General features: G+C 37.2%; 1 protein-coding gene, 1 long non-coding RNA gene and 2 other non-coding genes across 4 annotated transcripts; 1 reads left to right on the forward strand and 3 right to left on the reverse strand.

Annotated features, from left to right (window-relative positions):
• Positions 1-10,243: 10,243 nt before the first annotated feature.
• LOC150087505 (protein L-Myc-1a-like) lies at positions 10,244-18,009 on the reverse strand. Its single transcript, XM_090372105.1, has 3 exons — positions 17,866-18,009; positions 16,222-16,987; positions 10,244-11,148 (listed from the first exon to the last, which is right to left on the reverse strand). Exons 2-3 carry the CDS (start codon positions 16,955-16,957, stop codon positions 10,457-10,459), a joined length of 1,428 nt encoding a protein of 475 aa, XP_090228231.1. The 5' UTR covers positions 16,958-16,987; positions 17,866-18,009; the 3' UTR covers positions 10,244-10,456.
• On the forward strand, positions 15,472-58,132 carry LOC150087506 (uncharacterized). Its single transcript, XR_016546884.1, has 3 exons — positions 15,472-15,559; positions 42,101-42,188; positions 58,047-58,132. It is a non-coding gene; the product is annotated as an uncharacterized LOC150087506 (long non-coding RNA).
• Positions 58,133-67,631: 9,499 nt separating this feature from the next.
• TRNAH-GUG (transfer RNA histidin (anticodon GUG)) lies at positions 67,632-67,703 on the reverse strand. The gene has a single exon. It is a non-coding gene; the product is annotated as a tRNA-His (tRNA).
• A 1,750-nt stretch (positions 67,704-69,453) lies between these two features.
• On the reverse strand, positions 69,454-69,525 carry TRNAH-GUG (transfer RNA histidin (anticodon GUG)). The gene has a single exon. It is a non-coding gene; the product is annotated as a tRNA-His (tRNA).
• Positions 69,526-72,089: the final 2,564 nt, after the last annotated feature.

The following is a 72,089-nucleotide window of genomic DNA, read 5'->3' on the forward strand; positions in this document are numbered from 1 at the left end:
AGTGTCTGGAGACTAGGCACCTGCGAAGTGATCTGATTGAGTGTATAAGGCTTTGAATGGGGTGATCACGCTGAATTCTATTGGGATTCTTCGCCTTTCTCCGATTATAACCTAAGGTGACATAAATTCAAATAGAGGGAAAGACAGCTGTAGAATAGATATGCAGAAATTTGCCTTTAGCCAGCGTGTGGTTAATTGATGGAACAAACTTCTAACTGTCGTTGTGATAGTTGATAGCTTAAATAAATTCAAGGAGGAAGTGAACAAACTTTTAGAGGTAATGATTGTGTAATTTTTTTTTTTCTTGGCTGATGCTACGTAAGCTCATACGCTTACTTTCTTGCATCACAGGCCACTATTATTACTACTACTACTACCAATCTTGTTGCTCTTCTCTGTACTCATTCTAGCAACTGTACATTCTTCCTAAAATGAGGCCTCCATACTTGTATGCAGTACTCAAGGCGTGGCCTGACCATTGCCTTTTACAAGGGGATAATCACCTCCTTGTCTGTGCTGGTTAAATTCCTATATATGTATCATTGCCAAATCTCCATGACCTCCTCTGGCAGCCAACCTGCACTGTTCAGAGAACTTCATATCTGACTGCACAATTACTCCCAAGTCTTTTTTATTTTCTACCTCCTTAAATGTAGTACCACACAGTTGGTACGTTACTCTGGTGTTACTGCTACCAATGTGCAGTACTTTACAATTGTCAATGTTAAACTTCAGTTGCCACTTCTCAACCATTTTCCTAACTTATCTAGATCCATTTGGTGTAGCATACTGTCTTTACTGTAGTTAACAACTCTGCCAATTTTTGTATCATCTGCAGACTTGGACATTAAGCCTGATATAGCTTCATTGATATCATTGATAAATACACAAAACAACAATGTGCACAGTACCGAACCCTGAGGGACAGGACACCACTAATAACTTTAGTCCATGTAGTGCAGTGCCCATTTATTACCACTCTCTGCCGTTTCCCATTCAACTATCCCTTTTTCCATTGCAGAAAATTTCCCCTAATGCCATACTGTACACCAGTCCAATTTGTAGAACAGTCTTCCATGTGCAACAGTATCAAAAGCTTCCCTGAAATCCAATTATATTATATCAAAATTATTTTTTGTATCAAGTTCCTTTGTGACCACATCGTAGTATCCAATCGAATTGGTCAGACAAGACTTCCCCTTAACAAACCCATGCTGTGTCTGAACTATTACTGCAGTCTTGTCTAGGTGAACCTGCATCACTTTTTTAACCAGTGACTCCATTATTTTCCCTGGAACAGAAGTTAAATTTACAGCTCTATAATTATTTGTCACCATTTGAACCTCCTTTGTTAATTGGGGATACATTTGCACATCTCCAGTCCATGGGGGCCTCCCCTGAATTTAAGGATACTCCCATAATTGTGGCTAAGAGTTTGCTTACTTCCCTTGCTGCCTCCTTCAGTATAACTGGATAGATTCCATTCAACCAAGGTGCCTTTTTTATATTTAACTTCAACAATTTCTCCTCCACTGTGTTCTCCGTTATTACAACATCGTTTAGTTCCCTGTTACAGTTTAGTAAACGTCTGTTCTCCCCTTCCTTACAGAGTTCCTCATGTGTGAATGTAGATACACAATACTCGTTCAGTTTGTCAGCTATGTGAGCAGGATGAATAGTCGAACCACCAACATCAAGTGGACCAATTTGATTCATCCCCTTCTTTCTAGTTTACATAAGTAAAGAAGACTTTGTTTTTCTTTGCATCCTTTGCCAAGGATTTCTCGTGGTCAGCCTTCGCTTGCCCAACCTCCTTTGTGACTTAATTACAGACTGGCTTATATCTGCCATAAGTTTCTGTGTCACCTGCTAATATTTATGCATCCCATATATTTTTCTTCTCTGCCACGAGCCTCATTTTCATCTGACACCCATTTAGGTCTAAACCTTGAAAAGTATTTCTTAGTTAGAATAAAAAGCCTGGCAGCCTCCAAAATTAAGTCCCTGAAGGCTTCCCATTTAGAATTTGCTGTTGGTAACATCAGTTGGTGCTACTTTATAGAATTCAAAAAGTGCCCGAGACCACTGTCGTCACCTTTACGAAAACAAAAACTCTTCACTTTACCCTTGATGGTAGTTATAGCTTTAATTAAATGCCACATCAGTAAATTGTCATCACTGTCATCTAGTGGTTCCTTTACCTGCACATGCCTAATGCATGAGTGATAACTTCTGATAATCAGATCAAGAGTATAACCCCTCCCCTGGTTGCCTTGGGAAACACTAGCGTTAGTTGAGAAGTTAGAAGCAACAGATCCATGTGCCGTCACTCACAACGAGCGGTCAGAGAGAAAACTTATTACCTAATTGCCAAAAAAATAAAAAAAAACAGCAACTCGTTTGTATTTTGGAAGCTTGTTTAGACCTTTACGCTAAATATGATTGTAAACCTCAAGAGCAATTTATCGAGTTTCACTAAAGTTTTCCATCGAGTTTGTCCAAAAATGAGTATTATAAGCCACCAGTGGAACGACATTGATGGAATCCATAATGTCGATTATTGATCGAAAATTAAAATGGAAGGTTTCAGGTAGTTTAAAAGTTTGCAGTTCACGGATTTCTCCATTATTTTGGAAAGAATGAGACAATAACCGGACGGAATTTGTTGCTCTTTTCAGAAACTGGCTGGATGTGAGAAATTTCCATGAAGAAAAAAAAAAAATTGGAATAAGGAAGTATAAAGGATGACACAAAACAGGTGAAAGCTGAGAAACACAAGTTTTGAGAACAAATGCCATCAGGATATGGAGTTGTTTTCATTAAGATTTTTCAGTTCTAACATTCTACTATCGAAAAACCATGGAAGAGTGCTTTTGGTATAGGAGTTAGAATAAAAGTAGGACTCTAATATTGTTGTCGTTCTTGTACGGTTTTAGGAGTGTCAGCGACTTAGGCCATATTGTTCCGGTATTTGTCTGTAAATGCGTGGTCTGAGGTCGATTTTCTGTTTCCTAGACGAAAAACCATGCTGCAGTCTCCTGAGACCGACTGATTCAGCCACTTTGGGGGAAAAAAGCCCATAAAAAATAAAAATTCCTCCAGTTTCAGTTCGGGATTCAAACAGGTGAGAATCCCGTCAATAAATCAACTTTACCTTTAGCTGAGGATGCAATTAACAGAAGTGCAAGTATAAATGAACAGAAAGGTGCAGCCAATAGCTTTTGCAAAAGAGCAGAAAGTGAGAATCTTGCTTGAGGAAGGAGCAAGTTTTCTACTTACACTGTTCAAAATCACATTTGGATTGATTACTAAATATTTTAAAATTGTTGCAAGCCCAGTGTAGGCAGAAAATGAACATGAGATTTGGACACAAGGTAATTGCAATATGCAACACCTTTATCTTTAACAATTTTAGCACCCTCGCGCCAAGCATATTACAGTAGTTATTACTAGCGTCTTTCCTACACCTGTTTGAATCCCGTTAATGACGTGAATTTTTGCCTTTTTTTTTTAACAACGTAGCTGAGTTAGCTTTTTGAATTGTTGTTAGTGAGGAAATGTTCAAGGTATGTTGCATGTGTCGTTAGGACTATGGTATTTTAATTCGTAAACGCAAAATCTATCTCGACCGTCTGACTCCGTGTAACTAGATTGGAGCCAGCTGGAGTTATGAACATTAAAATCGCCAATGAAAGTTAATTCTGTTAGAAAAGTCAAATTGGTAAAGTAGTTTCAAAGAAAGGAAGTCAAATTTTTGAGCAATTACAAAAGGGACAACAGATGAATTTTACAGGGGGCAAAGAGATTGAAAGTGATTTCAGATCAGGAAGGCTCTGACAAAGCAAAAGGAATCATAGAACAAATAATTAGGGTTGTTATTGGGTTTTAGGACCATCGGCGACTAAGGCCATGTATGCAATCAGTAAATTGTCTTTTGAGGTCGATTTTCTGTTTGCTGGACGAAACACCATGCTACCCTCACCTGAGACCAACCAACTCAGCCACGTTATGAAAAAGGCCCATGAAAATTCCTCACATCATTGACGGGATTCGAACCCGGTGATCCTACTACTGTGCTACCCACGAGGGCAAATAATTAGGGTAACTGAGATAAGTGGTCATTGAGGTAACTGATAATTGAGATTGTCTCTCTCAATTATTCATCAGTTCTAGCTTGGTAGATTATAAGTGGAAAAGGGAATTAGTGAGATGGAATTTAAGGAGCTTCAGCAACTAGGATTTGGTATATTTGTGAAATGAATGAGAATTTTAGACCTTTTTGCAGATAAGTTTGTTTTATATGTTTGACTGTTCATGATGCATCGGGTAGAGAAAGCAAAAGTATAAGAGGAGAAACACGTATGAATTAATGAAATTTTTTAAAATGGCATACCGACAGCAAGATTATACACACTACATGATGCAATTCTTTCTAGAGTTATCAATAAGTTTAGTCCAGTGGACTATCTATTGGCCTGCCTGCAAAACCCGTTTTAACACTGTACTATTGAAATAGTAATGTATTCCTTATACTATAATACCAAATATAAGGAATACTAAATCTCTTCAAGATACACCCATCATAACCCAGGGGTTCACACTGGTATAGACGTGGCACACTCAGGGTCCTGAGCTGGATATCATCATTCTTTTTCTTGGCGATTCCCTTCTACTTCTGACTCTTGTTTTTTTCTCTCTCGGGGTAACTCAATTTTTTCTTACACTGGTTTTTTGCACCATGTGGTTATTAATAGCAATGATCCCAAAAGACATGCATGATAGAAGAGATGAGACGTCCTGGGGTTTATTTCTGGAGATTAAATGCATTTGCCAGTTGAAGTCTCCAATAAGCAGTGATGTTATTGCATTGGATGATGAGTAATCTAGATAGTGGTAGAGAATTCCTGTGTGACGTGGATCCACACAAATTCTTTCTTTCACTGATTTGTACCTGTGGTCACTTCCAGTATACTAAGCGTAGTGCTACTGACCTTGCCCATGGGGAAAATTCCCAGGGTTAGTAACAGCCCCAACATCATGACAATGTAAACAGATGACTTTCACAGGATATTCAGACTTTTCCAAAATTTGCCCTCTAATTCACATGCAGAACCATTATATTTCAGTTTTAACAACTGCATTATACCCATATGATACGATAAATAAAAAAAAATAAAAACCCACACGAAATTAGTGCTGCATTAATTGAACCTATGCTTCCTCAGATACAAGTCAGTTATTTTTTTCCAAGTTATGAATTCATTAAATCCATAAATTCACCAGACAGAAAAAAAAAAAAAAAAAATAGTTACAAACTGCATTATGGGCACACATACGTAATACGAGTTAGCCAAGAGGGTGGAGAATAAGAGGAAATATACAAAACTAGTTGTAATTGAGACAGAAACTGTAGTTCGTGCCATCTAATAAAACAAATGTCTGTATTTCATTTGTAATTCAACTAAAGGCTTATATAATCTTGTATGTATATATTTCTGTTGTAAGTGTTACCTTTAGGCAAGATATTTTCACAACAGTAAATGCATATGTTCATGAATGATTAGGTGCAAATTGAGGGGTCAAAAATTGACTAGTTTTCATATAGTGTCAGTAAAAAACTAGAAATACAGGTTACCCTGAGGCAGCTATTAAAACTGGAAAAATTTTGTCTGCTCACATTTACCAACATTTTGTTTTTTAACCAAAACCCAGCTTCAGGACTTAAGAGTGCTCAAAGATGGGTTTGGTTTAAGAAGCAGGAACACAAAGATAATGAAAACTCAACCAGTACTGCTTATCAAAAACAAATAACTACTGGCACTATTTGCAAGGACCAATCATGTAGTATTCATGTGGAACTCCAATGCAAAACTCAACAGTTTTGGAGGCTCCTATTGGCACCTTTTTATCACTTCAATATAAAAATATCAAGGGTGTTCAGGAGCTTAGTTCATATACTTCTGCACTAACTACTGCCAAGACTTATTGAATAAAGTAATTTTATTATTCTCATGCAATACATTGAACATGCAAAGTTCTGTGCTTCAAGTTTAGAGAAATAAATACTTCTGTGTTAAAGTAAGTCTAAAGTTAGGATTTTCATTATAACTTTTTGGTGTCATTACAACCAAAAGTGGTAGGGAGATAATGTCAAAACCTGTTTTGAATTTGGATACTCCTAGGAAAAAATTTCTTTATGCAAAAAGAAGCATTATTGTATATGGCTATTCTGATGTGAAGTTTTCTGAGCAGTGCAGACAGTCTGCAAGAGTAGCTCATGGTGTCTTGTCAATGATATACAGGAATTTTTTAGCAGGGATAAGGCGATTATCCTTTTGTATAAGGCAATGGTCAGGCTACACCTTGAGTACTGTATACAGGTCTGGAGGCCTCATTTTAGGAAGGATATAGAGCTGCTGGAACAAGTACAGAGAAGGGAACAAGATTAGTGAATAGAACAAAGGGTTGCTCTTACAAAGAAAGGTTTAAGCTTTGCAGATTACAGCATCTGGAAACTAGGCACCTGCAAGGTGATCTGATTGAGGTGTATTTTTTTTTTTTTATGAAATCCCCAAATGCAAAAGGTATCAAAACCTATAGTACTTAGTACTGTGCATGGGTTGAAGGGGAAGTATGGGGGGGGATGCCGGAAACTTTGCTCTAGAGACTAAACATGGGTTTCGCCACTTCAAGCCTCCAATAAGCAAAGTGGTGGTATTGCACCAGTTGACGAGGGTCATCTACCACCTATAAAGCCTTGAAAGGTTTGAGAAAGCTTTGTGCCGGTGGAATTCTTTTTTCTTGGCCAGATTAATCGCCCGAGAGGACATAAATTCAAATTGAGGAAAGACAGATGTAGGATATATGTGCGGAAATTTGCCTTTAGTTAGTGGATGGTTGATTTCTGGAACAAACTTCTATCCCATGTGTCATTTAGAAGTGGACAGCTTAAATAAATTCAAGGCAGAACTAGACAAACATTTGGAACAAATAAATGGGTGAAATGGGAAGGGGATTTTTTTTTTTTTTTTTTTTTTGGCTGATGCTGTATAAGCTTGCTTTCTTATATCATATGCCTCTACTAATGCTTCCCCCCAACCCCAATGGGATCATGGACGATGATTTTTGTAATCCAGCCACTGTTTCAACCCCTCCCATTATAATTCAATTTAGTATTAGCAAACTGATGCAAAGCTAGTGGAGCCATTCCTTCTAAATGCACTCTCTGAGTTGGCATATTTTCCACCAAAATAAAATGAGGTCAGGTGCATGCTGCCCCTAAATCAAATGTAAGCAATGGGCAGTTTGTTTTTATGGGATAAAAATCTAAGTAGTCCCTTACCCAAACTTTCAGTAATGCTATGCTATTCACCCATAGAGGTTACATCTTCCCCAAAACATTAATACAAAAATATTGAGAGAGAGAGTCACTTATGTAAACTGCAGACTTATGCACAAGACATATCATTGCCCTTTTCATAAACACCACTACTTAAAATGGGCAGCTGTATTTTTAAGTGACATTTGTCAATGTCCATAATCAAAATTCATAACTTATGACATTTTTATAATCAGTTATACACAAATTAGTCAGTTGTGAAAGTTCCTAGAAAACTAGAGGGATTTGCTTCTACATATACAGCACTAAGTTGTCTAAGTGATAACAGCCTTTGACAGTCAAATCCCTTACTTCTTTCCTTTCAGTTACTTGTCAATTTCACAATCACCTAATTTGCATATAATTAGTCATTATGCCCTCAATAATGGCTAGTCATTTCTGGTATTTTTCACTCTTCAAGACAGGATTAAAAATAGATCAGCAGGAGACTCAGCTAGCACGTTTTTAAAGATTGTTTTAAACTAGAAAAAAATCTTCCACAATCAAATGGCCAATTTAATCTTACTTGTATTTTATTAGCAATATCAATACAGACATTCTTTTAAAGAAATGTTAAAATTAGAGGCACTCAACTATTTTAATACATATTTTTTTCTATTACTGTGCCTTAATGACTGTAGTCCTGCATCTTCCATATATACATCATGGCAGTGTTTGTTTAATAAAAGTTAAAAAGGTCAGGGCAATAAATCATATTTATAAGTTAGTAGAGTGCCAAATCCCCCCACCCATTGCAGCAGACCCTGAACTTACTGTCAAGTCTGCCACAGGGGAGGGAGGAAAGAGACCTAAATAATTCAGAAGACAACAGGTTAAGTTTGATAATATTCTAAAGTGTCAATAAACCACTTAAAACAGAATCAACACAAAAAACCTCTTTATTCGCAAGTTCATAATGCACTTATGTGAAGATATTAAAAAAGAATACAGATGTTAAATAAAATTTACATTGCTAACTTTTTTTTTTTAATCCATTAAAGAATTCACTATATACAATGAAGTCTGTGGTAATAAAACTTTCAGTTACATACAAACTGGAAAAAAGTTGTGGCAACTTTGGTTTTTATAAACTCACACAGAACCAAAATGTACATTCACAGTAGAGAGGCAACTGTCTATAGATCTAATAAAATAAACTACGCTAAGTATGATGTCCAGTGTACGAAACTAACTACTGTTTGAAAATACATAAGGCATTATAGTTAAGGCATCTACCAAGAGCAAATAATGCCCAGGTTAATGAAAACTGTTAAATGAATCCCATGTTTATGTCCTACCATTCAGATGGCAAATGTGCTCAAATAATTAGTCACTTCATTAAAGCAATATTAATGCACATTAAAACAATTTTATAAAAATCACCTATTGAAATCAGAACCGTCGTCTCGTTATAAGCTGAGGCATAGAAAAAGATTGAAAAAAAAAAAAAAAAAAAAAAAGAAGAAATGGATAAATAACATTAAATAAGAGGGCAAATTTAAAAAAAAAAAAAAAAATTAATTTTAGCTGCCAAATAACAGAAAACGTAATAATCTTATAGTTAAGATCTGAAGAGTTCTATAATTTTTAGATTTGATTGAGAAAGAAAACCATAAACAACATCCACATTAAATATTTTTCGATACAATTAAAACAGATGCTTACTCTACTACCTATAAAATAGCTAAATTTCACCCGACTAGTAGTTTTAACTAGCCAGCGAAAATTGTAGGGGCAGTTCATAGAAACTTGCAAATGGCTTTTTTGCATTGAAATTTTATTACAATGGTACCAAACTTCTATCCATGACAAGACCAGATCTCCTAAGAGATTACCATAATATTTAACTCCAATAAACTAAGTTTTCATAGCCAATTATCTGTAAAGTTTAGTTTCACAGACCAATATGATTACTACAAAGTGTACAATATGCATCTCTTACCATCCAATGCTCTACACATTAAACCGTACAGCGTGGTCAATCAACTATGTAATTTATATGGGCAAAGATTGAGCCAAATCTTGCTACGTTAATAATGTTCTAAAGAGCAATCTTCTGTATTTTGAAGGCAACGTCCTAATCCAAATGGAAAATCTTTACATTAAATCCACTTTGTTTAATAGGTTCATGGATAGACTAGTACAATATTTATAATATACATTTTCAGTAAACACTTGTATATAGATTATTAAATGTACATCTTAATATATTATAAGTATCCTGGATAAATGACAAATTCCCATAGAATTGACATACATCAGGAATAGAGGGGCAGGGGGAAAAAAAAGCAGCTGGAAACCGTTATAGCTAACCAGCAGTTTCAAAACCCGACTCAAATTAGTTAACTTTAAACTGATTACGGCACGCAAATTGCATGTCAAAAACTTCTTAAGCAAAAGCATTTCAATAACACCAAAAAATAATATATAATAATATATATATTTATATATATAATAAACACAAACATCTGTAGTGAAAGCATGAGGTAATAGGTTGTCACTATCTTATCCTAAGTTACAATCCCCACATACACCATAAAGTTACAAATAATCAACTTTGAGCTAATTTCTCATAAAAAATAAAAAAAAAAACACCCACCTATAATACAGTTCTTGTGGCAAAAAACAGGAATTACACGTATATAGGCCATAAGTTAACCCCAGTGGTACATTTCTGGTTGGGGGATGAAAATGCCAAATATGTTACACAGGAATTCACAAACCTTACAAATGAGGTTTTTTTTCCATACTTAGTGCTAATATTATAAACTATATATATATATATTTATGTATATGTCTATAATATATGTATCTATATACATATGCAATAGTGAAATACTAGGAATCTCATGTAATTAGCCGTGAAAGAATTAAACAAAACGACTAGAAAGTGTTGTTATTTATTAGTTTAAACACAAGACACCCATTCGTTAGGGAGATTTAAAATAAAATTAAAAAAGACGTCTTAGCAGTAAATTGGAGCCAAGAAATGACGTATTACAAAGAAAAACGAACGACCAGGATGCCACAAGCAGCACAGACGACAGACAAACCCACTTCCGTTTTCACTTTGGTTACCTAGGAAACGGATATTAGCCCGTGTTCTTTTCGTAACCTATGCAGACGACGGACGAGGAGTTCCCGTCTTTTTAGCTCGGCTCGCATAGTTCTGTCTAGACCTGAACCTGTGGAAGATAACTGCTTAACGTAGGTGGCTGCCGAGGTCAGAATGGTCAACTTCGAAGCCTTTGGGTTGTCTTTAAGAGCCGGCACGTTTTCGCGAAGTGTCTGGAAGGCGCATTTCAGGTCGATGCGCCGTTGTCTCTCCATACTGTTATGCTGAGTTCTCTTTTCGGTGTCTCCTTCGGTATCCGAACTTGATCGGCTTTCGCAAGTAGTTCTATTAACGGCTCCCAACCGCCGTAAATATTTTATTTCGTCTGCGTTGTCTGCCTCGGCTTTCAATTTCTTTGCGAGTTCGTCTGCTACTTTATCACATCCACCAGTAGTCGCGACACCACTATTACTGTTGGTAACAGTTATTGTAGTTGCAGTAGTAGGAGTAATAGGAGAAAGGGACTTAGCTACTGACAGTGGTCTTTTGAGCGTCCTATCCGAGTGCTTTTTTCTGTTGACCGATACGGCGGCGGCGAGGCGATACGACTTTGGCAAAGCTCTGCGGCGTTGATGAACGTGCCCAGATGATTTCGGTCTTCCTGGCAACCTTTTCTGTCGCCTTTCGACCACCGTCACCACATCTATCTCCTCCTCTGAAAAAAGAAAAATCGTTGCTTTTTTAAGAAAAAATGAGACAAATAGCAGATCGTTTGCCTTGGGACTCCATACGCGCATGTGCACATCACTACAAGGGTTTGAACAGAGTGGGAGACGTGACATGCGCATTAGAGTCCCAATACAAACACAATGTAACAGACATTAAAATTGTCCTTAACCGAAAAAAAATCAACTTGTCAGAAACCATTCCTTTCAAAATTGCAATTTTTCATATATAAAATATAGAATTTCTTCAGGAATCAAAGTAAGTTTCCTATTAATTTATTGATCTATAGATGAAATAAATGGAAGCTGTTTGAAATTATCGTTAAGTATACAATAATACATTTTTTAAATCAAATGTTTTGTTTATTTCAAACTTGAGTAGAAGCAAATAATTATGTTTTATTTTATAGTGTATTAGTAGATTTAGTAGAAGAAAACAGCAACTGCACCTAATATGGGAATTACAAAACTAAAACACTTAACCACACTAGTGGAGTTTGCTCCATTTGTACACCACAGCACAAATTCTCCAAAGAATACAATTAACATTAATTATCCTTGTCAGCTGACTGAAGTGAATTATACATGATTACCTTGTTTCGAACGAATAACATGCGGTAGAATATGACTTATAAGATGCTATAATTCAAGAGTTTTAATAAACCACAGACATTACAAATTCATATACAAAGAGGTCAAGGCCATGCCAAATCTGTTTCCAGTAACAAGAGATGCAAGAAGCCAGAGTAAACAAACGTTTTGGCAACATCACAAAGGAGCACGGTTCAGAAATACATTTGGCCACTGGAATTTCGAATTACTCTAGTACAAACGATCAGTATTGTTACACCACAAAAAAAAAAAAAAAAGCTTACAAATCTAAGGGCAATTGACAACATTAACACATCCTTCTCTGCATAACTTGGGGTTTTTTTTCCCACAAATCAAATTTCTACATATGATCCTGCTCTATTCAAGTATGGCAGTTTATCTGATACACAAGAACTTATTGGTGCATTAGGGTTGGGAGGAATCATGTTTATCTAATTCAATGGAGTGTGAACTTCAGTTTTAAAAAAAAAGTTGATGTCAAAATGGGTTACAGATGATTTCAAATCTGGAAGTTATTTGAATCAAAAAAATAATTCAAATATTAAACTATCCCTTGGCCACCCAAAATTAATATACAAGTATAACCATTTAACATAAGCATATTTCAGTTATAATAATATTAATTAAATATCCTGTTTATTTTCCAGGACAACCACATACAATCAGAGGGGTTCACAATATAAGACAGCACTGTATATGTACATCTTCATTTGCTTGAAATATACTTGTAGTATTTAACAGTACTTTTTTCCAAAATAATCCAGATTACCAATTTAAGTTAGTAAACAAAGATACAGTGAGACCTATTTTCTGATATTTTCCAGAATGAACTAAAAATTATCAAGTTCAAATCTGATTATGCTTGGGTCCCAAAATCCCACTGCTGGACTTTTAGTTGAATATTAAGCACATCAGCAACCAAGGCCATTAATATTGCACCATATATGCTTTCTGGATGAAAAACCAGAGTTTCCAGGAGGGGAAAATCATGCTACCCTCTTCTGAGACTGACTAACTCAGCCACATCAAAAAGGCCCAAAAATTCCTTGCCGCTGCTGGACTAGATTATGGTGAAACTTGACACGGCAAAAAGAAAAAAAAAATTGCCATTGGAAATGGAAGTAAAGTATGGAATGGTAAGAATCAAGTCTGATCAGCTCATCTCAATATCTATCATTGTTGCTGTCTTTGGGCAATTTCAGGGCTTTAATAAATACTTTGGAAGTTCAAAATTTCCTGTTTTGATTATGGGTCACAGAAGTGTTTATGATTGTCAACAAATTTGAATAGCTTAATTTTATTGTAAATAAGGGCAAAAGCCCTTATTTCCCAAACCATGGATCATCAATTGGGGAGAAGGACCTCCCCCCCCCGAACCACCGACCAGAATGGTTCAGGTTTTTTTTTTACCTCCTTGAAAGACAAGGAATTCTTTTAATATTTCCATATTGCACATGTGCTTCAATAAAATAAAATAAAAGCAAAAATGACAATTCATTACTCATAATTTTGTTCAAAAGCAAAGCCAAAAGAGCTTCAGCATCAGATCTTTATATGTGAAACCCCCCCCAACCCCTCGCACCTAATACTGTATATGGGCTGAGGATACTTGACAGAATTTCTATAAATTCATTTTTAGGAAATACATGATTCTAGAAAACAAAGTAGAAGGGATAAATGAAGAGAAAGTTGATTTCTATAAGTTGAGGCAGACAGCAAATGGATGGAAAAAAAAAAAAAAAAAAACTGTTCATGATTTGCAAGAGTGGAGGGAATTACAAACAGTTACCATGGAACTACCCATACAAAAATAGATTGTAGCAAAATATTTTTGAGAGGCAGGGATTATTTGGTCTTAAGAACTTCTCAAATATGCCATACTCAACTCCAAGGAGAAAGTTTGACTGGCCCCCATTTGTGAAGAGTACAGGTACAAGTCTTCCATTAAGATTTGTTTAAGTCAGCAGAACACACGGGATCAAATGTGAATTCAAAAAATCCAAACTGTTATCAGTTTGGATTTTTGGGTTACATTTCATTACTATACCACAGGAAGGAGTCCCCCCCCCCAATTTAACCAAAAAAATCTGTCAAGGGGTAAAATGAAATAAACATGCACATCACATTTTACACAAAGTTAACTTTGAGTATTAAACACTATTATACAGTACTCCTAAGAAGTTTCTGATAGACATTGTACAACGCATTCATTAGGCATTAATTTTTTTGATAAGTTAACAATGACATACATCCTAGAACCATTTGGAACCTATAATGGTGGCCAAAACATTTTTCCAGATGGACCATGAAGCACTCCCTCCACCCGCCTCCCCCTCACACACACACACAGTTGCCACCTGTGGGGTGAGTTCATTATTACAAAATAATCATTTGTATTTCCAGTGCATTGAAAGGACATAATATACATTAATCACTACCAGGATACATGCACACAATCGTATTTGTGCAACAATTTTATGTTGGATAATAATGATTAGAATGGCCTTGAAGAGGTTCCCCCAGTATCCTATACATTAATAAATCATGATTACAAAAGAATTCCCAAATATCGGTTTCTTATAATATTCCTGGTACTAAATTCATGTGAATTCAAATCAAATATAAATTAGTTTTATTGCAATGATTAAGTTACTTTTGTAGCCACGAGGTTCCTCTGGACATTAGAACTCATTTAATTGATCTAATAGTTTATTTGTAATATTTTCCAGATCCAAAGTTTTACTTTAAATCCAGCGTGAATTTAGAATTACGTTGACAATATGGGAGAAGGCCAGAAACAATTCAATAAGTTGGGTTTTTCAAAATATTGTAAAGCTTAAATATAACTAAATCATATATATTTCTAAAAAGTTAGTTTTCTTGCGGCGTATTCTACTTACAATTGAGATCATGTAAAAAAAAAAAAAAAAAAAAAATGAAACCAACTATCTTAGTTGTATTTTATTTACTATAATTTTAAAGTAAAAATTGTAAACAGCGTTCTATTCTTTTTGTGTACCGTTTAAAACTGAAGTTTTTTTTTTAATTTAAAAATATCTGTAACTGTTCAGAATACGTCCCAGAATTTACTGCACATACTTTCGAAACAACCTATAATCCTAGTTATCCATATACCCTATGTACAGGTTGTGAAATCTCCTCCCCCGGAAAGATCAAATGGCGAGCAGTTAGTTTATTACAACTACGACTAATTAAAGCTGAATTAAATTTCAGTAATGATATTCTAAAACCAAAATGTATCCAATTACTTATATTAAGAAAAGTCATGCAATTGCATAATTACAAATATCACATGACTGCATTTAACATAAGCATATGCAGTAGGTGTTCCAAAAGAATTCAATAATTCATACACTTACACCCAAACCCGCTTTCATTAAATGAACCTTCGGTTAAAACAAAGCCATGATGAAGACTTCTTCCTACGGTATGATGCTGACACGCAGGGAGCAGTTCAAGCACTGCCGCGTGGGCGAGCTGACGGCGAGTCACCATTAATACGACTGCTATGAACGCTGCTTACTCACCTCTACGAGGTGGCGGCGGCGGCGGAGTCAGTGGCGCTGCTAGCTGCACCCGAATTCGGAGTCAAATGCCGTTGCGCCATTGTGCTACATATCATTTAACAAATGCGCTTAACTGGCAAAAACGGTTCCAACCCGGTGTCAATCCACCTCTCCCTACTTTATGATTGCTGTCTCGCCACCTACTTAATCCCCAATTCTCACCTACTCGAAGATTTTGTACATAGTTCCGATTCACACAAAGGTGAGAGAATCCATAATTGATGGACCTTTATGAAAACGAGATTTTACTATCTTAATTTAACGAGTATATAAAATTCTTTTTTAAACCTAACGAAATTGCTATCTCCCAGAAGGCTAGCCCACCTACTTAATCCCGGATTCTCACCTACTCGAAGATTTTTTGTATAGTTCTTCATACAGAGGTGAGAGAATCCATAATTGGTGGACCTTTATGAAAGAGATTTTATATCTTAAGAGTATTTAAAATTGATTTTTTAAACCTAACGAAATTGGGCGAATTTGTCAATTAAAGCCTATTGCTAAATTAGAAACTATTTTACCGATAGAGGGTCAGGTGTTTCCTGTGATTTGATTGGCTAAGAAGATTTACGTTTATTCATATAAGAAATTAAAAATCAAGTTACGCTAAATTCGTTCCTAAATAAGTAGGAAAAGTTTGAGGTAACCTTTAATTCACTGCATCTATTTTGTTTAATTTCAAAAATATTTTGCAAGCAGAAAATGGACAATTAATGCAAGAAACATCCTTTATTTTTTAATGAAGTTGCTACACAATTTATCTTACAATCTCAGAAAACGTCACAAGCACATTAAACACCAAGTTTTATTTACTCTCCATCATTTAAAAAGCTGCATCTTTTACCTTCCTAATCAAAATCTTACCTGAATCTGAAGGAGTGTCGCTTCCAATATGGTCCCTGGTACACTGCGCCCTGCGAACGGGAGACGCAACCTTGTGAGTGGCGTTGCATACACCAGCAACTACTCGATTGGCCTGATGGTAACAATGATCATTGAGAGGCGAGTAGGGTAAAAGGGACAGCGGATCGACACAGTTCGCAGCAGCGACGTCAACGCCGATGAAGTCCGCCGTAGCTACTACGGATGCTGCCGCGGCGCTATCAGTACTTGAGAGCGGTGCCCCCTTGCCGTTACTAGGGCATGATGCTGCAGGATGTCCGCAAGTGTTCGTAGCAAGTGAAACAGTACACTGAGTTACACCAGCTTGCACTTTCTTGGTATTGTATTGTTTACAATTTTCCGTACAAAGTCCAGACCACATACAATCATGTAACAGCTCATTACGAAGACCGCTTAATTTAGCGGAATTGATAGAATCTACATATGCTTCGATGTCATCCACTTGGGCTTCGACACCGGCCAGTTCTCCAATGTCCTCAAGGAGAATCAAATCGGATTTAGTTGACAAATCTCGACTTGGTGAACGTGGTGGAGTTGGCAGGAAATCGAATTTCTTCCAAATGTCCTCGCTGGGAGCTGGGGTGTTGTAAAACTCAATGTTACCTAAACACTCATCCATGTGGCTTTCAACCAAGAAAAACGATTGAAAAATTTCTATGCCAATGTCTGTAGTCCCGGTATCATTCAATGAGGGCATCTTTAGAGCAATAAACACATAGATGCAACACTGCAAAAGAAAAAAAAAATTACTTCACTTCCTAAAAAAAAAAAAAAAAAAAAACATCCCCTCCCCCAACATAAGATGGTCAGTGTTCTAAAAGAATGCGAGCGGTATTAATGACCTAGGCAATATGTATCAGCTAATTTCATACCTGCTGCCCTTCCGCAAGTTGATTTAATACCAGTTTTGAACAGGATTCGGGTTCGAAAAACAAGGTCTTAGCCAAAACCGGTTAACAAGGTGGGAATTCCACTTAACATATCATAGCTGCAAAGCATTTTAAAACCAAAGTTCGTTTACTTTTTTTTTTTCTGAAACCGGCTATAAAATATTAGAGAATTATAATAAGAAACCACACAAATCCACCGTCTGGGATAATCCAATTCAAAAATCACTCCAGAAGCATATTAAGTAACATGTTAACATAATGGTTGGATGCAGTAGTCCGGAATACGAAGGTAACGACCGGCGTTTCAAGACGCCGAAGACAACGCCCCTAGACAGTTACGGTAACAGGTTCAACACCGGGTGTAAGGCAGCAGCAGCAATATGTTATGAGCGAAATTCGCTAACATTATATTTAAAGAGCATCATTTACATTCACGAACTGTCATAATGATACAAACACTTTCTTTACACCAGGGGGCATTTAAAAATGAAGACAAAAATCTTAATCCTAGCTGTCATTTAAAATAAAAGAAACTGAAGCTAACCATCACCGGCTACTTATACTATTAACGTATTTATCGTTTAGTTCGGAAAGCAATTAACCCTTACGACGCATGCCGACCGGCATTTCGTTTTTTTTTTTCTTTCTTTTTTTTTTTACGCCAAACCCGCTACGCACTTTCAGGAAATAAAACAATGACGTATTTCGCACTTACCTGTTTACTGAATGCACCGTGCGTAAGGCGTTGTCAATTTGTATTTTCACAAGGGTTGATAAAAATTGTTCTCCCAAACTTATACTCTACCGGCTTTAGATTCCACAGCACCGCCATTACACGCACAAACCGAGACGCGAGTTAAACTCCCTTTTGCTTATGTGTAACCAAAGTAAAATAGTGCCAATATGGGATATCATTACGCTAACGCGCGAAAGGCGTCGCATTGCGTACCAAGATGTATTTACGCAACACTAGCGCGTTAAAATAACCTTTATCGTAAATAAATAGTATAATTGAAAAATAAATCTATTCCTATACGGGTTATTATTAAATATATTTTTTTTCTGAAATAAATTCCAAGGCGTTATAGGAACTATTTCTCGCGTAAGTACTTACTGTAACTGCAGTAGCTAAGAGGCTTTTAGTGGCGGGAAAGAGAGCTAGGCGTGGCTTATTTCAGTGACCAATGACGTTGCGAACATTTTACGCGTGAAAACACGTGCTTCAGGCGTGTTGACATTTCGCGTGAAAGAAAACGTTAAGTTCAAAATTTTTAATAAGCAAATTATATTGTAAATAAAAATAAATTTTGACTTTTTTATATCTGAGTTTTGTAAGAAGTTTCGGCTGATTCGGGTATTGGGATTACCGAGGGTTATGCAATAGTAGAGTGTCATACATCTCAGAAAGAATGACTAATCCTTCTGACTAATGCAAGATACAATCCATAATTCTAATTCAGAAAGGTCCTTTAAATTAAGAAATAGCATATAAAATTATATTTAAATTTTTACCAAAGCTTTTTTAATTAATTACAGTTGTGTTTGTCTTGCTTTCTTGATGAAGATACCTTAGTAAATAAGTGGGTTTTAAAAAGTTTTTAAATGAATAAAAGTTTTTTTTTTTTTGGATGAAGCTATGTAAACTTTGCTTTCTTGCATCATTTTGTAAAGCTAATATTAATAATAATATTTTTAATGAGGACAGAAAGTACTATAACCTGGCGAATATTCACAATTCGCATCCCCAGGTTCAGAGCAAGTTCCTGAAGATTTTTATTTATTTATTTATTATTATTATTTTTAAATAATAATAGTAAATAAAAGAAGACTTGAAATAGTAAGATCAGCCTTTTTGCATAATGAAAGGTGCTTTATGTAATCTGCAATTGGATCTAAATCTTCGACTAACAGTAATGGAATGCTACATCTTGTCCACGCTGCTCTATGGTTGCAAGACTTGGACATCAAAGAAAGCAACAACGGACGCGAATCGGGTTAAGAAATTGGAGGCATTCGAGATGTACATGTATAGAAGAATATTACGTATTCCATGGACAGCTAAAGTTACAAATGTGGAAGTGTTGAGATCGGTCAGCAGAGAAAGGAAATTGCTGTGTCTGATCAAGAAACGAAAAACTTCTTTTTGGTCATATTATGAGACATCTAAAAGAATATGCATTCTGACTGGAAGAATCAATGGTGAGAGGAAGAAGAATATCATGGCTGGTAATTTTAAGGAATGGACAGGCAAAACTGTGGAACAATTGTTTCATGATGTTTACAACAGATGCTGATCGCCAACCACAGATGGGACGGTAACCTATTATGATGATTATTTTTTGCTTATTAAACTAGCCGGTCCCAACCAGAAAAGTACACACTTCTAAATTCAATTCTGTGGTAGAGGAAGTTATGAAGATCATAACGAAGGATAGTCTAATGAAAAAATAATTTTCACCTTATTTGCATTTTAGAAGGCTTTTGAAACAACCCCACAACAATTTCTTTTCTTTGAATCAGGGCAATGTTATCATAACCGCGACTTAACCACTAGGGGTGGTTCGAACATTTCCCGCTCGACACACCAAACTAATTAGCATATTTCTCGCCACAGCATCTTCCATTGTTGACTCAGCCGTTCCAAGTGCCCTACTTAAAAGGGATAAAGATTGTCAACACTTTCCGGAATTCACGACATCTGTCCAAGGGAGACCAACCTAGCACAAGCTTAATTGAGGTTAATCAGGGCGTAAGTGCCCTACTTAAGAAGGATTAAAATGATCAGTACTTTCAGATTTGTCTTTTTGAATTTTATGGTTACAACGCTCGGGGTGGGAGGAGCATGAATCATTGGTTGTAGAGAAATTCCAATGAAATTTTTTTACTTGTTCAAATAAACCCTGTTGCATTTTATTTTACAAGTTAATAATTTTTGCAAACTGATAATAATTTTCAAACGATTTTAACATGTAAACGGAACATTTTGGTCTCAGGTGGATTTTGAAAATAACCGGTGGTATTGAATTTTTGGGCAAAACTGTTTTGTCCAAACGTGATTTATGAAGCATTCAGGAAGTTGTCCTGAACCTGAAATTATTTGGTTAAAATAGCAGTCACTGTAACTGGATTTTAATTTACTATATGTTTATACCGTAAAATCCTGTTAAAACAATACAATTGATGAAAAAAGAGTGTATAAAGGAACATAGGAGGGTTCAAGCAAAGGTTATGAGAATTTATTTTAAAACAATTCCTTTTAACTCGCTTGATTTTGCGCCATACCCATTCGAAGTACGCACTCCCCCTCAGACTTAATACGCCGAGCTCAGGGATTCTATTTCATCTGTTTTTCACAATACAGCGCTCTCCACGATTTTGGTGCGTCTACAAGACATCATTAGATCTCTTTTCTTTGAGTTTCAATTTCATCCTCAGGGTAATTTCTGGACAACCGAAAAAAAAAAAAAAAAAAGAAGCCAAGTGGTATGTTTAGTGAATATGTTAAAACTAAAGCTATGAGGTGTCATTGTGTCTGTAAATTGCCTGTGTTCTGTGGTCAATTTGTGTGTTTACGGGACGAAAAATGTACACTTTAGGGAGTAAAACCTTGCAACTCTCACCTGAGACCGACTAACTCAGCCACGTTTGGAAAGGTCCATTTAAAATTATCGAATGCATTGATTTCATTTCTTCTGTTTTTTCGTCAATGAACCAAACAAGCAGAAATCCATGTATTTTACTCCATAATTTTTGATTTATTATTGAATGTATTGCTATTTTTATTACTAATTTTTTTTTGATTTCAGTAATAAGTTAATCAGTTTGGCAGATATACACATAAATTTATTTATTAACAAATTTGTACATCCCAAAATGAATTTGTGCTTGCGTCCACGCAAACAAGTGTCTAGGTTTCTTGGAAACACTAACTTATTGTATTTTGTGGAGGAAATTAATGGGATTCACTCTGTTTTGTTTTGTTTTTTTATCGTTTTTCGTGGAACATTTTTCTCTGAATGTTTTTCTTCGAGACCTGATTCCGGGATTCATAAATTGATTTCTTAGATAAACTGAATTCTGATTGTAATGAAATTTGGAATGGCTCTACATTTTTTTTTTTTTTTTAAGAACCACATTTGAAATTAGAAGTCGGTTATTGCTTGCGGACAGACAGACAGAGATCCATTGCAAATCTATAAAACTTTATTGCGAATGACCTAAAAAACTAAATTTATGTTCTATGAAAATTCATTTATTTAAAGTCCAGAGGTAGGCTTTCCCTACCCGTGCACTTCGCATGAAAAGTAAAATTTCGTATTATTTTATAATTAAATAGCAAACAGAAAAAAAGAACACACAAAAGTGACAATTTTAATTATTTATTTATTGTAATAAAAAAAGATACCATGGGAAGAAATATCCTGGGACGATTTGGACCATAGGATTAAAATAACTTTGCATTTTAGAACATTAACTTCTGTATTTAACAAATCAACACCCTTCGAGAGGTTGGTATGTTTATAGCTAGGGGTTATTGTAGCCATAATCCCTGATATCTTCCAGAATTCGCAATTTATTTGGAGCTAACTATAATATTGCATTGTAAATATAATAATATATATCTGCTCACATCTACAATGCAATATTATAGTCTTTTTTTTCGTTCAAAATGCTCTGCATTAACATATTCATTGGTGAGTATTTGTATAAATGTTTTTTAGTTTCAAGCCTTTATACATATAGCTTTCAGTTAAAAAAAAAAAAAAAAAGAACTAATATTTCTTTCTAGAATATTGCCAGTTGATCCTCGCTCGGGTCGTCCAAATATAAACCAACAACCACACAAAGATAGTTGTTGTTGTTTTGGTTTTTAGGAGCATTAGCAACTAAGGCCATATTGCTCCGGGGATATGCGGTGGTCATTCCCTGACCTTTCCACATCCGGTGGTCACAGGCTCGAACGCCGATCTAATCAAGAAGCGTGTGCTACGTACTGCTGCTCCTGCCCACCTGGCTACGGAGGCGCCTACACACAAGGATAGTGAATAACCTACTACCTCCGTGAAGTTGTCCTTGCCTAAAGTGAATGAATCGTTAATACGGAGCATCTTTGAAAATATGGCCCTCCTCATTTTCGGATTGTTACTTTGGGGCGGATAAGGAGGTAATATATACTGTATATCCCCCATCATCGAACCTTTTTTTCCATTCGACATTTTATTTTCACCTTTTTTCTGAGAATCCATTTCAGAAACTCATTGACGTACACCCGGGCGAAACTACTAATGTTGGGGCCCACCACGAAATTCACGAATTAGACTCCTGTACTCCTTAACAACTCATTCAAATCAACCTTCGAAACCCCCCCGTGGTAGTGGACCTAGCGGTATGTTAGTTTTGTCACTAGTCGTATGCATCGTAAAATGGCGTAGGAATCAAGACCCAACCGCCTTCCCAAAGAAAAATGCACCATCAGCGTGAATAGTTTCATATCTGCACTGCTTTGGTTCTAAACCAATGGAGGTACGAAAAAGATCCCCACTTTCAAATTCCCTATCACCCCAATGCCAATCTGGTTCCATTTTTAAAATGTAGACAGACCAATTTAAAGAATGATGTTTTGTTCATGATGAAAAACGTTTTGGAAGACGATCACTTTCCAAACTTACAGAACAAGGAAAAATGGTCTTAGCAAGATTACACACTTTCTGACAATCTGCGCTGTTTTTAGCGATCGAATTGCCAATAGAGGTCTTTTCTCCACGTTCACAAGACTTCACCCAAACCAAATTTTTATCTGCTAGGATATTTGAAATGTCATGTGATTGATAACGTTCCAAAAGAAGTTTGCACTTAGTGTCAAAAACTGCGGTCCAAAGTCCTGCCATTGAGCAACTGGATGTAATTTTCAAATCTTTTATAAAGCAAAGCAGTTTCTATCAATATTTATACTATGAAAATATAAATATAATGTGATCACTTTATACATTACCTGTATTACATGTTTGATATTTAGATTTTCGGTTATGCCCTGTTATCGCCCTATAGGGCGATAGCAAAAATAAAACCAGGATATGCTACCTCAACAAGATCTAGATGAATTCTTTCGACGGTCATATCAAAATTAATACCATGCACTTCTGCTAGTTAATGCCACTTCAATCACGCTATAGCATTATATTAACACTTCTTATCAACAGAGAAACCAAAGAAGCTAAACTGATTAATAAATATAGATGTAGAGCAATAAACCGAATAAATAGTACATTTTTATTACGAATTATTATGATACTTGTTCAGTTCAACTATTGAGAAGTTTACGTAGCAAAGTCATATTTCTTATGCCAAGATAAGTGGAAAACGAAAAGATCTGGGATGATTGTGCAGTCAGATATGAAATTCTCTGAAACTTCAGACAGGTTGCCAGGACAACTCATGGGGTTTTGTCAATGATATACAGAAACTTTGCTAGCAGGGATAAGGAGATGATTATCCCATTGTACAAGGCAATGGTCAAGCCACATCTTAAGTACTGCTTGAGAGTTTGGAGGTCTAATTTTAGAAAAGATGTGGGGCTGCTGGAAGTGATGCAGAGCAGGGCAACGAGATTAGAGGGGGAAAAAACGGTGATTTTACCAAGAAAGACTTCGGTTCTGCAAATTGCAGCATCTGGAGACTAGATACCTGCGAGGAGGTCTGATTGAAGTGTTCAAGGCCTTGAATTGATTTAGTAAGCTTAATATTAATGGCATTCTGGCTCTTTCTCAGGCTACACACAGGAAGGGGAATAAATTCAAATTTTGTTTTGTATACTCCGGCACGACCACCAGGTCAGTATAGTTTACAATAAACCATCAATACAAACGTTAATCGTATTTTGCAGTCACGGGTTTGAATCCCTGTCCACTCAAAGAGCGTGTGCTGCTTACACTCTCGCCCCTGACCACTCGGGTACGTCAGGCCCAACTGTTGAAGGTTGGTTGGTTGCAGGATAGACATGCTGAAGTTTGCGGTTGTTTTTAGAACAAACTTTCGTCTGTTGTTGCGGAAGTGGGTAGTTTGAATAAATTCAACACAAAACTTTTTTTGTTTGTTTGTTAGTTGTTGGCGCATCGGCTTCTGTGACCATAATGACTCCCAAGGTTTTTGCATTTTCTACTCTGATCCAATCCCGAGGCGGGATTCGAACCCGCTACCTTTGGGTTACCAGGCAGGCACTTTACCCACCCGGCTAGCCCGGTCGGCAACGCAGAACTATACAAACTATTAGAGGAATGGTAAGCCGATGTGGGATTTATTTTATTTATTTATTTTGGTTGATGCTTTTTGTTTTCTTGTTTTGCCATACTAATACAAAATGCATATACTTTCGCTACCTTAACATTCCCTGATTATTCGGCATATTAAACTTTCTTTCTCGGAAAAATAAAAATATGTAAACTAGATATCTAAAATAGTAAGTAACCAGACAAAATCAATCAACCCACGCACGCGCTACTTATACCCCTCACGGAGTGGAAAAAATCCCATAAGAATAAAATGTCATAACAATAATAATTAGTGTCACTGAAACTATAAATTCCTTTTTCCAAAAAAAAAAAAAAAAAATCAAAACCCGAAGGTAGTAATCAAAAAGAAAATAAACGAACTTAAAAGGAAAATGTAAGAGGAGACAGAGCACTGAATGGTAGTAGAAGGAAAAAACGATTAATGGTGCATCACTAAATTGTGGGTAAGTAATCGCTAATCTAAAGTATATTGGTAATATCTTATAAAATTGACCAGGCCAACCCTTATCGAGAGATAAACAATAATGGGGAAAGAGTGAAGGCGAGAGGTTTTATGATGTAATGGCAACTTAACTTCGGTTCTCCGATTCATCACAGGAGAGTTCGAGGAAATGTTCAGAAATCATTGAAAGCGAAAAGGGGTAAACTTTTACTAAAGAGGCAAACTTATCAAGAAAACAAGTTTCTTCTATGAATGGTATACTGGATTTTTAGTATAAATTAAAGTTAAAAATGAACTCGTCTAACATCGTAAATGTTGAACTAAATTCTTAGTTTATTGGTTCTAAACAATAATTACAACAAAGTCCAATTATTAATAAGTTAATAATCGCTTCATTCATTTTACTAATCCCCTCCGGAGTTACCAAAATAAATGAAGGAGGAATATTTGTTGTAGAATGTTGGAATAAAGAATCCCAGGAAAAATACTGGAAAACAAAGATCGTACAAATTATCAAACTGAAGGTTGGAAATAAAAATTTACGAATTTGGTGTAACAAAAACATCCAAGTATATGGGTGTTTGTGGATAAAATGGAACAAGAACTTGATTCCAACGGAACGAAGATTCAGTTTATTAAATTATTGGGAATGCCTGTAACAAAGAGAAAAAGGCAATATATGAAACATTACAAATCCGATTAAATAGATATGTAAACAATGACAGAGACTTGGAAGATTCCTGTAGAAATGTAAATTTTCGAATTTTGAGGGTTAATTTGAACTCACATTTTATAATTTAAATGTCATTGAATAATTCGGTTTCATTTAGTGTTCCTTCCGAGAGAATTATTCTGGAGTGTTTATCTTCAGGGAGTATTATTGTCTATGGGTATGTTTTCTGTCCACCAACCTCCATGCTTGAGATTAAGAAGATTAAAATTTTGCCAAGTTGACCTAATGATTAGAAGACTTCCCTTTTGTATTTTTCCTACTTTATCCCCTGACCCTGTGATTAACTGTTTCCAGAGATGCATGTTTTTTCTCGAAAAACTTTTTGTTTTTCATCCAGTAAAACAGATAAACACGATGTACTGACACTTCATTTCCTTAATTGCCTCAGCGAAAGATTTAAATAGCTCAGATCGCAAATAAAAGAACTTACCTGGTTATATTCATGACAATTTTCAATAAGCAAGTTATGTTAATAAAAATGTAATGATCTGTTATTGAAATTAAATAATTATTCTAAATTTGGAATAGAAGCATCTAATGACTGTTCAGATAAATTCTTGTGGTTGATAAAAATTGCTTATAGTTAACAACGGGAAGTAAGAATTCACCTTCTGCTCATTTATCTTCATTATAGAAAGTGCAACTTCATTGTTCCTAACTTTTACTTATAAAATCTGACATTTCATATGAAGGGAGAGTTTCGAGAATTTGCTTAAATAAAAATTGATTAAATCCTGATAAACCTGTAACGAGACCTTCAAAAGCAGGATCTGTAGAAGTTTGAGGAAATGTAAGCTCTGCGAAGGGGTGTCAGAATACGTTTTTGACCCTCAAGCCACTCAGGTTGGTCATTTTATTCGCGGAATGGCAGCGCCACCGTACAAAACTATACAAATTTCGGCGAAGTGCCGGTAGATGGCAGGCGAGGCTTACATCCAAAAATACGCTGACACGGTTGCAAGTTCTCGTGTATTAGCTGTAAACTGCCTTAAATTACATGCTATAATGTGTGAACCGTTTTCTGAGTCTCATAATGGAGTATTTGAAGGCTGAGCAACGTTTTGTTATTTGCTATTGTGTTTGACGTGTTATTAGTGCTACTGAGATTGTGAGAGAAATGTTAGAGGTTTACAGAGACTAGTTTGGAAGAAAACTGCAATCTTCAAGGGGCAGGAGAATAAAAAGGTGAAAATCATCACTGCAGAGTAAATTGCAAAGGCCCAAGAGATTCTAAATGAAAACAAGAATACGGCAATGCACGCGCGATTGTTACAGAGCACATCATAATATCCACCATCATAATATCCACCACTGTATTCCACACGATTTGGTACTTGACAGAATGAAAACCACGTGAAGTATTTCTTAGTCACATGACTGGTGATGAGACATGGATCAGTGTCATTAAGATCCAGATCCAGAAAAATCTGTTGTTGTAGGGTTTTTAGGCCATATTGCACTGTATGTAATATGTCTATAAATTGCATGTGTTCTGTGGTCGATTTTCACGTTATGGAAAAGGCCCATACAAATTCCAATCGTCATTGACATACCAACTTTGCTACCCACGTGATTTCAGAAACACCTTGCAAAATGACCCATTTATAGCACGTAACTTAAAGCTAGTTTGTAACTAACAGACAATATATGGGAATTTGCAACTGTGTCAGCGTATTCTTAGATATGCGCTCTTCTGCCATCTACTGGCAGTTTTCCAAAACTTGAGGGGCTGTACGGTGGCGCTGTCACTTCACGAATTAACTAATCAGCCTGCGTAAATACGATTTGAAAAGGACATGGTTGCTGATTTATGTATATAAAAACTGAATATTTTTCTAAGTAATATAATAAAAAAAAATTAAGCAAACTAATATGGCTACATTTCTCTATCCGGTTATGGAATTCTATCATTAGCCCAAGAAAGATTTTCTAAAATTAATGAATGTTAAAAATTCATTAATTTTAGGTAACCTTCTGCAACTGAAAGTCTGTAAATAAATAAAATAATAATAATAATAATAAAATAAAAAAAGCCCTTTATTGTAATTTTCAAAAATTTATAACCGTAACAAGTTATTCCCATATTTAAAAATTCATTACATTGTAAGTACCTTATAATCCACAGAAAATATATTCAATCATATAATGTTGTAGAAAATCATGGAGAAATGGTCCGGCGGATCTTTTTTCCATCAGACTTTTTTTTTCTCCCCCGAATACGATAACTAAACAGTACAAAAATGGGTGAAAAACCTCAGTTCCCGTTAAAATAATAATTTGAATCTTCTGGATTCGTATTTATTACACACATATGGATCATCAAAAACTACCTAACTCTAACACTTCGAAAAAAAGAGCTTTGAATTTCCCTCATTATCATATAATGAAATACTCGGTCACATTATTTATTTATTATTATTTTTAATGAAAACCAGTTGTGACCTTTCTCCCTCGTGCTCGCAACCCATCATACTATTTTATCCAATCTTTCCCTCCCTTGTGCTACGTAATTTGTGAACTTTAATTTCACTTACTTTCCTTACTTTAATTTCACCAGAGAAGACAATAATCAATAAACAACGTGCGATATGTCACCATAAGTATATCGCGTTATGGTTATTAGTAGCTATATGGTGGTGCAATGAAGCCTGAGGCTTATGCTGCACCAGCCAAAAAAAAAATTCTTAATTACTCTGAGAGAGAGAGAGAGAGAGAGAGAGAGAGAAGTACAAGGGAATCACCAAGAAATAGAAGAATGATGATATCCAGCTCAGGACCTTGGGTGTACCAGGCTCATACTCACCAGATGTGAGCCCCCGGGGTTATGCTTATTTTTAGAGTAGTCATCATTTGTTTTGATACAAACGGGACTAGAGAACCGATTTCACCCTTTTAAAGTATCTACTTGTATATTTTCAAAAGTCAAATTCAGCTTTAATAGTTATGTTCAGCAACAATAATGCAATTCGAATGATCTGTTCATGAAATAACAGATCAATCGATCTGTTATTTAAAAGTCGATTATACTATGTTTTTAAATCATAAGAAATTTAATTTGTTTTTAACAGATTTCAATAATAACCATTTATTATTAGTTTTTCATTGAGCAGCTTTGAATGAAAATTTAGTTTTTATTAATTTAAGAATTGACTAATGAATCTGACAATGTTTTAGAATTCAAATCGATAACAATCGATAGTAATTAATACAAATCGATTATAAATGAAATTTGAAACCTATTTGTATATTAATTTTCGTCTCACAACTGCTTTATATTAACGCATTACGAAGACAAAATACACCGCTGAAACAAGTGATTAATAATGGTAAAAATAAGTATGCAGGCAACTTACTTGTAAATAAATACTCAATTAGCCATTATATTTGTTTTGTACATAATAATCCGCAAGAGCTATGTAAACATCTTATCGCGCGCCCTCTATCAAGTTTGTTGTGGCTTTGAATGTATTTCTAGTAACATCCGGGTTATTGTGAGTCTTCGTTTATGTAGTAGAATGAATACTAAAAAAAGGAGTAATTTAAGTTCGCTGTTTTTATATCTATCAGCTAGCAACACGAGAAACAGTCAGTATTATCAGTTTTCATTATTATTATTATAAATAAATACAGCTGTCGTTGGTAAATTAATAACTTATTGTTTTTGTTTCGCTTGCCATCGGCTATAGTGTGGAGGGCAAATCTCACTAAAGAAAGAGTCCATTTGTTTTTATTTTAATTATAATGAATATATTTAATAATCGTTCACGTAAAGTGCTTAAATTTAAACCTATCACTATTGTACGTTCTCAAGGTATTTGTTTTTCGTTTATGTTTCATGAATGATCTCATAATTTTTGCCTGCTGATTTTCACTGCTTACGTAAGTATCCGCTTTAGCTTAGAAAAGGTACTCGTCCAAGTACTCGTACTTGCATCACCATAAATATTTATCTACCTCAAAACTTTCCATGCAAATTTTCAGAAATAATATGCGATGAGTTTGTTATTTTCATGAATTTCCTGAAACAGTGGGAAGGTGATATATTTGAGTAGAAGTAGATTTGAAAGTAGTAGCACATGTCTCGCATTCATAATACTGTTATGTAACTATGAGTGAGACAGAAAGAAAATCAAGGACAAACAATAGGAGAGGAATTCAGATGGGTAAGATAAATTGGAAACAATACAAATCAAAGAGCACAGGAAGGAGACAAAGAGGTTAAAGGCGCCATCATGACAAAGTGAGTATAACTCAGGAAGAATAGTTTCCTTCTTCAAGAGCAATAACAGGATGCGGGGGAGGAGGGGGGCGTGGTAGTTCTGGTTTCAGTGAATCCAACTATGGGAGCGACTTTAATTTGCTTGCTATTTAAAGAACAATAGTAAATCGTATTTATTTCTTTTTTAGACAACAGGAACTTCGTCCATGCAATAAATACCTTGTGTAACACACATCAGAAAATTTAAATACCCAATAGTGCAAATATTATGGTTTTAGAATAATAAGGATATATTGCATTCTTGAGTTTACGTAGAGACAAAGTCTTTCTTCTATAGATAACTTGAAAAAAGTATCTTTCAATTAAAATGCTTTCTTTTATTTAATAGATGTTTTAATTTCAGTGTCTGTCTTTGTCTCTCCAAAATAAATGCAAATGAAATCGAAGGTCTTCAAAAGAGTGGAGAATATGCACTCAAATTGAAATATCGTTCACCACTTTTTGGTATTATATCGGATGGTTTCTGCTTTCTTGCACGAAGCGAGTTTTAAAAGCACCTTACATAACTGGTATCCTAAAAGTGTATACTGTATTTATTTTTGGAAAAGGCGTTTCATTCACTAGAGAGTGCGTAGAACGTAGTTTGGGTGTTCGATTTATTCAACACCCAAATATGGTTTATGGCTTCTTTTGCTGTTTATTTGAATATTTTTGGCGAAATATACAGGCGAACACCACACCCTCTATAAACATAAACCTTACATAAATGATTTGGGATTCTTCTTTTGCTATCTTTTAATCTGTTTATTTCAGAATACTTTTGGTAAAATAAACAGCATAAAAACCACGCCCTCTACAAAGGTAAACCCATCAACTTAAATAAAAAAGCCGAAATATATTAAATAAATAAATAATAAGCTAAATTATATTATTATTGCAATTCTGTACGGCTTTAATTCTAAATGAAACGTTTCCTTTTTCAGGCTGCAACGAAAATTAATTTGTCTCCGTAACACGGAACTAAATTCCCGTGTCACTGTACTACCGTCAAAGCACGCTTCCATTCTTAACGGAAAGGGGCACGTATTCGCTTATTGCGTGTTAAACGTAGAAACTCTCCCATCCACCCACACACCGAGACAGAAAAAAATTTCCTTAATGATTTAAACCGCCCAGACACACGGCGCCTTCCGCTAGGTAGCGTTAGGTGTAGCTGGAAACGTGGTGACTAACCCAAACCTCTCCCTCTCTTTTTATGATGACCCAGCGATAAGATGGGAGGGAGTAGACAGACAACGGGGTGGTCTGAAAAGCAAACTGGGATTGACATCCAAGTGGCATAATATTTGACCCAACGGTACTTCTTTGAAGTATGGTGCATGGGGCCCCCGAATTGTCTCGATGTAATTTGCAGAGTCTGCCTTATTAAACTATATCCTGAAAAACGTGGGTCCTGGGAAGCCTGTTGTCTAGGCCATAATGGCTCTACTTATAAAGGATGGTTATAAAGTCCTTTTCCAAAAAATCGAAAATTATAGACAAAAGTAAAAAAACTGTGTTTGCATTGGAATCAGTATAAATACAGTTAGAAATTTAAGCGCAAGGTGATTGAATTAAAAAGATAACGAACAGGTAGATTTTTCACCAATCTTTATTGATGATAAAGATTGGCGAATTTCAACTCTGAAAGAGTTGAAGGAATTCTCTGTAAACACGGTGTTTCAGATATTCCCAAAATTATAGAACAGAAGTGAGCGGTAGGTAGCGTCTTTGACACGCCTCATAATATTTTTTTCGAACCCTCAAGGACGAGGTACGTCTTTACGCTCTAAGGCCACAATAATACCATCATCATACTTGTAATAAACGTTAATTACAAATGCTGTATTTTTATTCAACATTTTAAAACAAACTTGGCTGGACTTGGTTACCTACTTTGGGGCTACAGCTTCGTTTTCTTATCTTGATGACGAAGACCAGGAGGATCGAATTCTCCGATCCCGGTATCATTCCTTTTTATAACAAACACGATGGCTAATAATTAATCGTCTTAGTTTCTTGTTTAAAAAAAGATCCCACATATACTGCTTACAGTGCCAAAAACATTTTCGATATGACCTATCGTTTTTGAATTATTAATTTTTAAAAGTGGGGAAAGACTTTGTAACTACCCTGTAAATAATTTCATTTCTGACATTACTTAACGTTCCTAATATTTTGTTAGGCGTATATATACTGGAAAAACATAAATTTCCAAATTGATGCCACTTGTCCAACCTAAATTCTATTCACTGAGTTGACCTGATAGTTTTCTCTCGATAGCAGATATTGTAAACAAACTGTCTACCTTCTAAACTCACCCAACTCCAATAAAATAGCTTTTCTAAGCCAGTCCCTCTCATATTAATTATGATGCCCTCGTGGGTAGCACAATTGGTAGAATCGTCGTCCTCCGCACACCGTGTGCAAAACACCTGAGTTTAAGTTTTGTCGATGATGTGAGAAATTTTTATGGGCCTTTTTCAAAAACGTGGCTGAGTTAGTTGGTTTCAGGCGAGAGTAGCATAGTTTTTTCTTCCGGAAACTAGGGTTTTTCGTCCAACAAACAGAAAATCGACCTGAGAACACATGCATCAATACGCCTTAGTCGCTGATGCTCCTAAAACCATACTACAACAACAACTTAATTATGACCCCTGAATGTAACGCTCACCTTTAAGGCGAGTGCATTCAACGTTTCCCAACCAGCTAGAACGGCTACTAACCCTTTATTTGTTATCAACCACTATTTGCTGTTAATTAAACCTTCTTTACGTTGCTTAATCAGTCATGTTCCATTGACACCTGATGGTAAGGTTTCTTTTATAGGACTAACACGTATGTCGTTGATAACCTTGTTGATTAAATTCTTGTTATTGTGTTTCTGCTAGCCGATCTGATAGCTGTCATTTATAGCTGTAGCTAATGTATTGTTCTCCATGGCAGTATGGTGGGTTCACCACTTGTCACTTGCTTGGAGAGGTCTGGATTCGAGTCTTGACTTACACTGGAGGAATTTCTAAAGGTCTCTTCAAGTCGGGCGTGACAGCGAAAGAGTTTCTCTATGCGTTATTCTGGAATTTTTGCAGCCCTCATAACATGCAAATCATTTCATGAACATACACTTTTGCAGATACGTTGAGAGGTGTTGTACTGAGAATAGAGATAAAAATAAGTTCATATGGACAGAAGTCTGGAAATGCTTTTTTCCGGGTTATAGGCTATTTTCTAGTGAAGGTAAGTACAGTACGTCTGTCATTAAGTAAGATGATAGGTTAATTTGAATAATTTGCATATCTAATATCACATATCACTGTACATGCATGCCAAATTTGGCTCAATTCATCTACTTCTAGTTGAAGCAACTGTTTCTAAAGTGAGTAGTTTTTTTTTTAATTATTTTTTATCAGTTTTGAAGCTACCTGTCGTTATTTTCGAACCACATTATTTTTACCTTGCCTTTGAATAATTGGATGCTCTAACACCAAAATGACAGACATTCATTTCATTTATGGACGAGCGAACAGGAACAAATGTGAACCTCAGCGTCTCTACCAGGAAACTTTTCTGCAAAGGCAATGTCACGCCAAGGATAGCCATCTTCACTAACGTATCCAGGTATCATCGTAAAGGAGACATGACGACCAGGTTTTTTAAACAGACCCAGGAATACTTATACGCATGGTTAAGGGGAGCATACGCCCCCTCTGCCCACCCCTGAATACGCCCCTGGCCATCCTTGTAGCATTTTGTAGTCATCTATCGCCATCTTTGAGAGATAGGATCCTTTTACCGCCATTACCGCTGATTGAGGAAGAACCAGAACTGTGCTGTCCAAACTCTTGCTTCAGAGGAACAGGTGGAGGACATGATCAAGGAGGATACTCCTCGTGCATGCTGCAGCAGCTGTAACTATATCTGGTGCAGTGAGTTAAGATGATTAAAGATGACTCTTACAAGATGATTTTCATCCATGGCTTCTTCAGCATTGTATTGAATACTACGCAAACAAAAGCATTTTGGACACTCCTCCACAAATACTGTGTACTGTATGTCAGAACTTCCCCGCGCATGTGCATCAGCTCAGACACACCAATATAAATTTCGTGGATCTGCCTGCGCAGGCGTGGATTCGAACTTATTTCAATGTGTGACAGTGATTATGTGCCTCATCAATAACTTTTTTTTACGCGCAATGGCGACTCGTCTGAATTTTCCTAAATCCGCTGTGGCAGATGTTATTCAAAGATGGAAGATTGTAGCTGACATCTCAACAAAGAAAAGGTCCGGATGGTCTCACAAATTCATGGAACGTGTTAAACGAACTGAATGTCGACAGGCAACAAAAACACCCACCAGATCGGCCAAGAGCTACATCAGCATGTCAGCCAACTTTAAAGGGGGGGGGGGGGGTCTATTGTTAATAAACTATTTAATTTTAAATAATCAAGTATGCTCAAGTTTTACGTACATTTCAGATTAAGTTCTTACATTTTCTGATGTCTTGTGAAATCAAGGGTAAAGCTAAGCCAAATGCTTTTTCATGGTGCTCACATTCAAAATTTCTTCGAAGCTGTACGCTTCTCAGAACTTTCTTTGTGGGAACTTATTGGTGGATATTTTATTTTATTTCGAGAAATGGATTTATAATAATAATAACTTGCATTTCCGTATCATAATCTTTACGATTATGACGTTATTGAAAAATAATTTTATCAAGAAAGACAGCCACGCCCTGAGAGTTTTTTTTCTTTGTAAAATGTAATCAAACATTTTAAGTATATTTTTATGATTCTGTGTGAGGTCAAAGCATTAAGCAAAGAGTTATACAAAGAGTTTGATTGCTTACTGCTTTTCTAAGAAGTATCCGTTTTTCATTTTATCCGAAACTGTGTCCCAGGCTCTACAAAAGCTGGCTTCACGGTCCATTACCCACAATCACATTTACGAGGCCCCCAATTAAAGGCCCATTAAGTTATTTATGTTTCGCATTGAGAGCTGTTGTCTGCAGGCCTGTTTTTCATAATCTCCTCTCTCCCCCTCCCCCACTTGAGGTTAATTACCCCGTGCGTCAAACGTAGTCTTCAGTAAGTAGATTTCCCCCAAATTAGCTCTTTATTTTCCCAGGGGGAATAATCCCCTATTATTCTTTTCCACTCTACTTCTGATTGGTCCCTTCGGATAACGGAACTAGAACTTCCTTGTTATAGAGATGCCAATTACATTATTGGAATCTGTAGATTCTTTCTTTCCTTATCATTTGCAACTTTCAATAGAACGTATTGAACGTATTCAGCCCACAAAATACTTACGTACAGGCGTTAAAATAAATAAATGACCTTAAAATGAACCATATAAACTCATTTGTGAATTATCAGATACTGATCGTGAAAGGAGATTGACGAGGATGATGTGGCTTTTGACAAACTGCTGGAGCAGTTTGATATCATTCCTGAAAGATAAAGGTCATGTTTAGTGATGAATGTGCTGTTTACCTCAGTTCATCTTCATGTAATGTTTACTTTTGTTAGTGACGACAATACACATTATGTGGAAGAAGTGCAAGACCATCTACCAGATGTTATGGTTTCGACGACATTTGTAAGCTTTGGCTTACTAAAAAAAAATAATAATAAATAAAATAATAATAATAATATATATCCATTTAACATTGGAATATATTCTTACAAATTAGACTGATTCGGTGAACATTTAATTATACCCGTCAACGAAAGATTAAAATAGGATCAGGTATTAACCGTTAGGAAGGTGCTTAAGGGCGAGAAAAATTTCTCAGAAGGACGGTGAACTTCGACCTACAGAAAGAAGATCAGGTCAGAATTCCTCGAAAAAGTCCGAACCAGGAGAAACGGAGAAGGTCCAGGACGAAGGAACTAAACAGGGATTGTATTAAAATAAGGGGTGGGGGAGAATTTAGGAACAAATGGGATATATAAGGATTTGTTCGGCGGAAAACGGAGAGAGAGTTGGTCGTTTAGAGTGAGTTGGTGGTTTGGAGAGAGAGTTGGTCGTTTTTTTTTTTTTTTTTTATGTAAACCTCAAACGCGAGAGGTATTAGAACCTATAGTACTTAGTACCGTGCTTGGGTTGGAGGTTGAGAAGACGAAAGAAGATATTTGTTGACATTGGACTTGAACTTCTGTAGACTGTAATTTTCAGGAAATACGTATGAAGGAAGGTTGTTCCAGAAAACAGCAGTTGAATGAATAAACGAGGAAGATGAAAAGTTGGTTCTGTGGGTTTGAAGTTGGACAGTAAATGGATGTTGACTGGTGGCGGCACGTATTCGGACTGTTTTGAAAGAGAGCGGGAATTATAAAAGCCAATTCAAAAGACCAGTGCCCATGGAAGTATCTGTAGAATAGGCATGCAGGAGTACGTCTATGAGACAGCGAGTGGAGTGACTCTGTTAGAGATGAATCACTAATTAACCTAACTGCCCTCTTCTGAATAGAATCAAGAAGCCTGAGAGAGGTTTTGGGGGGCACCTCCCCAGTTGTGGGAAAAAAAAATATAGGGCGGATTTGCAATTTATACAGAGTGAGCAGCTGTTTGGAAGAAAAGTAACGCCGAGAGCGAAAGAGAAAACAAAGTTTTTTAGATGCAGAGGAAGCAATATTTGTAATGTGCTTGTGCCAAGAGAGATTAGAAGTCAGGGTAATCCCCAAAAGAGATATATCATTTTGCCTAGAAATCGGAGTGTCACTAAAGATAAGCATAGGAGCAGAAGAATTCTTTTTGCGAGATATAAGACAAAACTGAGTTTTAGAAGGGTTGAAATCAACTAAGTTGTCTTTGCCCCACTGGAGAATTACCTGAAGATCGGCATTTAAGGAATTGGTAGCAGATTTTCGAGAAGTTGAAGCTGATTGAGCAGGACAAGGTTTCTCAAAATGGAAAGTGGGATGCAATGCGCTATCATCGGCAAAACTATGGATAGGATTTCCAGTCAATGGAAGAAGGTCATTAATATACAAGAGGAAAAGAGTGGGGGAAAGAACTGAATCTTGGGGGACACCGACATTAGTGGAGAAGTTAGAAGACAGAGAGCCATCTACCATCACCCTCGGTGAGCGATCAGAGAGAAAACTGGATAACCAATTACTAAAAACAGTTGGCAAACCATAAGATGGAAGCTTGTTTAGAAGACCTTTATGCCAAACACGATTGAAAGGTTTTGAGATGTCAAGAGAAACTGCTTGTGTTTCACCGAACCTTTCCATTGAATTAGTCCATAAATGGGTAACATAAGCCAGAATATCTCCAGTGGATCGACACTGACGGAACCCATACTGGCGATCGTTGATCACCAGTATGGATTTCGTGATCGTTGATCACGGAAGATTTCTGGGTAGTTTAAGATTTGGCGGTTAATTGATTTCTCCATTACTTTAGAAAGAGTAGAAGTAATTGCAATGGGACGATAATTGGATTTGAGGGATTTGTCACCCTTTTTAGGAACTGGCTAGTTATGACCAAATTTTCAAGCAGAAGGAAAAATACCTTTGGAATAAGAAAGTGAAAAAAAGGCGGCAAAGAATAGGAGTAAGTTCAGGAGCACAGGTTTTGAGAACAAGTTGAGAAATACCATGGGGACCTGCAGCTTTCTTAGCATCAAGATTCGTCAATATCCTTTTGACGGAAGCCCACAGGAGGCATTGAATGGAGCGTGTTGGGAATGGTGGGAATTATTTTACCAAGATCATTAATACATGAGTTGGAAGAAAAATGGGATGCTAGCTGGTCAGCTTTATCCTTGGCTGAAGTGACAACAGAACCATCTGGCTTGGACAGAGGTGGAAGCAGAGATGGGCAAAAGTTGCGGCCAATAGCTTTGGCAAGAGACCAAAATGCTCGGCTACCATTAGGGCAAGAAGCAAGTTTTCTACTCTTAGCCTGTTCAAACTCTAGTTTGGACTGATTAATAACTGCTTTACAATTGTTGCGAGCTTTAGTGTAGGCAGAAAATGAAACTGGAGAATTAGAAAGAAGCCAATTACGATATGCAACATTCTTCTCTTGAACAGCCTTAGCACATTTATTGGAAAACTAAGGTTTAGATAAAGGACGAGATTTTAAAGTGGAGTGTGGGATAAAGGATTCCATTCCTGCAAGAATAATTTCACTGACGCGATCTGAGCAAATGTTGACATCAGAAGTTTTGAAACAGTAATCCGACCAAGGAAAAGAAGAAAAGAAGTCTCGCAGGTCATCCCATTTTGCATTCTTGTAATGCCAAACAACACGAAGTTGGGAATAGCCATGAGATAAAGGTTCGATTGGAGAAGAGACAATCACCAAGTTGCGATCTGGAGTGCCTAAAGGACCTCTCACTTCGACTGTGTACTTAGAAGGGTCGTTTGTGAGAAAAAGATCAAGCGTATTGGCTGTATGATTAGGATTGTCCGGTATTCTTGTAGGTAAATGAACAATCTGTGCAGGGTCATTAGTAATTGCAAAAGCCTCAGCATCTCGACCAGCTGGGTCGGTGTGAATATATCTGGTAAGAATATACCCAGATCCTTGACATAACGTGCCTTTGACAATGCTCCCCCGCATACACACACTACTCGGACTTCCTGCAGTCATTATCTGGCAGAGTAACGGTAGCAAGATTATACACTAGCTGATCCGGAAGCCTCCTAGAGAGTTACCAATAGGTTCGGTCCGGTGTACTAACTAGCGGCCGGCCTGCGAGCACCGTTTTAGAGCTGTACAGTTGGAATGTTACAGCAGCAATTTGCCCTTGATGACTTATGGAACACCCTGTAGAAAGTGACCATCCAGTTTTTTTGTTTTGTTCTTTACCAAATTTTCCGCCTCAACCACAGTAGCAGCAATTTATTCCTATGATCTACAACACGCTGCCCTAAAATACAGTATACTCCATGAGATCCAGCTTTCCTTCTATTATTCTCCAAACTTTTCTGTTTGTGCCCAATCAAAACCTTGTTAATTTATTTTATTTGTTGGTCTAAGATAGTATTATTCCCTTGTGTGTTAAATAGTAATAATTATGCTCTCAAACATACAGGGTGTCCGAAAAAAAAAAAAAAAAAAAAAATCTACATCCCTTCAAAAGTTATAAATTATTTCGATACTTTACTTGAAAATTTTAAAAACTATTCGTAAGACAGTGTGTAGGATCAGAAATACTGAAGGTTGTGTCAAGCTATTGTAACTGTAAGAAAAGGAGGTCATCTGTCCAACGTATCGAGTCCCACATCTGTTAACACAACCCCATGAGAAGCTGCCTTGTGCTACACCCTATCTAAGACTTATTCATCTGTTCGAGATTAAGACGCAGTTTCGTCAACCTTGGAAATGTCACTCACACATGTTACGACAGCCTACTCCCACCTGCGATATCCAGCGTGTGCTGATTACCGAACGTGAAAGTCACGTGTACTCTTAAGAAAACAAACCACAAGTCACCGCCTCCAAAATAGACAAAGAGTATAGAATGAACATAAAATAGCTTTATGTCCCTATTGCTTATGTTTCTATAAAAATTGAATTTCGACTACCGCACTTTAGACAAGTGATCGCAGTGTGTCTCGGCACTCTTGTCTGCCGTAACAAATATCCAAGCGTGTTGGTTATTTTTTCCCACGGAAATAGTCCATTTCCATGGGAATGAAAATAGTCCATTTTTTTCTAATTAATGGTGCATGTTTTAGTCTTATTCCAAATGTTTTTCATTTTCGTGCAGAATTGTTGTTACTTAGACGTAAATTTTCTCCAGTTTGTAAATTATACTAACTGTACTACCCGAGAGAGTGGTGGATACAGAAGATGGAAAACACGGCATACGATCCTTGGTCAGAAACTAGTTTTGCATGTTAGACCTGAATCCTTTTTACTTTAAATACAATTCGTGTTTAAAAAGAGTTGACCTCGGAGTGGCTCCTTCAACTCGTGCAACGAATCAGTCGCCAAGAACTCATATCCGAAGATTGGGATGTCCGAGAATTCCTCATATGGATTTCAGTAAGGAATGGGAAAGGTGGGAAATTCAGTCTTCTTCTTCATAGTAGTTGTTTCAAGATTTGCAATACTCTTGCTGGAGTCCAACAATTTCAACAGCCATTTCTTGCTCTCCATAGCCTATCAACATCCATTAATTAATTAACGAACTGCACCTTCTATTCATCAATGGATGCACGTCTATCACGTGGTTGTCTTGCAAGCATTCCGTCCATGTCGAAATGACTTTTTCCTACCCGCACATAAGTCAATGCATCATGCCCGCAAGCTTCCTGAACACAACAGAAGCATCCTGTAGTTTCAAGACTTCAGTCAATGCTCCTGTACGACTTCAGTTAATGTCCAAGAGCTCTGTTCTTGTTTCGTAAAAATGGTTCAGGGCAACTGCAATATGCACTTACATTTCTCTATCCGGAGGAATTACTTTCCCAACTGGCCCGTATGCCCATAAGATTCTAAGACCACGTTTACACGGCAATATCGCTACTACTTTTCCAACAGTCCCCTTGACTTTTCAAACAGCAATAATAATACAAAGTTGAAATAAAATGGGAAAATGAAATCCAGGAAGGAATAGATCAATGGTGGTAAGAAAAAAAGGTAAATTTGGAAAATGGAATGGAGAATTTTAAACCATAGTTTGTTTTCGCTGTATTATATACTGTATGAACTGCTAGACACAAACAAGACACTTAGAAGCGCTTTTTTTTTTTTTTTTTGAGAAACTTGATGAATATCTGAAGCTAAGAAAAATCACGTGTTTGTTATTTTTCCGTACATTCTCAGCAAATGCTCTGCTAATTCAGAGGGTAGATGATTATCTAGCACTGTTGGACCTGTGAATTGCAATTAATTTTTATTCAACTTTTTTTTTTTTTTTTTCTTTTTAGGACCTCCTTAAAGCGTTGACAACAAGGAAGAACAGGCAGTGTTCTCTCGCACAACTGCCTCCCTTTTTTATTACATAAAGAAGGAATTTTTCTTGATCATATCTACCCAGGTGAGATCAATGGTTGAGTCAACGGGTCAATGACCTTCGCTTCATCAATGTCAACCACACTTCGCTAATTAAGAAAAGGGTGAAGAATAAAGGTTAGGTGTCTTATTTATACAGACGGGCCAAAGCGGTGGCAGATGCTGTGAAAGGTTCTGTCCTCAATTAACTCCTCTTTGGAATGCGGCCCTCGGAATAGAATGAAAGCAAAGTGGTATTATTAAAGGCGCACGAGTTAACCGAACTGAACTCGGTTCGCAGCTATCCCTAATTTTCAAACGGTGGTTAAGGGGGAGTGTCTGGGACGCGGATGGTTGACCTGATGGCATTGCGGGTATTATTCTGTCAGTCTTAATTGCATGGTGTGTACACCTTCAAGACAAATCACTCTCATTATCATCTGTTTAATTGTTAAGGTCTGAAGTCATTGGCACTGTGTATGTGACGATGTTTTTCAGCTTCTGCGCTACAGAATATTATTTTAAGTAACCAGTATGACCCCCATATACTCCTCTACATACAGGATAATCCAAACATTGAGAAACCCTTTACCCTTCGAAGTAGTCCCCTTGAAAGACAATACTTATCCAACAATTCTACTATTGGTGGAACTTCTGTTTCACCTTACCAGGATAATGTGTCAGTATACTTGTAGTTTTTTCTTTCAAAATACATGGGTGGGACTAAGTTGGTCCACCAATTCATGGATGGTGAGACTCCTATTTTGGTGAATTGCTTACTAATTCGTGCAACATTTGATGTGGACATGGATGGAAGCGCTGAACATTCTGCATTTTCAACAGAGGTCAACTTAAAAATTCTAATGTGTACTCAATACTATCTTACTGTTCCATGGCAAGAGGAGTCCGAAAATTTTTGGGTAGACCTTGTAGAGCTTTTTATGGAAATGATAAATGTAGTTTAAAACTTAAATAACAGATAGTGCAGTATGACTAGCTGATTGAATATCAACAACAACAACAACAGTAAACCAAGATGGCGATAACCTTGCAACAGCGTATGGATCTTGTCCAAGACCATTACATAGATTAAAATTTCACTAATACTGTATCAATACTATGTCCGGTTTATTTCAACAGATTGTGCTTAGCATTATCTAAAAAAGTTATTATTATTTTTTTTTAAAATTGAATAATTAAATTCTGTTTAAAAAATGAAAGGTTAATGTATGCATTTTATATATATTTTTTTCCCTATTACTAAAGGAAGAAGATGGGGAGTTGGCTAAGGCTTGGTGCGTATTGTAATAATCAACTTAAAAATGTAGGGAAGTGGAGTATGACGTAGATCCAGGTATTTACGAACTAGCCAGTTCTCATTTTTTCTTTATTTTGTAACAGTTCTTTTTTTTTTTTTTTTTTTTTTTTTTTGAGGATTTGAGGTCCCTATACACCTGTGCCACCTATTTGCTTTCATAACTTAATCCCACCTTGTTTTTTTTTTATCCAACTTACTGAATATATAAAAACTGAAAATTGCTTGGAATGAAATCGTGCTTCTGCTGCCTTGTGTGTAGGCTGTACCAACTCACGACTGTGATATCATCAAGATGGTATGAGTTCTGGGGCTTATTAACATGAAAATCATGTTGGGTTCAAATAGAGTTTGACATTTGAAGGTAACACGAAATAGTCTTGTGTATGAATGTGCTAAGAATCTTAAATGATCTTTAGATATCCTTGTAACAATCATTATATAACCATTGCTCCAGTTCTATGACCTTGGCCACGCCTCACAAAATTCCTATCAACGAAATAGCATTCTTCATCTGGAGCACAATTTCCTATTAAATGTGACTACTTTGCTAATTGAAATTTTTGCAGGCAACTTCTGGAGGAGATCTTAATGAAGTTACTAACCATACAAGTGCTGGCTTTAATTTTCTTACAAGCAGTTGTTAACCCCGTATCAATGAGAATCCATGAAAATACAAATAATTTCGAGTAAAAGAGTGGTAGAGACATGAAAGTTACAATAGTCTTCATTCTGTGCATGGTATCGCTGTCTTCCATCAACTTGTAAAATTACGAATGCACATGCTCAGTGCATAGTAAATGAATACGGTGTCCAGCACAGATGAGCATATATTAATGGTGGAATGTGGAAACGGTAGGCGACTTCACGAGAGGAATGTCACAGGCACTTGTTCAGAAGTAGATTTGTTATCAGCAGTAACAGAATTCGTCCATATATCGAGGCACTGTCTGTTGTTCTCGATGGGACAAAATTAGATACCTTCTCTAATATTTTGGTAAGGGAATGTATATATAGCAATGACCTGGAGGATCATACGGGGACTATGGTTAGTTTATATGAGAGTGTTTGGCGAAGGATGTATACAATTATGCATAGTTCCACAAAAGGTATTACAACCTAAAGTAGGTTGAAGGCTGAGAAGATGAAACTTCTCCATCACTTCTTCTTCGCTGAGTTAGTCAGTCCCGGACGAGGATAGCAAGGTTTTTATTCCCGGAAACAAAATATAAATCTTATGGCTGACAGTTGCTATTTTAAATGGTGATTGATAGTTCCAGTTCCTCAACTAACACTGGCCCATTCAAACACAAAATTATTGATTTATATTTTGTTTTAAAATATACCAAACGACAGTATAAAAACCAAGCATTAAAATATACCAAACGACAGTATAAAAAGCAAGAATTAAAATATACCAAACGACAGTATAAAAACCAAGCATTAAAATACACAAAACGACAGTATAAAAACAAAGTATAAAACATAATTATAAAATTTGAATTATTATAAAGGTTATCCGAATGGGGATCCTTATTAAAAAATTTTACTCGTGCGCTTTTTAGGCTTAGTGATTACGTCACAATCTAATTTTGAGAACCAAGTGTCAGAAAGTAGCTAACAAGGCATAATCATTAGCTGAACACTAGCGCAGGTCAAGAGGCGAGAAGCCAAATCGCGGATACATATACTTTGCCAAGTGATTTGGAATACTTATAAGATTCTATTCTGAGCAAAGAAGAGTTCCTGAAAAATCAGGCCAACCAACCAAACACAGAACGCATAGATGCAACTGGAGGAACGCCACGAAATCTAAGCTTAAGGTCATCGCGTTGAAAAGATGCGCAATTGTCTTGTCATGTTCTCCCTATTACATAACTCACTTGCCAAGAGGGTTGTGATGACGCATTTATTTGTTTTTCAAATCGCGCAATAAAATTACTTAAAAAACCTATTATTTTCTATAAAGATTACAATATTTCCCGCATAGCTGGAATTCCAAACACCAAACGATGTCATAGACATCGTTTGGTTAGCTAAGGATCCAACGCCTGAAACTGACGTAATTGGACCACTTTTTCTTTTGGTTTTGAAAGGAAGTGTAATGCATGTTGTGTTGGAAAAACGAAATGCATTTCCTGTAGCGTTTGCATTGCAACAGCAAATAGTAACCAAGCCAGTCACGTGATGTTAACAATGTGATTTATCGTGTCGTTTTTGCGCTTGGCCTTCAAACATTGGATTTCTTGGCACACGTCATTAACTTCCGTGTTTAAAAAAGCATTTTTCTTGGCAAATAACTTACACCTCAGGAGTAAAACTTTGTATCTCAATTTTGTATCCCTAATTGCGCATCAATATTTGCATTTTCACTATTACAGGTTTTTTGTTATTTTTTTTAAATACAAAAAAAAAAAACAATTTTTAATGTAGGTGTTTATAAATATGTGGAAAATGAATATAGATACATAGTGAAAATAAATGACTTTATTAAAACTTCATACTTTTGCTTCAGTTAAACATTTTCATGTCAAGTTCAGCATCTTTTTATTTTATTTTATTTTATTTTTTTTTATCTCTCTGACGCAGTAAATGACCCTGAATGAAAAGAAGGCTGTGAAGTGGCGGGAGGGATGGAATATTCGGAAGCTACTGTGCGCACTATCTCCCATGGGTACCCCCAGAATACTGCCTCTGTTCCTTGACCCTGATTTTTGGCAGATTACAAATCTCTACTGACCTACTTTTAACTGACGATAGAGGGCGCGCTATTCCCACCTGATGAACATAAATCAGCCAAAGCGTATAGAAACTATACTGCCGATTAAAATTTTTGTTATCTCTTTCTCTGTCTCTCTTTCTTGTAGGTTAAGCTGAATTCCTTGACCCATATGTCAATGTAAAAGTGGTAACATATTTTACTTGATAGTTCAACTCTTATTTAATAGGGTCAAAAGACACCTCCATATTTTACTTGATGGTAAAACTCTTATTTAATAGGGTGAAAGACACTTCCAAACTCTAAGAAACAAAATGTTTTCCGGTTTCTCTGATTAAAATTTCTTTTAATGACACGCATGAACAGCGTTTTGAATTTCATTGGTTTATCTCAACCAGTATAACAGCGTTTAGTTAACGATGGGTTGTATTATGAAAGGCTCGGGTTAATATCCCACCAGGACGGAAATTATACCGCCTCCCCATGGCCGAGTTAGCCGGTCTTAGGAGAAGGCTTCAATATTCTTCTTCTCTTGGAAACTTAGGTTTCTGATGGGAAGAATATTGAAGAAAAAGAGGTAGAATATCAGTTAAAGTATCAGTCGTTAGCAGAACGCCTCAAAATCTCAAGGGATTCGAAGCCATTCTTCATATGGTTATCCGTTAGCACTCCTTACCAATATAGTTGCTCTTCTTTGAACTCATTCTAGAAACTGAATGGCTTTAAATCATCTTCAAGTGTGTCCTCCAGACTTGAACAGAATATTTTAAATGTAGTCTGTATAGAGTCTTAGAATAAGGCTATATGAAGGTCCTATATGTCATAGACAGGACTTGATGTGCCTGTCTATGACATACAGGACACAACTCTCGCCTGAAACTGTTGGGAAAAAAGCCCATAAAAATTCTTCACGTCATTGATGAATTCGAACGCAGGCCTTTTCTACCTGGAGGATGGCCTTTTTATGCACTGTGTTACTCGCAATGGATTTTCTTCTTCAGAATTTATCTCATCTACCTTAGTTTTTTTTTTTTTTTAACAACCCTCCTTGTTATATATTTCCTAAAAGTTCCAATCTTCAGAAATCCAAGGTCATTGTCAATAAGTTTCTTCTGATTTCTCGGTGTATTTCTCTACAGTCCAATAACCTTTCGATAAAAATATTCCCGGTGTTGAAAGAAGAATTAAAATTTATTTTTTTTTAAAATTCTTTTAAATAAATCTACTAAGTGCCTCAGAATTATTTCACTATTATCAAAGGGTGATCAGGATGAATTTAAGCTGAGTTAGATTCACATATATGTTGATGTAAAAGTGATTCTTTTATCTGAGAGGACTGTACTTATCTGTGGAAATATTCGCATTGCCTTTCAGTCGAGAAATCTTTAATGAACATTACGGAAGCAAAGCACAAAGAGTATCATGGTATCATTCTTCAATTCCAATGATTACTATATCAACACACACTCGAATCCCATTTCACTTTTGCAATAGATCATGTGCCTCTACAAAATTATCAAGTGAAATTGGGCGTTTCAGAGATATGGACAAAACGAAACAATTTACGACTTTGTATTTCCTTGAACTCTTACCATCTGTCGATTTTCATGGTCTCAAGGAGACCAAAGATAAGTTTACGGTGCGTTCAAGTGATAAGGTATCACTGCATGAATTTTGTCTTTGTTTTTATCAGTCTGTCTGCTGTATTCCCCTTTCTCTTTTAATGCCGGTAACTTTCCATTATTTTCCCTTTTCATTTATTTCTGTGTTGAATTTCTTCAATTGAATGTGTTCTCCGCTTTGTGTGGCTTTTTAACGTCATAAATTTGTTTTAATAACATTTATCATTTTTTTCGTTTATATGTGTTACTGTTAAATGTATGCTACCTTCCAAAAATTATCCGGACACATGTATTTCACATTTACGTCACTGACATTCACTTCAAGAGAATGTCGGGTCCCCTTTTGCCGCTATGAGAAACTCAACCTTTTTGGGGGAACTTTCTGATGGACTGCAGTAGTATTGTTCAGAATATGAGGAATATTGTACAGAATAGGAGCTGAGCTACCGATGGGGCATGGGATGTGCGCATTGCTGGATGGTGGTGGTACTGTTATGCTTTCAATTCATGATAACTTCACCAGCAGTCGAATTTGGATGATGATATCTCTCTGTAATTGTCAGAATTGAGAAGCCAGCAATGTGACATCCGACGATAAACACCCTTCTCGAAATCAATCAACTCGACTCTACGTGCGGTGACAAAAACAACTAAGTAATGTGGACCATATGCCCTCCTTATATACCGATTTGAGGAGTCACTGATTTATTCAGAAGGTACAAAAGACTGTGAAAACAATGGTGTCCAGTTACTTGGAAATTGTGAATAGCCAATTGTACAAATGGATTTAGAGATCACCCTTAAGACTGAGGACAGGATTCAAAAATGATTTATGAAACGTAATCATTTAACTTATTACTTGAAACTGGTTTAGGGTTTGGTTTTTGCAAAATTCCGTACTTTTATCTAGCTAATTTGTTGCTTCCATGATGTAGAAAAGACTTGGATGTCAGTCGCGTATAGACTGGAACTTTTATGGGTTAGATAATTGTCCTCGGACGAGGAGTAACATGGCTTTAATCTCCGAGAAACTCAAATTTTTGATCCCTCAAGCAGCCAAGCTAACTATAGGATACTCGCAATTTACACAATATACAGTACTGCATCCCATGGCCTTGGTTGTCTTCGCTCATAATCCAAAAACAATGCAATCAGGCCCACTTAATATCAGCAGATGCGGATTATCCTAACAAAGCGAAGCATCTCATCAGACCTATTTACACAAGAATAAACTTTTGGAATGAATTGGACGGCTGATCAGGATGAGGGAAAAACGCCCCTCTTCTACAGGCGAACTGAAGACTGCAGTGAAGGAGGATTGGACACAAATTCCAGCTTTTCTGTTACAAGGAACTGGTCGAAACATGATTTTTAATTTGTCCATGAAAAATCATGTTTTTCTTAAAATAAGTGATGGAGACTGAATACTATGTATATATGATATTCATTGTATATTGTGATGTTTGTTGATCATGGGTATATATCCTAAAACGCATCATGAGAAATGCGTGATGGATAAAATAAAAATTAAAATTAACAGCATGAAATGACTTATATTTTGTACAATAGAACAGAAGTCGAGAGTGGAATTTTTCAATATACGTATGGTTCACCTTGGAATTTCATGCATTCTGTAAAAGTGAGCTGGTTTGAACTTGGCAGCCTTGTAATATAAACATATATATAAAACGTGGTTTGAACTTGGCAGCCTTGTAATATAAATATATCTATAAAGCGTGGTTTGAACTTGGCAGCCTTGTAATATAAACATATCTATAAAACGTCGAAAGATTGATGGCTTTAAGATACACTGCTCGACAAAATTAACAGAACACGTAGATAACGTGGTGTACTCGTGCAGCTTGCGACGAAGCGGGAAGCTGGTGGGGTACCACAGAAATGAGGAAACAGCCAGAAACTTCGGACATGTAAAAGGGACATGTATAGGGGTTGTATAAGAATTACCAAAAAAAAAGGTCACATTACAGAAGTCGATACAAGATGCTCGAAAATATCCTCACATGACATTAGTATGGCAATATCATCTTATCCAATGGCTAAACAGGCCTGACAGCAGTGAACCATACTCGATATAAGGGTGTCTATAAGATTCTGTGGCAACAAACCCCATTCTTCCACCAGCGCATACTTTAGCTCACCAAGTGACCGAGGAATTAGCTGTCGGCGTGCAATGCGAAACCCAAGGGCGTTCCACACATGTTTGATTGGATTTAAGTCTGGTAATCTTGATGGCCATGGCAGTCGTTGAATATCTTCAGTTTCGAGATGTTCCTCCACCAAGTGAGCTCGATGTGCAGTGGCATTGTCGTGCATGAAAAGAAAATTTGGGCCAACCGCACACCTAAAGAGTCGCACATAAGGTTCGAGGATCTTCGCGGTACCTCTGCGCAGTTACGGTGCCCCTATCAAAAACATGAAGAGGGGGAGTTGATCATTATTCTGTCCCACAGAATTATTCTGTCGCTTTCTGTGACGTTGGAGGAATGGTACCGCATTCCTCGTTGTCTCCAGATGAAATAACGTCTAGAATCTGTTTGTAGGCTAAAACGAGACTCATCAGAGAACAAAACTGTACCCCATTTATCAGGGCTCCAAGTCACATATTCATGGCACCAGTTTCGACTAGCTCTGAGGTGGTTTGGGGTTAATAGGATACAAACTACTGTTCTGTTAATTTTGTCGAGCAGTGTAGTTAATTATTACGGAACTTTTCATACTTTAAGATTAAAATGGTACTTGAAAGTAACAATTTTTATCGAGAAACCGAACATTGTACCTACTAAATCAGCACACTTTAGATGGAACTAGGAAGCATTGATAAAACTAGCTTATGATAATTTCTATCAACACTATGCTGATAATAGGAAAGTTGTATTAACACTTAATAGCTGGAATATTTCGATAAACTTAAGGCCTGTTATAATGGAACTGATCTACTTTGAGTTGGATTTTCGAAATATTGGGCAATAGTCGGTTGGTAATGATCATGGCCAAGGTCATGGCCTCGTTCATTCACTATTCCCAAGTGCAAGGTCTTCACTCCTTCATCGATGTATAACTTTTTAAACATCTATCGGGCAATGTTATTGATTTATGTCCCTGTGGGAGGGTAGTTTGGAAAGTGATGGGGCCAGTAGTCCTGAGAAGAAACTGACGTAATACGAAGCTTACCTATACATGAATTAGAAAACTCAAGCAGCTATTAAAACACTCATTTGTAGCTTCTGACAGGATTATATAAAAAGAGAAGAGATCATATGTAACTGTTTATCTATTGGTGATGTTTTGGCTGTGTGCAGTTGAAACAGTGTGTGGCACCTTTAAAATATGACGCTGACATAAACACTTTGCCAACATCAACACCTATTCCAGAACTCGGTTTGAATTTCTTTTAATACATCTGTGAAGATACCAAGAAAGAACGGATAAATTAGAATGACACACTTCCCACGGTTGACCTTAAAGCAACGATGTAGCGCAGATGCGAAACCAGAAGGGTATCATACTTGTCATGAAGGAACATCAAATGAGTAGCTCGGTGAAATATCGATGGTGACCTCAACACTTCACGAATAGAAAGATATTTTTAATCCTAGGCAAAGGCGTATCACGTCTCGCCATGCTTAAAAAGAGGTCTGTCTTATCTCACTCACTAATTTGACGTCTGTCAGAAATAACTGACACAGAGAAAGATTTAAATAATCCATTAGATGTGAATAAACAATATTTTGTTTATTTTTGTATATCGAATAATTTGCTAATGACCAAAGTCCGAATTCTCAGTTTTAGTGCGCCCTCTAGGAATGAGAAAGGAAAGTTTAAGAATATTATCAACAATTTATGGAGCCAATGATATTAAACTATCAAATTTTAAATATTTACAAGATGACCAGGCGCACATATTGTCATAAACAAGAAGGCGCTGTAGCTGAGAGTTTGTTTCTTACAATGCTGACAAAAGAAGAAAGCGCGAAAGGGTTGCATGAACCTGAATCTAATTCGCCACGGAACCCAGATCCACGAAAGTCTCACCACTAGATTTTAAACAGCGTGGTCCCAGACTTAATGCAGTCCTTGTTTAAAGGTTCTCACACCAGCTTCTGCAGCGGGTACTGGGAAAGGATTGATTGGTGCTGAGTGGTCTTCAATGACAAGTCTCTATTCTATTTGGAAGATAACGATGAACACATTTTCTTCTAGAAATACGATTGGGAGAAGGGTTTTAACCATGGAACAGATAGCATTATACCGGTTATAGTTAGGGCAATTCATTTTTCCGGGAGGGCCACAAAAATGTGCGAATTCTGTGATTTAAGACGATGTCTCCATTCAGTTCATATCTCAGAACAGTTACTATTTGTATATGTTCTGAAACATCTGTTGTGTCATCAGCCATGACAGCTACGAATGAAGCTTCTTTAATTTCTCTTTTTATTTCATCCCGGCATATTTGCAGCAAACAGTCAAGAATATCATTCTGAATAGTTTTTGAAATGCCTTTAAATGCTGCATTACTTTCTAAATGATTCTTTAAATTGGAATCTAATGTACAGGCGAAATTTATTAATCTTCCGAATGCTCCTGGATTTTTAGAATCGTATTTTTCGTCATGTTCACGTAAAGGAATTTCAAACTGTCCACAAAATTGAATGCAGTCTATTATTTTAGATAATACCTCACGATTCTTGGTAACTTTTCTATTATGTTTGCAGATCGAAAGTCTGTAAGCTGTTCTTTAATATTTACGCTTCCTAAAAGCGATAGTGAAATCACATTATCAATATGTTTCTTCGAACTCTCATGTAGAGTTTTTTCTTTCATTCTGTTTATGTTTGCAAAGCCACTTTTTGTCCACGAACAGTCCCAAGTCCCCTCCGAACAGTAAACTTTTCCTTTGGTACCATTCAGTTTTAAAACTGCGAATATATTTCTTATTATTACTTATTCCCCACTGAGAAATTTGAATCTTTGGTGTGGGGCGGCCTTCTCTTTTAATCGCTTTTTTTTTTTTTTTTTTTTTTGGAGAGATAATTATAAAAAACTAAGTTGCTGAAGTTTATTCACTGTCATGCGATTTACTTAATGGGGAAGCATGGAGGCCATGATCGAATCAAATTTCACAAAATCGTGTGTCGTAGAAATAATTGTTTTACTTACACATCACCTCATAATATAACTTCAACTTACAAAGTTCAAGCTCAATTCGCAATTAAGCTGTAATCACATAATTACACTGTTGAATGTTGAGTATTGACTTAACACTGATATTATTTAGTTACTTAATGGGAATTCGGGCGAATAACAAAAAGACACCGACATTGTGGCTACACACTTATCATGGTCAGTGATGAAATCTGCACTGCGCACTTTACAGTGACTTTGATTCGTTTTACCTATTGGCAAGTTGCCAATGGCAACCAACTACCAGATATTCATTGGAATGCAAAATGTGTCACTGTCTGGCGCACAGTGAGGCTTACGGTTAATTAAACTTCAAACTTGGAAACGATTTCGTGTTTTTATTCGTTTATTATTGAAATGATTACTGGAAATAAAGGATGCCCATACTATATGCGGGGTCCTGTTAATAAAAATATTCATTGCGTTACATTGTTCTTCACAAAATTTCATATAACTCTGTTCACTGTATATCTAGATTTAAATAGCTGGAGGTGCTGCAGTGCCGCAGTGCCTATGGACGAGCCGCACCTGATCATCACTATCCCCACCACAAGATAGAAAAGGACTGAGTTCGAATCCCCTCAGTGACGCAGGAAAATCGACCAGAGAACTCATAATGGACGTATTACACATGAGCAGATGAGTTGATTCTCGGGCGGCCTTAATATCACTGTTTTTTTATTATTATTTTATTTTATTTTTTTAATTACCATGTGGATCTCAGAATTCCCAGGGAAATTAGTTATAAAAGTCAAAAATAATTGTGTACAGGACAATACCAATATCCGTCTAAGTATTTGTTTGCTACCCTGAAAAAAAAAGATGAACAGCTGTGATGTGCTCGTAATTGTGGTTAACCACCGCCCTACGCCCTTGCGGTAGGACAGTGGTTACAATTAGCATCCTTACAAATGTGATAAAATCTTGAGTCTGAAGCCGATAAAAGAAGCCCGTCTCGAAGGGAGAGTTTTTATCGGCTTTCCCTCCCCCCCCTTCCACTGTGGCCGAGTTAGTCAGTCTCGAGCAAGGTTGCATGGTTTTTATCTGGAAATTGATGTTTTGAATCAGTCCAGCAAAAGAGGCAAACCAACCGAAGAATAAACGCTGTTACTGACACTTCATAGCCTTAGTTCGGTGGAGCTTATCACAAATCAGCACTGCCTATCTCCACATTTCACCACTCATTCCACATAACGGAAGAAAGCTCAAGAAGCTCGTGGAGTTCCTTGTTCTTCGGAAGATAGCACGCACGCCATCATTTTGTTTCAGGACGTTGCCGGTCTCCTCGAATTTTTTCATCCATGTTTACACTTCTGCTAGCTGCTGTGATACCTTGGTAAGCATCGTTGCACCACAGTACAGTAGTTGACTTCCGTTCAGCCATCCATAACACGTCTTTTGCTTTTTCTCAAGAAGAGGGTTCGACATAATTGAATCTGGAAGGTGAGAAACTGTGATATACAAATTTCACCTTCATACGTACATTAACAAAATATATAATATTAATAATATTATTATTTATTCATTTTAATTAAAATTTACATTTGTTCCTGAAGAGCCTGCTTGGCTAGCAAGGTACTACTTATAAATACATTGCTTCATTTCATCCATGACTGAAAATTAATTACATGTTTATAATTAAATACATAATATTGATATGGACTCGAATTCAAATTTGTTACATTTCAGTGGGTGTACCCCGTATATAAACTGCGCTTGAGGCACCTTTCAGTGTGTCTGCAAATACATTGAAAGGTTCATGAAATTTTTTTGGAAAAATGAAATTTGTTATTAGGTGTAGATTAAATGTAGTTTTGTTAGCTTTAGATCTAGTCCTCAACCCTATCAACTATTCAAGTTCCTGGGAATTGAGTACTAAATTCTGAGATGGCTGAGTAGGATTGGAGGAAACTCGTTCATCATCTCTTGAGAAATACTGCATGCAAAGATGAATATGTTCCATGGAAAATCAAAGTTCTTGGAAAAACCTTCATCCTTGCCAAACTATTAATTAATAGGATCGATTCTCCCAAAGTGAATGAAATAACTGCAGCCTCAAATGTCGACACCATCAAGCCAACACTCATCTATGAGTTCATCACATTACTGTTCTAAAGACGTAGTTTCAATCCTGAACTGTCTCAACAGAATACTAAAGAAACAAACAGTGCATTGTCAGGTACACGTTTGCATACATGCGCCATATTCTTCCCATGTCCGTCCATCTGTCTTGTCTGTCCGTCCGCAACTATTTCAACTCTCAGTGGACGGATTTTCATGAAATTTTATATTTGGGTCTTTTAAAAATATTTGTTGATACATTACATTAAAATCGGGCAAATAGAAATCCGTAAATTATTTCTTTTTTTCCATGAAATTTTTTTGGAAAAATTAAATTTGTTATTGGGTGTAGATTAAATGTAGTTTTGTTAGCTTTAGACTGTCTACAGACTTCGCGGGTATTGTTATGTAAGAGTCGTGAATGTGGTGTCGCTTGTGAAGAAATACATATACATTGGTGTTCAAAGAAAGTGCATCACCTAGGAATTTCACATTTCTAACCCTTTTTTGCGATGGCATGTTACATTAATTAATAGCATCACAAATAGAAATATAAACAAAAGACATTTATCAATAGTTAAGGCAAAGCTAAGTAATATTTGACAGGTGCTCTCAAAATATTCCAAAATGAGCATTTGCAACCTTTGTACAACAGTTTTGGTAAACACGAGAATTATGACTGAAATGTTATCAGAAGCGCTCAGTTTTCTTCAGTTTATCATTTTAACTGGAAAACAAAATGAAAAGTTCACCAGATGCAAACTAATATTTAGTTGAACTGCCTCTGGCCCTGATGACAGCAGCACACCGTCGAGGCATTGAAAAGATCAATTTCTGAAGATAATCAACCGATAGTTCGTGGTTCCAAACACGAATTATGGCTTCCTGAAGTTCACGAAGGGTCTTTGGTTTCTTTCTGGCAACTGCAGATTCCACACGATGCCAAATTCAGGTCCGGGCCTGTTTCCTGGCCATCTAAGAGTTGTAATGTTATTTCTTCCAAATGGTTCTTCCAACCATTTTCTCATCTAAACACATTACTGTCGAAACTCTAATGCAGAAATGAAGCTAAAGTAACTACGGAAGTGCCTACTTACACTTTTCGCCCGATGGCAAGGAGCAGAGTCGTCCTGAAAGATGCAGTTACTTGGCAGGCTGAAACAGTCTCTAATGGTTGGCAGCAATTTGTCTTCCAATATAGCCAGGTATCCATTGGCATTTACGGAACCTTTTATAAACTGCAGGTGATACGAAATGCATCCCCATATCATTTGGCTGTTAGGGATTTTCACTGTAGACACCATACAGTCTGGATGATATTAGTTCTTCACTAAATCTACGACGAATTGTTTGTCTCCCATCAGAGCCATGCAGGTTGAATTTCTTCTCATCCGAGAAAATAACTGACTTCCACTGCTCGGGGATCCATTTGACATCCTCCTTACACCAAATTAATCGGGCCTTTTTCATTTTTTGTGTGAGGAGGGCTTCTTCTTAGGACGACATCGTAGAAGTTCATTTTTGAAGAGGCGTCTTCTGACTGTTACTGCACTTGCTACCACTCCTGTATGTTCTCCTCATTCTCTTTTCAGCTAAGACGAAGAAGCTTTACTGTTTTTAAGGCCTAACCGCTTCAAAACGCGGTCCTGTTTGGCGTACAGACTCGTTTGCGTCCGGTTCCTTTTTTCCTACCAGCAGAACCAGTATTCTTGAGTTTGGAAAGAAATCTACTCACTATCGACTGATTACAAGACACTCTAAAAGCAATATGACGGGAAGAACATCATTCCTCAGGTAAAGCAACAATAGCACTCTTTCTTCGTGGCGTCAACCGCACGCAACTCGCCATCCTGACAGAAGCAAAGAATGACTGCAACTCTTGCAGAGCGTGCTTATATAGCTGAAAGTAACAGCTGATGCAATATTACGTCATCACCTACGCGTGTAAATCTTATCTGATGCAATCTGTAAGAAATATTGTAAGAAATAACTTAAATACTTAAGTTATTCGAACGACAATTACAATTTTAAGTGATGATGCACTTTCGTTGAACACCAGTGCATATATAGAGGAAGGAGACTTAAAAAAGTATACGGGAGAACTGTAATAAATATTATACAGTAGTAATTAAAACTGTACAGCTAAGTTTTTAGAGAATGTAAAAGTGCTTTACAAAGTTATAATCTTAGTAATTAATAAAGAGAAGTTACATCCACCCCTAGACAGCAAACATTTGCTAGGTGGGTAAAGACAACTATAACAGATTAAAACAATATATACGTTGAGTAATATTTGAAAATTAAATGCACAAGGCAATAATATGATATGGGATTAAATTAACTATATAATATCGATGTAAATACAACATAGTTTACCCATAAATTAAACTACGTACATAGTGTGAAAGGCATCGTTTTTAATTGTATCTCATATTGTGGTTACCTTCACAACGAGATACCAGGTATTGCACTACTTCGAATAAGTAACGCTTCTCTAGTAGAGAAGACTAATGTTATTTTTTCTCAGTGGATCCCACCACCCAGACGGCACCGTTTCAAATCCTGATGGCCTTTCATCGGTGGGTGGGTGGGCAGGTACCCTGGTAATATAAACGTGCATCACAGTTGCGAAGTTAATTCCACAATATGAGAGATACCAAATGGTGTACAGAATGATACATATTGTGGAACCACTTCGCAACTGTGATGGCATGTTTGCATTATCTGGGTACCTGCCCACCCACTGATGATAGGCCAACAGCTTTGAAACGGTGCCGTCTGGGTGGTGGTATCCACACTGAGAATAAATAACATTAGTCTTCTCTGTTAGGTAAGCGTTACTTATTCACAGTAGTGCAATACCTGGTATATCGTTGTGAAGGTAGCCATTAAAAACGATGCCTTTCACACTACGTACGTAGTTTAATTTATGTGACAAACCAGTGCGACAAACTTGCAGGAGGTGTAAGGGGCACAAAGACGAATCGGAATCACATAGCATTGCAGGGTCCGAAATGCCTTCATCATGCGGTAGAGGACGTTGAACGGGAGGTCGCGTGAACAGCGATCCCGCTGGAAGTCAGCATTTGCGAACCAGTTCCAGAGGCAGTAGGATGGACGAGTATTCAAACGTTGAACTGGCCGACATGCACCTCGCATATGGAGCTGCAGACTGTAACGGGCGCGCCGCTCTGCGCTTGTACCAGGAACGTTTCCCGCACAGGTGTGCTCCTCATCATACGATTTTCGCACGTGTGCACAGAAGGTTACGTGAGACTGGTTGTTTCACGAGAGGTACCATGAATCGAGAGCGAATGACGAGGACGCCAGACAATGAAGAGAATGTCCAACGTCTTGCTGAAGGCAATCCGAGTACGAGTACTCGAGCGATAGGCCAACGATTGGGTATTTCCCAATCCACTGTATGGAGGATACTGTCAACAAACCAAATGAGTTCATACCATCTGCAACGCGTCCAATCATTGGAGCCTGCGGATTATCCACTCCGGAGGAATTTTGCTACTTGGTTTTTTCAACAGAAACGGTTCGCAAATGCTGACTTCCAGGGATCGCTGTTCACGCGACCTCCCGTTCAACGTCCTCTACCGCATTACGAAGGCATTTCGGACCTTGCAATGCTATGTGATTCCGATTCGTCTTTGTGGCCCCTACACCTTCTGCAAGTTTGTCGCACTGGTAGTGAATCAACCTGTATAATACATTGAGTAATATAAAAGATATAGAGATCTAGTCAAATTAATTACAGCACTAAACGCATTCAGCATCCCCCCAAGAAGAGTACGGGAGTGGCGGAAAGTTGTAGAAGGCTCTCCGGAACAGGAGATGGAGCCTAGGTCATCCTCAAACACAGAAGCCCACGGAGACCGAAGGAGAATTGAAGTGTCTAAATTTGCATGGTGGTGTAAGTATCAGCAAAAACTTTTGATCTGTAGACCTTGTCCACACAAATCGCTTCGGGGTTAATATTTAAGTCATTCAGGTGTCCAATTAATTGATATGGAGATAACTATATTTACTTCTCATTTCTAATTATAGAAAATATGAAAACGTTTAATCACAGAAAATGATTTTTTCTTTTTCTGTGATCAATAATTCATTTAATTTAAGGGGAAAAAAACTGAACTCGCCTAAGTTAAACTATTTTAAACTAATTTAAACTTGATTTTTCTTGTGGAAACAGATTCATATTTTACTAACTCCTTGTAAATACTTCAACATTATTATTTTCTTGTAATTGGAGTGTATAATTTGAGAATCCCCGAAACTTTTAAGAGCCCTCCATTCTCTACAGTCTGTGGCATGAAGGTTCAGGAAAGGCGACAGATTCCTGCCCATGGAGATGCTGCAAAACGTACAGGAGATAATTGTTGACTATAAGAAATTCATTGAGGATAAATCCTACAGAAGACTTATCATTATGGAGCAGCTCTCGTCTTCAGCTGAGTGACTATTTTTTTTTCTTGATCGGTATGTTTCCGTTGTGAAAAAAAAAAAAAAAGAAAAAGAAAAAGGAAAAAAGTTTTCTCATTTCCTGTGTTAACAACTTGTTTTTTCCTGTTTTCATTCCTATTTATGCTAAACCACTAGCATTGTTGCTATTATGGGTATTGCATCAGGCATCCATGTAAAATATTCGCTGATTTCAATAAAGATACATGTACGTGATAGTTATCTCTTATTCTTTTTCTAGCCAGGCGGATGTACAGTTTGAGAAGTCATAATCAATAAACAGATTAATAATTATAAACCTACAAGGAAGTCCAGAAACACCTGTAGGATAATCAAAGAGTTCTTCGACCAATAATAAAAATAACTGAACATGGCTTCCAAATGCAGCTGGTACCAGCGCCCGTCATGGGCCTGAAAAAAGCCCATCATAAGAAGAGGAAAGAAGATAATAGTAATAATAATAACTTCTCAGTCGGAAAATTTTAGTAACGAGCAGTGTATTTCCTTTTTTGCAATATTTTCAAAATACAGTATATGATTATTTTGCATATTTATTTATTTATTATATACTATTGTGAAATAGTAGGTGGCGTTTACCAGTTACGTAATTTCTGCTTTGGATATTTTTCATTTGTCAGTTAAATTGAGCAGACGACCGATAAATGAAAATCAGTTCAGTGCTGGCTTTTTGAGCAGCCATTGCTTCATTTATTATGTGCTGCTATTTTTTTTTTTTTTTTTCAATAATATTATTTAATTATGGTTGTACACATGTTTCAGTTTTTGTTTTTGATCTATCTAGCTCTTTTATATAGAATTACGACCACTGTTTTTTATTATTGAAAGATTTCTGAAGGTTTTACAGTCTCTCGACAGATCTGCAGTTACGTCATTATTCAAGAGTCGATGTTCTGTATATATTCAAATTACAAGGTAAATACACTTAATAATTTACTAGCGCACACTATTTCTATTTTTTATTATATACCATATAATTTATAACATTTGAACGTGAAAAAAAATATATACTCGTATATAAATGAGTACGTGAGCTGGCAGTTTGAAAGAGGGGTTAAAAAAGGTTAACCCCTCTTATTATTGTGATATAATTTCATTTAATCATTTATTAACATGTTTTGGTCTGTTAGAAATTCATTCAGCACTTAATGTTTTCTTTACTAGCCGCACTAGTTAAACGAGTGTCAGTGACCTTTACAATATCCGCGGTGAGATGACTAATCTTGAGGTCGGAAGTGAAGTGGGGGAGGGACTTAGGAAAACCCATTCGTAATTGAGTATCTCACTTAACAGCTGTCTCGCATACTTTTTCTCCTTCTTTTCGCTGGAACGCTAAACAAACGCACAGGCTGACTAAACACGAAAGCAGTTGCCGTTGTTTTCGTTTACATCTAAACCATTCGCTCGGAAAGTTCATATCGTAATTACGATGTATCAGTTACCGGAAGAAGGGAACTTAGGGAACTTTTGCGATTTAAGAAAGGAAGGAAGGAAGGAAAAAGAAAAACGCAGGGAAAGACAAAGATATATTATTAGACGACAGTTGAAGTTGGTAAACCGAAACCGATAGCGACCAGTCATAAGATAAATGCAAATTTGCTTAATTACAAATGACGTTTATTTTTATTTTATTGGCAATATGATAATTTATATAATTTATATATTTGTAATAAATGTATATTCGCAGCGTGATTGAGCTCAGTTAACTTCTTATCAGCGAAGAGAACTTTTCAGCACGCGCATCACCATAGCAACCAGGCGCGCGCACTCATTTTCTGAATGTCCAGAACCTTTTAATATGAGGAAAACATTTGCGTTTATTTGAACTTAGAAGTCTTAAAAAAACTTCGGTTGACTAATTATTCTAATAATCAAAGGAATTATTTCATTGAATTTAATTAATAAACTGAATATATATGTGAATGACTGTATGTGAATTATGAACATAGTTTTTTTAAAATAATAATAATAATAGAGTCAAGATAGGCCAATTGACCTAGTACCAGTGGGGTAATAGGAGTAAGAGATTGATTGGAAAAGGGAAGAGCATCCTCTAGAGAGACAACCCCGGGGGCTCACATCTGGTGAGTATGGGCTTGGCAAACCCAGGGTCCTGAGCTGGATATCATCATTTTTCCCTTTCTTGGTGATTCCTTTCTACTTCTCTCTCTCTCTCAGGATAACTCGGGGAATTTTTTTTTTTTTTTTTTTTGGCTGGTGCAGCATAAGCCTCAGGCTTCCTGGTACCATATGGCTAATAATAATAACGTCCACAGCAAACACGAGACCAAAAATCAGAGAATAGGAGAATACTTCAGAGGCACACTGAAGAAGAACCTCCTTGCACTCAGCAAGAGACTACGTCGATACAGAGAGCTTCCATTGGAAAATAAGCAACCGAATCTTCGATGAAAACCAAAAAGCCTTCTACAGGAGTATTGGACAAGATGGGAAAGACTGAAACGGACCACCCGAGTAGAAGATGATCGAGGAGTTCTGAGGCAACGTATGGAGCAGTAAAGTAAGACATAACAGCCGGGCTCCTTGAGAGAACTAGAACGGAAGAAAACTAAGTTCGTACAAGTGATGAGAGAATGGGAGATTCTGGAGGAAGAAATACAACAGTCGATCAGGGAGTCCCACAACTGGGGAACCGCAGGAATAGATAACGTCTACAACTGCTGGTACAAGCTCACTTGCACGCGCCATCACCCAGCAGAGCAGTTCACCCAAATGATAAGGCACCCAGAGAGCATCTCAGAGCTTCTTACCCAAGGAATCGTATATCTGAAGGCTAAAGACAAGAAACCCGACGAAATACAGGTCTCCCAACGATGTACAAGATCCTGCCCAGCTGCTTAACCAAGAAGATATCGGATAACTTGGTGAGCCAGAATATCATGGCCGAACAGCAGAAAGGATGCAAGGATCAATTAACCATAGATGCCACAGTCGAATCCGCGCTTCATAGCTGGCTAGTAGAGACGCTGAAGATCTACAAAATCAATCCGACAATGACAAACTTCCTAGAAGCAACCATGGCGTACCATCAAGGTCGAGAACATCACATACAGACAGATCCTCATCAGGAGAGGAATCTTTCAGGAAGATGCCCTAAGCCCACTGTGGTTCTGTCTAGCATTCAACCCGCTATCCACCATTCTGAACAACAGCAAGTATGGATATAACCTCGAAGAAGGAAGGAAAAACCTGCACATCCTCACCCACCTGATGTGTATGGATGACATCAAGCTCTATGCGGAAACCGAGAAGCAACTACTCCGGATCATCGAAGAATTCAGCAATGATATCAGGTATCAGGATGGAATCTGGTCTAGACAAATGCAAGATCCACAGATAGGGGTGATTAGTCGTCCGAGTCTACCAGCTGCAGACTAGTAAAGAGATCGAAGCCATGACAGAGGGAGAGACCTACAAATATTTGGGAATGATGCAGGCTTGACAGTTAGAGATCAAGGCCTGACAAGGAGATCAAGGCCTGCCTGACCGAAAAATACCATCAGAGACTCAGACGCCTGCTCAAAGCAAAGCTGAACGGAGGAAACACGAAGCCATAAACATCTATGCAGTCCCAGTGAGATCAGATAAATATGGGGCCATAGAACATGTTAATGCGTATCACGTTGAGCCATTGCACGATTCTATCACGATGTGCTGTTGCTTTGTAAAAATAGCTGGCACCTTCAGATAAAAGTGGAACATTGCGGGGTGCAGTAGATCTGATACAAAATTCAGGTACTCCCTGGATGACATTCGACCTTCCACCGGTATCAACGTACCCAGTACGTGCCAACAAAACATTCTCCATCCATGACACCACCTCCAGATCTTTGGGTTGTCTTAAAAGGCAAGCAAGGTCCATCGCCTCGTGAGGTTCTTTTCACACTCTCTGCCTACAGTCAGCGAAAAACAAAGTGTATCATGATTCGTCTGACTTTCTTCCATTGTTCAATCACGACGCTCAGCGCTACTGCAAGCGGATTTTTCTGTTTTTCTCTGAAGCAAGTGGCTTCTGAATAGGCAGGTGACTGCCAATACCCAATTTTCTTCAAATCACTGCGCACGGTATGGGTTGAAATAGGGCAGTTCTGGGCTTGGTTGAATTATTTTTCTGCCACATTTACGCCTTTTAGATGTGGAAGAACTGCTTTCTCTCCAGTCTTTAAAACCCTTTGAGAAATCGGTTATGTCTTTCGTTTCTTGAACCGTGGCTTCTGCTAAACGCAAAATAAGACTGCGCATCCACGATAAGACCCTTTTCAAAGTCTGATAGTTCATACGTTTTCCCCATTCTGGCTTCAGATTACTGCAGTCGAACAGCTTCTGCTGTCTTTATACTCAACGAGGCAACACCACCACACAGTTTTCTTTGCCTCTATTTGCATTTCTTCTCTCTTAATACACAGATTCTTATTTTTTGGCCAGTCTGTGTATACTAAATCAATAAGATAAAAATTATTAATAAAATATTTTTATTATTTTAAGTTTATAGATTTTTTTGATTATTAAAATGAATTTAATTATTTAAAAATGTAATGTTATGGTCTCGGCCGGGTCCCTTGAAGAATTTCCAGCCCGGGTACTATACACCCCCCCCCACCCTGTCGTCGAGTTGGGTGGTGGCGGCGATGTAATGGTGTGAGGAATGTTTTCGCGGTGCACATTGGGCCCTCAGTAGGCCTCCTCGGTTGGTGGAATGTGCTCTTCGGAGTAGCGATTCCTAACCGTCTACTTTACAACTGCGAGAGGTAATTGCAAGGGACGTTCCTAGGACATGTGGCGCCAGGGTGCCAATTGAAATCTGCCCTCTCCCTTTAAAATTTTCTTCATATATGTATGTAAGTTTCAAGTTTTCAGTTGCCCCTTGAACGTTGGCGCCCGGGTGCAGTGCACCCGGGCGCCAACGTGGATGAACATCCCTGTAATATTCTTTCAACGTCTTGTTAAAAAAAAAAAAATGTTTATACTCCAGGATGACCACATCAGAGGAGTTCGCAAGACAGAGAGAGTGTGCAAGAAACGGTACCGTATTTAGCAGTCACGTAAGCTTGAACCATGGTCACTCAAAGCGCCTGTACTTAGGCTTTTCTGAGGGCTAAAAGGGAATCCTACTCGCTATTATTAAGTAGGTGTACCTTATAAATACGGAGCATTTTTGTTTCATGGCAACGTTTCGCAAGTAAAACGAAAAGTTCGGTATAATCTGACTGCATTTAAAATTTTTGAATCAGTGTGTTTCTAATAGAGCAGTATAATAATGGAATCTGCAGGTGAACGTATTTATTTGTGCAGATGGTGGGAGAAGTAGAATGAAAGGTGATGCCCAAACGGCAGTTCATTAACGTAAAGGTGATCTGAACGTTTTTGCGGCAGGTGCAGAATATGATTGAGTGCCATTTGAAATGATGTTGTGGAGTTATAATTTCAGGTCCATCCCACGACAATTTAAAATTGGCCGACTGTCCAGGCCCACTGATACGTGTTGTCGTTTGGATTCGGCTTCCAAAGGAGAAAAGAAAAAAAAAAGTTTACGAGGAGTAGATAAATACGCCTTTTAACCTGTTTTGTCGAAACCAGCTGCTTAGGGTGTGTATCAGAGAGAAAGAAAGAGGGAGATGGAGTTACATGTTTCCTGCTTTTTAAAGTCACGTGTGTACTCTCCGGCATCTGGCGAATCATCTCGTGACAGCTTGAAGGTATACACAACCCGAAAAAAAGGCAACACGATATATAACGAGAAAGAATCGAGCTCATCCTATGCAGCTGGTCATACAACTATGGCCCGCCTTATCAGGTGGCAATACAAAACACCATTCATTGCGATTGGGCGCCATTTTTAGACTTCTGCATTTTGTCATGTTGACACGCCACATTTTAAAACAGAAAAGTTATTTCAGATTAAAGCTGTAAAAGTAAACGAAAGATGGCGCCACAAGCAGTTACGAATCAGCGCGAAACCAATTTTTTTTTTTTTAAAGTGATTATCTCGCTAAGTCGAAATGGATATAGATATTTTGAATGGCGGGAATTGTAGTCAAGCCTCCTGGCGTCGCTTTTGTTTACCTCCACTTGTTTAATAACAGGATATGAATGGGTGGCAGAGATAAAATGACAGGCAGTTGTTCTGGTTGATAAGGCAGCACCGAGAATATCTTTCCTAAGAAGATACCTTGAAACGGACTTTATCTTTCTCAAAGGATGGATTCTTGGAATAACCGAAGTAGTTACTACAGGAGAAAATCGCATATATCTTTCACTTTTTTAGTTTATCTCATTTAGTACTTTCTTTATAATTAATTCTGTGTTTTGAAAGGGCAAACATCGAACGTAAATATGATTTAAAACAAGAGTAACCCCCCCCCATTTCAGTCATTACTTTTTAACTTCGGATCTTTTTATTAGACACTGGCTGTCGTGGTGTACATGCTTCCGTCTCATCATTCTATGAATAAAATAAAGTAAAATTACAATAAAATTCTCTCCGTATAATTTAAAAAAAAAAAAAATTCAAGGGCGTCCCACACATGTTCGATCCAACACGGCAGTCGTTGGATCGAAGTTTTACCGTAATGCTGCTCCGAATTAGCAGACAAGACTGGAGATTGAACACCAAAACCCTACATTTATTTTTATAATGCTGCCATAATCCCAATTACAACCCATGCTAACAGTCTATGGTTTAAACGTACTTCACTCAAAACTGTACAAAATAAGTTATCCACCATTCAACGTTGTTTTCTCCTTGGCCTACTTCACGTTTGCTGAACAGCATCAACTCCAGCTCTACAGACTCTTGCAGGCACTATACCACTTGACCTGCATGTTGTGTTCAGAGGGGTTTGCTTTTACATCCGCAGAGGCATTTCAGGGAATCATTGTTAACCCTCAGGCTGATCCCAAAACTGAACGAACCTGATGCTGCCAGGTGTTGACCAATTTGTTGGTCAACACCTGGCAGAATAAATGGAATTCCCGAAAAAGGAGCCATTACAAAAAAATTCGTTCCTGACGTAGCTACACTACTTTCATCATCCACCAGAAAATGATTTTCACCCTCACTGTTTACCTCCTGCATACTAACTGGACATGGTTCGCTTAACGCAAAACTCCACAAATTCAGACTTTCTAATACGGTCTCCTGCCGATGTGGGCTACCGGAAGACTATCCTCACGTCCTTTTTGAATGCTCCATTTACGAGGACATAAGATTGGCTCTTAAGGCAACAGTTCCAAATTTGTCTCCTGGATATGAGGAGATACTCATATCTATCAATGATTTCTAGGCCCTTCAAACCTTCTGCAATGTTGCTTTTAATGGCAGGAAGACTTTCAGCCTCAATGTTAATGCAAGCAATCAAATTGAAAACACTTCATAAATGTTGCCTTGTTTGTCGTCCTGATGACGTCATGTACAAAATTTTGCTGGTTTTCAAGAACACGCAAAGATTTTAACAGATGCTGCACTTTTCTGGCTCATCCTTTATCAAGACTCTCTACAACTAAATCCTTCGTCTGCTTAGTGATACCACCAACAAGTGACTTCTGATATCACTCCAGATTAACAGAACAGATTTATATCTAGAACTTGTTCCTACCTTGCAGATCTCGTTTTTGGGTGACATTACTACTGCTGTTTGACTGTACACCTTTTCTCCTTGTGGACTATTTTGGGCAGCACTGGATAAAGACATTTAGACATTTAATTTTTATTTAAATTTTTTTTCTTCATTGTGTGTGTGTGCGTGCGTACGTGTGTGTGTGTGTGTGTGTGTGTGTGTGTGTGTGTGTGTGTGTGTGTGTGTGTGTGTGTGTGTGTGTGTGTGTGTGCGTGCGTGCCTGCGTGCGTGCGTGCGCGCGTGGGCTGTTCCCGGTTTGCTGGCACGGAGGTTTTTTTGAATGATTCCAAACTCGCTTCGGACATTCAGTGTGACTGTTGAGGTTGACCATGGTATATGCGTAGTTGTGGCCTACCTCCCCGTGGTGTAGACGACACTGGGCAGACTTTCCAGGTGATTACCTGCCTGGTGACAAAACGGCCAGAAACAACTAAACAACACACATTTCTGGCCTTTTACAGTGCTCTCTGTAATCATCACAGTGTACAAAGGCGGAGATGACTTTCGTTCAGGTGCCGTCCTACATAAGATACTATACATATCTACATGTCTACATCTTCACTTTCAACTTCTGGGTTGTACCCAGATTTGGGCTTCCTGGGTACAGGAACTGCTGGCATCCACTGCTATTACACTTTCTCCAGTGGATGTGGGATTCTTTGTGATATTCACCACCGTACGTGATTATAGGAGGCTGCTGCACCCATAGGACTTGCACTTATTCCTATGGGTATGGGAAATATTACATTTAGTTTAGTACGTGCATAGTTTGGCCCGCCTCATCGTGGCGTGGACGGTACTGGGAAGCAGCCTTCCTGGTGATCGCTGCTTCCTGGTAGCAAAGCGGCCAGAAACAACACATACACACACTACGCAAACATAGCACTACACTCATTTCTGGCCATTGTACAGAGTTTTGTATATCATCACAGAGAACCATGGCAGAGATGAACTAACATTTAGGGGCCGCCTTACATAAGACACAACACATGTCCACATCTTTACTTTCAAGATGATCAAACCTATATGATGGTTCCTGTCACGGCAACACCACTGCACGTGAGCTCTATGTGCAGTAATGTGGTTGTGCATAAAAAGGAAATCTGGGCCAATCACACCTCTAACAAATCACACATAGGATCTGTTCTCGGTACCTCTGCACATTTACGGTACCCCTATCAAAAACACGAAGAGAGGTCGTGCAGCTGATGATCAAATGCACCACACGACTGACTCCGTAGTCTACTCTGCTGACATAATTTTGTTCGAATGCCTCACTTAACAGGGAACTTAAAGTTAATTAAGAAAATAATACTATAATTCTCGATATGAAAATATTGTGTTTTCACATGATGAGGAAGACCGAAGGAATTAATTAGCTATTAGAATAAAATAAAAGTCCGTATTATCAAAGAATGCCAACTTATGCTGTGCTATGCATTTTATTAGCAAATCCTGTGAATCAGATACCTTTCTGCATAGCCTTGCACAGTGGATTAAATTCAAAATTTCTTGGTGAATTTTTGGCACAAAAATTAAATAAAAAATTAATATCTTTTAAGTTTTAACTTTTGCTAAGTGAGAAAACTGTATTTTCTGGATATCGCGTGTTTATTATCGCTTCAATTATTGAAATTATAAGTTGCATTTTCAATTTTTTCCTCACTCTGACATATTTCAAAAGGGGATTAATGGCCACACTGATTAGCCCATCTAACAACTAAATAAAAAACAAGGCGATTAAATTTTAACATGCCGTGACCAGGATTCGAACCTGGGTTATTGCGGCCACAACGCAATGTCCTAACCACTAGCCGATCACGGCTTGAATGAATACCTCTTCATAGATCTATTTATCGATACTAAGGGGAGAAAAAGAAAAAAATCTCATACGCGACCTAGTCAGGGCGGTTTTTTTTTTATAGTTTAAGGAGTACTTTAGCTGTACCCAAGCATGCTCTTCTGGCATTCCAGATAACTTCATTGACAAGCACAGTTCAAAGTGCGCCATCTGTTGTCAAGAATAAGTACGTTTATGCCAACAGCAATTTTTGTGACCATTATACCTCAAGATATTCGAAATATTATTATTAAATTATAATATAAATTATATAATAATAACTGAAAAAACTTTGTTCTGAACTGTGAGAGCAAAACTGGGAGAACGGGAAGAAGAACAGTAATAGGAAACTTGGCAGTAACAAATAACTGGTAAATGAGTGTCTATCAGAAAAATAAATTTAAAAATCAATACGCTCCTGTTAGAAACAAACACGATTGAATTTTAAGTAGTTGGCGTGTTTAGATCAATCCTAAGGCGCTGTGAGATTTTGGAGAGTACCTCAAGATATTCATATTCAATTCAAGAGCCTCCAAAGTATTGGGCATTCTTGGCACGCTCATGTGTAAACGGGCTGCTGCTTTAATATTTCTTCATATTTTCACATCAGAGATTGTATTTAACAATTTAACTGATCCGCAATATAACTTGAAATATGTATAAAAAAAAAAAAAAAAATCACCATAAACGAGTTAAATTCAAAATTTCATGAAAATCTCTTCACTGGAAGTTGATTGTTACATGTCGTTGGACGGACCGAAAAAATAAAAATAAAACATACTTTTGAGCCCATAAATTCATAGGGCCTAATGGTAACCTCTCTATCTGCTGTCAGGGCCGAATTTATATCCAGACGGAGACACCTATGTGGCTCGGCCTTTGTTCTGTTGCATTAATTAGTTTATCTTTTGAAATTAAGCTCGTGTAGCTTTCTTGACAAATTAGACTGAGACGAAAAATGAAACGAAAAATTGAAGTTATAAATGATAATTTCAATTTTTTTTGCATTAACTTATAGTAAATAAACGTTTTTCCCAGGGTTGTTAAGGTTTTCTTTTCTTTTCTTTTTTATAGAGTTTACTTTCTTTGATTCGAAATTTATATAAAAATTACCCCTTAATTAAACCACTTTAGAAAAAATATAGAGAGGGCAAATAGAAAGGGTCACAATATTATGCCAACATTTCTTTGGCTGACAAGAAAACTGAGATACAGACAGAGGAAAGATATAGAGACATGTCGCCCTCTGACGGCAGACTTTAGATTTTATTTTTCAATATTCTTAATAAAATCTCTTTATTGCATTGCAGTGATACGACCCTTCACAAATAACCATGGATTTTACATAGAAACTGTAATAAGAATATGGAAATCCTTATTCTCTAGGCTTTGGGTGTAATTTCTCAAAATAGTACAAAAATTATAGATATGAATTAGATTACTACAAAGAATAAAGTAATATTAAGTTATACGATATTTAGAAAAAAGTGACAGAAGATGACACTTCCCAACTGGACTTCCGGTGACGTCACCGTGGCGTTGCGCTTGCATTGATAAAATAGTTACCAATGTACTTTCTTGTCAGATAAGATTTTTTTTCTTTTTGTTTCTGGTTGTATTCTTCTTTTTGAAAGCTCCAAATAAAGTCTCCTGATTTTATATCATTTACTTTCTGACAATTTGTTACAATCGTTTCTTAAAAAAGGCTGGCAAAAAAAATAAATAAAAAGAGTACTGCCGTGACCAGGATTCGAACCTGGGTTACTGCGGCCACAACGCAGGGTCCTAACCACTAGACGATCACGGCCACGAGAGTATTTTCCCTTAACACTCTTTAGTATCTTGAAGCATGGCATTGAACTTAGTAGCTGGCATTGAACTTTCTTATCAGTTGTTTTTATTGAATGAATTTCGGAACAGCAACCATGCATCCAGTGACAGAAAAATCAGTAGCAAAAGATTACAATTTAGCGTGCTTTTTTATTTTTTAGCAAAAAAAGTACTGCCTTTTTTTTGTATTAGCACGTTTAGGCATAATTATTTTAGCTTAAAGAAAAAATATGGTTGGTATTTACAGAAGTATATGGCAAGAGCGGGTTTACAGAGTTACAGCGGGACAATTGCTCCACGGTTCCAAAAGTTATGACTTATGAACGACTTTAGAGGAATGAGTTTACTGCTGGCCCAGAGGTCTCCCGTGACTTAATTTTTAGGAATTTTAGAAATGGCTCCAAACTACCTAAACCCAGTATTATGTATGAAAATATTTTTGTTGGAACAAACAAAGTTCCATTTGTTGTTGTGGAAGTGGGTAATTTAAAAAAAAAAAAAAAAAAAAAATGTAACATTAGGGTCACCCGGAATATTAATTCAACTACCTGAAGTGTATTATGTTGAGTTGCGTGTTTTGCCGGATGAAAAATCCCAGTTCTGGGGGAGGGGACCTTGCTATCTACGCCAATGGACAGGTGATGTGAGAATTTTATTTTATTATTATAATTTTTTGTTGATGCTTTATAAGTTTGCTTTTTTTTTTTTGCATCATCATCAGCCACTACCCAGGGCCTGCCCAAAATTTGCGGAGCCCTGTCCAAGAATTACTTGCGGGACCCTCTTCGTTATTTCCTTACTTCCAGAAGTTAAAAACAATACAGATATTATTGAAAGTGAGTATAACATAAATTACATTTTTAAATAACGTCCTACGTTCGATATCAAACGAAACATACACATTGAGAATGGAGTATACGCCCCACTTCTAGCAATTTTCAAGTCGACTCGCGCAAGCGCTCTTGGAGTGGCGATAATGTGGGTAACTAGACATTAAGACGGCGGTAGGCTCGTTGATTGAAATGCGGAAATGAAGCGGATGATATTATTATTTAGACCATAATAGTGCGGGGTCCTGTTAGACAGAACCGGCTGAACATGTTTGTGGCCACTATTAATACTAAATGTCATATTAGTAATATGGATGGACAATAAGGATACCCCGGTAATTGAAACAGAGAGACTTTCAGTTGAAACTCTTAATCAAGAAATACGCATAACAACACCTCGTATCAAACCCCTGGTGTCAGGCTAAAACAGTATCTTTAACATTAGAAAAACTGTCCAAATTGAAATCGTCGACTATTCACGTGATTACCGCCAGCGCTCATGGCTTGAAGCACTGCACATAGCTAACAACAATAGTACTATGAATCGCACGAGGGGAGTGCACTTACACCCTATTATAGAATGTACTGTATTATTATTATTATTATCTGTTTATTTCCATAAGGAAACCACCCCGGGACGGCAAAGTGCCAGGAGGGTGCTAAGTACATATCAGGGTACGAGATACTACGTGCAGTGGGTTACATATACTGAACACGTAGTCTCGTCCCGAAATATTATATACACATTTTATGTTTAATATATACAGTATTTAAACATAAATGATTCTGTACATACATTATACAAATCACATATTTACAATTCACTAATAATTCCATCTATAACTTACATATTAACATAACTGTTACAGAAGGTATATTTTTACAGTCAGCAAATTATTATTGTTCTTAAAGCAGAAAGTTTCACTTTTATTCACAATTCTTTGGTACTTTGCAGCCGATTCATATTTCGGTAAGTCTGTACGAATCCTGGAAGATCTTTTTCCGGTATGTTGTATCCTCACACAGTTTTTCGGCATCTATGTGTAGTGAGTTAAATATTTTCGCTGCATTTGATGGGAAGAATCTTTGCAGGCTACTAAGATTGTTCAGGACTGAACGCAGTGGATTATTTACTTCTCCGCAACGTCTAGCAGTGGCACGCGGTTTGACTAGAATATTATCCAGGACTGGAGCATCTACTCTGCCTGTGAGCATTTGTGCGAGAGTGTGTATGTTCCTGTTAATTGTCCGCTGCATCCAGGGTGTGATGTTAAGGTTTGAGTAGAGAATGGCCCTTGAGATAGTAAAAGGGTGGCCAGCAACTCTGTTAAGCCATCGCAAGAACCAGTACTCGATCCCAAGGACGGACTTATAATGTGAATCTGGAGCTGAAGACCAGATTTGCGAGGCATACATTGCAATTGGCAGGACACACATTAAAATGTACTTGGTCGCTAGCTGAGGATCCCTAATTCCTACCAGTTCCTGTCTAGTAGCCCATAAAGCGGCGAATATTTTTGTCTTCATATGGGCGAAGTGTTGAGCAAAGGTGAGTCTGTCATCCCACTTAAGACCCAGGTCCAGGTGAGAGTGCACTTTTTCCACACTAGACCCGTTCACAGAGATCGAGATGTCATTTTTATTCTGCTTGTAAGTTATGGTCATTTGGGCAGACTTCTGTGCATTGCAGTGCGATGAGCGCTGGCGGTCA

Source organism: Mastigoproctus giganteus, chromosome 4 (assembly GCF_048544385.1).
Source record: "Mastigoproctus giganteus isolate SK-2022 chromosome 4, ASM4854438v1, whole genome shotgun sequence".
Taxonomy (NCBI): domain Eukaryota; kingdom Metazoa; phylum Arthropoda; class Arachnida; order Uropygi; family Thelyphonidae; genus Mastigoproctus; species Mastigoproctus giganteus.

Coding starts and splice junctions, on each gene's coding strand:
- LOC150087505 (XM_090372105.1), bottom strand. CDS start 16,957: ATGCCCTCATTGAATGATACCGGGACTACAGACATTGGCATAGAAATT. Junction 11,149..16,221: donor CGACACTCCTTCAGATTCAG/GTAAGATTTTGA, acceptor TTCTTTTTTCAG/AGGAGGAGATAGATGTGGTG.